This window comes from Macaca fascicularis, chromosome 5, assembly GCF_037993035.2.
Source record: "Macaca fascicularis isolate 582-1 chromosome 5, T2T-MFA8v1.1".
NCBI lineage: Eukaryota > Metazoa > Chordata > Mammalia > Primates > Cercopithecidae > Macaca > Macaca fascicularis.
The window spans coordinates 139,922,580-139,994,668 of NC_088379.1; positions in this window are offsets into that span (position 1 = coordinate 139,922,580).

Genomic DNA, 72,089 nt, shown 5'->3' on the forward strand with positions numbered 1-72,089 from the left:
TTTTAATCTAGAGTTATAAACTAGCTAATGACAATCCCTACAGTCTATTTGTAAATTCTGACTGATATAAACAATTTGTTTCAGGCAAGGTAAAAGGCATTATAAGATACGAGAGGAAGCTAACACAAAATATATAGATTTGCCTCTATGTAAGAAATAGTTGAGTATTCAACAGAATTAAGTTAGAGGAGAAAATTTCACAGAAATTACTGCTCAGGAGAGTCTTAGTCAGATGGGCAGGAATAAATGTTATAATAAATCACTGCAGGGGACAGGTACATACACAGTTAGCAATCCCTCTATATTTTTTCCCCCTGTGCCAGGGCAGAGGACTATCCTTAGGAAGAATATTCACAGGAAACAGTTCAGAAATAATGGGCCAAAGTCCACATGGCCTACTGACCCAAATCTTTAATCTGGCTCCTTATTCAAACTTTCCTTCAACAGTAACCCTGCATTTCAGAAGTGAAAGAAAAAAAAGCCATTCCTATGTAACCGAACAAAAATAAAAACTGCATATAAATGTTTGGGTGAGTTTCTCTGGTTGACAATACTTTATGAGTGTTGTCACTTGTCATTGTTGGGAGAAATAAGTACTGTGGGCACAATTACTCGGAAAGGACACCCGGAAGCTAATACCCGAAGCCTCCTGGACTCTGCCCTATGCACCTCTTTCCTTTGCTATTTTGTTCTATATCCTGTTACTGTAACAAACCACAATCATGATAATATGGTTTTTCTGAGTTCTGTGAGTTTTTCTAGCAAATCATTGAACCTGAGTTTGATATTAGGAATCCCAGCTCACACCCATATAGACCAAAAAAAAAAAAAAAAAAAAAAAAAAAAAAGGATAAGCAATCTAAAGCACTACTTCTTTCTATTTAACCTAACTTCTCATTTAATAATGTGAAAAAAAGGGCTACAATTTTATCATTTGCTGAATTTCAAAATTACTAGAAACCTAAATAAATGTAGGATATTTTAAAAAAGAAATATTTATAAGGAATTATTTATAACATGGATATTTGCAGGCAAATATGCATTAAAAGGGGAGTAAATCTTGAAATAGGAACTAATAATAAAAAATAATTTAGAGTTTACTTACAAAGCTTTCAATTTTTGTTATAAATATTTTCATATGCTATGACCTACTTTTGTTGAACTGTTTGCTATATTTCCAGTTTCTAGTGAATCATCAATACATATTCTTGAGTAAGAATACTTGCCGAATCAAATTACTAAAGCCATTTATTTTAAAAAGTTATTAATATTTTATGCAATTTTATTAGTTTAATTTATTTTAACTGAGGGTCTTGTCCCCATGACAGAGAAATAACTTGAAAGATTATTTCTTTAAAAGCTTGAATCACAGCTCCCTTATGACATTTAGGCCCCATGACTAAGCCAGACACTCATTCAATGTGTCTTCCACAACATTGTCGAATGTTTTCTCTCCATGACCATGCAAGGTGACTTCTCTTTGTCTTATTCTTTACCACACATTTATTCAGTATAACCCTGCATAGCTGAAACCTATCTGGGAGCAATGTTTTAGTTGTTTGTTGATTGCATAATTAGTGTCACACAAATTACTTGAGGCATGATGCTTTTGTGGCCGGGGGTGGTGGAACATGCCTGAGATCCCAGAACTTTGGGAAGTTGAGGTGGGAGGATTGGATGAATCTGGGAGGTTGACACCCACCTAGGCAACATGGTGAAACCTCATCTGTACAAAAAATACCAAAATTAGCCAGGCATGGTGGCAGGTTCCTGTGGTCCCAGCTACTCGGGAGGCTGAGTTGGAAGAATTGCTTGAGACTGGGAGGTCGAGGCTGCAGTGAGCCCAGATCCCACCACTGCACTACAGCCTGGGCAAGGGAGCGATACCCTGTAACAACAACAACAACAACGGAAAGTTAACAGGTTTCCATTTGATACTAGTTTATTATATATTCATGTCCTCTGATCTTTTTCTGTTTCTTGTGCTGCTTTCTACCTGAAATAGTTCCCACTCATCTTTTTCTTCTTTACTTCATCCCGGACCTTCAAGACCCAGCTCGGAAGTGTCTCACTCCCATGTAATAAGGCTTTTCTTCCTATAGTTTCTCCCTCTCGCAAGAATATATCTAGCTTATTTTTACATCTCCCTCAGAAATCGGTAGCATAGAGTTTTGCATATTACAAATGTTTCATAAATATTTGTTGACTTGAAGTACATTTAGTTAGATTAATATGAATATTTCTAAAGATGCATTTCCAATTGGAAATAAATAATTTAGTATTCATAATACAATATACTCTTCAAAGATCAATAAAAGGAATCACTTCTCTATGAGAAAAATATTTATTTTTTTTTCTAACAGCTTTGAATAAATGACTAGTCTTCAAGGAGAAGGCTGCTGGGATTTAATCATTATATCCCCAAAGATTTCCAAAGTTATCTAACAAGTATTCTTCAACTGTCATTTACTGCCAACTCAAGGGAGCTTTATCTGAAGAACAGTAAAAACTTAAATCTGTTGTTTTCCCATGATGGTTCAATAACTTCATGACTTAATGTTTTCTTTCCTCTAACTATAATTTCTTACTGTTCAAAATATTTAAAAAATTAACCTTGGTTATAACCCTATCATTTGAGGCCTCTAGCGATTTGTTATTTATATCGTTAGAGTTTGGGTGCTACTTTAATAGAAGGATTTATTTTTCTCACTTAATGAAGTCTGTTTTATTTTAAATCATTTCTCAAGGCCATAATTTGAACTCATGGGATTGCTAGGCAATTCACTGCTCTATGAGTAATTTCTAAATTGCTTTTTAAAATTTATTATATACAGGAAAATGTGGTTTGAAAACTTTATGATAAATTTAATACATGCTAAAAGTATACTCTTGTGAAAGCAGATATATCTGTTTTGCAGCTATAGTGGCAGTTCACTGTGAATCTTCATAAATTCACAGGCATATTATTAGCTTCCATTATAATGGAACAAATAAGTATAAGAAACTACTAATACTAATATATTAAACAGGAAGATAAAATGTCAAAAAAATGCACTCATATGAACAAGCAAAAGCAGAATATTTTGTTTTATTATTGTCGTTATTATTATTCATGGCCAGTTTAAGAACACTGGTATTGTTATGTTCCTGCTAATCTAGTTAACAGATTCGATAATTATAGTAGATTTACTATGACCTATGTTTTTTCCTATACTTACGCAGAAAATTGATAACCCTATAATACGGGCAAGCATAGTATTTTTTATCATGCCAGATGTATAGTAGATATGTAATCGGTATCAGTTGTCAAAATGTGGTGAGTTGATATTTATGGAGGTAGCTATACTCTGGCTTCCTCTGTCCATTCTGAAGAGGACAAGGAGATAACTGATCCTGTGAACAAGATAGGTGGAGATTTAGGGATGCCAACGTTTTATTTATAAACTCCAATTGTGTCTTGATTTGGTAAACACATGACTTTCATTCATACTGAATGCCCCTGTCAAAGAAGGATTACCTTCTTCGTGAAAGTAAACTATTTCAGCACACAACAAAGCATTCATTGAAACAGGCAATTCTAACAACTTTTGAGAAACACACTCATTCCACACACGCCAAACATTTCCTGCTGCCTCATTAGGCTAGTATATCACTTGTAAAGGCTAACTAAATATCATCTAACTCCATAAGCTTTAAAAATTTAGTTTTTACATTTTGTTTCAGAATCATTTAAAGTAACTGAAGATAACAGGCCTCCCAAACAGATATCAAATTCCTTGCTAGAATTTAAATTTTACAATTTCCCAATACATCACCTATATTTTTGCATATTTCCAGTGGTTCTTATGAGCTGATAGTGAAATAAATGAGAGATTAAAGTTAAAATATGAATACATACAATATGTCAATAGATGAAATGTGGAATGTATGAGTCACTATTAGGCTTCATAATAGGAATGTACAGAATTATTCATCTTTAATTAGCAAAAAGAAGTATCTTGAAAACATTTTGAGACTATATTAATGAAACTCCATGGAATTAAGCATTTAAGCTTTTCCATTCACTGGGCAATTCAAATATTCAGAGGGGTAGAATGCAATATAGGCAAGCTCGATTCAATATATAGTAATTTTGCATAAACATAACCAGTGTATTAATTCGTGTATGTGTGTCTTTATTCAGATTATATAAATTAAAAAAAAAAAACTGAAGTGAAGTTCATATAGGTACTATCAGATACATGATAAATATGTTTATATCATTTTAATACAGTCAAGGAAGTAAGCCTTTAAAGATTATTCATTCCAAACATCTGCCCTTAGAAAAAATTAGCTAATTCATTTCAGTCCAATGAAAAAAAGATAATCTCAGTTAGACATTGTTATCTATGTAATATCAGTTGTTTTATAGTAGGACAAATCAGTAAATATTGATCACTTATAATGTGTAAGGAAAAACTAAATGTTTTATGTAAGTTATTACATCTTTACCAAATACCATGCAGATTTCCACATGGCATAAGTGATGATTGGAGAGGTCACATCACTTGCTCAGGGAAACACAGAACAGGTCTGCTGAATAGGTGTGTTGATCTAAGATAATCAGTTCTAATTATCTGAGCTATATTTGTGTGTTTTCTTGCATAGTTCCCCAATAACTAATTGATTCAAAAATAATGTGAAACAGGGAAAAATACCTAGTAACTGGAAGCCCATGTTCTGTCCCAACTAAACAAAAAAATAAACTAAAACCATTAAATAATTTATCTTGAAACATGATGGGTTATATTCTGAATCAGAGCAGGAAGCATGTCTTTTTTTGTCCCCTACTGTACCACATGGCTTATCATATTGCAGGCATTAATACATGTTTGCTTGATAAGTGATTAAATAAGCATAAATACAAATATGAGAGGGTATACAGAGAGAGAGAGGGAGACTGACAGAGAGAAGGTAGATGGATGGGGAGAGGGAACAAAATGGGAGGTCATAAAAAAAAAAAAAGAAAAACTGAAGGAGTCATTTGCAAAGTGTTAAAAGATAAGCCAATTGAGTTCAAGGAATTAGATTTTATCTTTTCTCTTTATACATCTTATTATGCACCTGCAGTTTCTAACACTGTATTAGGCAGGAAAAATTCAATGGTGAATAAGATAAGGCAACCTATTTCCTCATAGACAGTAGAGCCCAAGGAAAGGAGAGAGAATAAAGAGCAATTACCATTAAGTGTGTTACGTGATAGGAAAGGGAAACTGGGGAATTCTAAGAGGAAAAAAAATAATGGCAACCAAACAATATTTGGAAATCAAAACTTTCCAAGAAAAGTAACATTGAGGGCTAAATCTAAGGATTGAAAAGAGTGAAACTGTGAGCACTTTAGCAAAGAAGGAATTATTGGTTGGGTGTGGTGGCTCAGCCTGTAATCCCAGCACTTTGGAAGGCCGAGGCGGGTGGATCACCTGAGGTCAGGAGTTCAAGAACAGCCTGGCCAACATGGCAAAACACCGTCTCTACTAAAAATACAAAAATTAGCCAAGTGTGGTGGCGTGTGCTTGTAATCCCAGCTACTCAGGAGGCTGAGGCAGGAGAATTGCTTGCAACTGGAAGGCGGAGGTTTGCTTCAGTGAGCCAAGATTGTGCCACTGCACTCCAGCCTGCGCAACAACAATGAAACTCTTAAAAAAAAAAAAAAAAAAAAAAGAGAGAGAGAGAGATTATTAAAGAATTGTCTCTTTCAGAGTTTTCAGATGTAATATTTCCTTTTCCTGGGTAGATCTATAGTAGTCTTTATGGAATGTTGATTTAGCTCAGAAGTTTGTGTAAGATTCAGAGGACTTAAGGAAAAAAATCAATTATTTTTGTGTGACTATTTAATTGCCAGACTCTCTCCATCCCTTCTCTTTTCTTCCTACACAAACATACAGTGGTTCTAACCTTTTTGTTATTGATTTGAACTTCCTCTCTGATGGTACAAAGTATGTTTTATTATACAAATAATTTTGGGGAAAATTATCTGTCTCCAGCTGTGAGATTACTTGATGATACAGTATGCAGATAACGTCTCTGTTGGAATCAATGTTTATTATTTCAAAACAAGATTAAAAATGCACTTGATAAAATTATGAAAAAAACATTTTATTTATAATCTCAAAATAAGTAAGTGTGCAATATAGCGAAAAAAACATGAAATTTCATCATGTACTATGCAGAAAACTACCCTGATATATGAGCTGTCATGTCAAATTATTTAAAATATTTTTCTATATAATAATTAATTACCTTCATTGTCATTAAGAACTCCAAAATTCAACAGTCTCCCTGAGTATTTAATGATTTTCAGTATTGTGTGAATGCTTTGTCCTTTGAATTCTGACAGCACCTATACGGTATATGTTTTCTTGATATTCTTGATCTATGTCATCCCAATGAAGAATGGTGCTTGAAGGCAGATACTGTCCTACACAACTCTGTACCTGCTAGGATGCTTAGTCCAGTGGCTTGTTATGTAATTCAAATCTTACAGTATTTGAAAATTACAAAATGAAAAAATAAACCTGACTTCTTCAAAATATTTTTCCACAAAATGACATGAGGAAAGAAGTTAAAGCTATCAGATTAAAGATATGTCATATATATGTGTATATATACGTATATTATAATTACATAAATATACTCAAAGGAGAAGATGTGAGGGTAACTGCACATGACAGGAAACGCATTGGTCCCTTCTGCTAAGGGATGAGATACCCCTAGTAGATATCTCATCAGGATGGCTTCTTGCAGTCTTTCAAAAAGTGATGTCTGAAGCCCACAAAACCCCAGGAATTCACCTTTATAAAGACTTAAATACTAATATTTCTTCTTTCAAAAAACTTACACAAATTGCTTTTTCTGATAAAATATAGGACCATGGGCAAAGTAAATGTGGGCTGTTCAAGCAGCAGAAGTTATACAGCAGATCATTCAACAGTTGCTGTAACTTACTAATAAGTTGATCCTAGAGAGGTCAACAGGCTTCCAGTATTGTATATACCAATCAATCTCATTGAAATTTAACAATTGTGTGTTAGTCTTATATCTTGTTAGGTTTTTAGGGTTTTTTTTTTTTTTTTTTTTTTTTTTTTTTTTTTTTTGAGATGGAGTCTTTCTGTGTCGCCCAGGCTGGAGTGCAGTGGCGGGATCTCGACTCACTGCAACTTCTGCCTTCTAGGTTCAAGCAATTCTCCTGCTTCAGCCTCCCGAGTAGCTGGGATTACAGGCTCCCGCCACCACGCCCGGCCTTTTGTGTGTGTGTGTGTGTGTGTGTGTGTGTGTGTGTGTGTGTGTGTGTGTGTGCGTGTGTGTGATAGAGACGGTGTTTCACCCTATTGGCCAGGCTGGTCGCCAACTGCTGACCGCAGGTGATCCGCCCGCCTTGGCCGCCCAAAGTGCTGGAATTACAGGCGTGAGCCACCGCGCCGGTTGTTAGGTGCTTCTATATTTTTTTTCTTTTCTTTTCTTTTTCTTTTTTTGGTGTTGTTGAGTGGGGAGGGGAAAGCTGAGATTCATTTAAAGTACACGGCTGCTAACTGCCAGTGACAGCGAAAGCCTGAAGCACCTCTGATTTGCCTGGGGCTGTACTCCCACACAGCCTCGGGACTACTTCCAATAACTTCCCACGTTCTCTAATTGGGAAAGTAATTCTCATGGCACAATTTTATCAGGGAAACAAAACAAAACCAAAATGGTAAGATAAAAATATAACAATAAATTCTATTATAACTATTACTCCAAATTATAGTAATATGCAAATTATAGGGCTTTCACTTGAACAGCAACCACAATAGCCAGCAACAAGAACTACAGCCTATCCTGGTATATCTCTCCCTGCAAAATACAAATTTATAACTAATGAAGCAGACATAAATAAAAATGCCAAGTCAGTCCAACTCAACAGTTAAAGAAACCATACTTATTTTTGTTTTTCCTTTATACCTCGGGTAAATCCTCAAAAAGAATCATTAGAATTTAGTTCAAGCAAACAACTTCAATTTTACTGAAGGAAAGGTTTGGCTACTCTTGGATACGAATGAAAGGAGTTCCTCTGAAAAATGGAACAGTGCAGGCCCATATACATATAGACTTTAATTAAAATGATGGTATCCATTTCTCCCCTCATATAATGTTCCCAGAAAATAATAATATTAATGTAAAAAATGAATAAATATACGATGCAGGTAGGAGTATTCAGGATTTATTTCTATGTAGTTTGTAAACCCAATTTGCATAGACAAAACTGAGGTAACTTGAGACACCCTATTAACGTTGCAGAAAGACTTAAGCATCATAATAAACAAGTAATATGGAAGGTCTTATTTTCTAGTTTCATTTTACTCAATTTTCCAGGATAATTATAGTACAATATTTTAATTTGTCACCTTTTACAATCTGCCCCTTTCTTTCAAAATTAACAATTTTTAAAAGATGTTAAGTAGTATTGTTAACATCTTACACATATATGGTGGCAAATTCCTTAAATCAAATTGAGATACAAAAAGCTTAACTAAAAATAATGTTACATTTTAGACTTTATATTCCAGTTTACAGGCAAATAAATATTTATTTTATTCCAAAAAGTCTGAGATAAAACTGAAATAACATTTAAGGTAGACGTATGCCTCAACAAAAGCAGTCTATAGTTTTGACCAATGTGAATCCTAGTCCTTTCGAAAGTAACTATCTTTTGAATATTGACTGCAAGAGCAAAAAATAAATAGTCAAAGTAACTCCTGTATTACCAGAGTTTTGTAAAATTATCAATGAGAAAAATGCATGAGATAGTTGCATGTGAAAAACAATACTAGTTTTTTCCATAAATCATAAACTTGTGTCAACATTATACAAGATTTTCATTGAGCAGTAATAATTTGAAATTTTTAGGCACATCTGGGAACATTCTTCAATACTGTTTTGAAAATATTACCCAATCCCTTGCTTTTTTTCCCACTAATACAATTTCACCATTTGAATAAGAGAAAACGCCCAGAGTTTAGCATCAAAGTGTCCCCAGAAAGTCACATTGGTGTCAAAAAAACATATTAAATCTTATTCTGTAGGTCTAAAAATAGTTGTGTAATAATGCAGTATGAAATTTGTAGTAATATATGCTTATTATTAGAAATAGTTACAAGAATAACTCACAATAGAAATGATTTTTCAACCTCATTCAACAAATATCCATTATTGTTTGATGAAAGATATGGAAGATATTCAAGCCTTATTTCCATGGTTGAAAAATAATTTCACAGTGGAATTGGCTCTAGTAGTATTGACTAGAGTCTTTCTACAAGCAGGGCATTAAGCTATTTAATAATTGGTGTCAGCAAAATTTACTGTCTACTAGAATGAAACACGCCACCTGAATACCCCCCACCTAATAATTCTACATGGACTTTAAAAATTATTTCAAAAGACATTATGAAAATAATAATTTAAAATAATAAAATATTTACATGAAAACAGCAAAGGGTTTGCATCCATAATATTAAAAAGAACCTATAAATGCATGAGAAAATAATAGAGCATTCAATGAAGAAAAGACAAATAATATTAATAGACAATTTCCAGAAAACAAAATAAAATACAAAACATTGCAGGATCATCAAATCAAATTGAGTCATAATCGGAGAAATGCTAATTTAGGCAAAAACAGAACTGATCCCATATTGCATTGAACATACTTGCCACACTTAAAAGATCAACAAAATCTGTCTTAATCAGGATTGGGGAAATGACACTTTCATGTATCCTTGGTAGAAATGAGTCTTTTTATCATTCCTATGGAAGGTAATCTGACAATAGCTGTTAAAGTTAGTAGTGGCTTAGTAATATCACTTTGGCAATGTATTATATAGAAATCAAAATCAAACTACTTGTAATCTATGAGATTGTAGTCTTGAGATGTCCAAAAAAACCAAAAACAACACTGAGAAAAAATAATTGGAGAATTTGTTAAATTAATTGTGGTGCATCTATATTATGAAGTAGTATGCAGCCATTAAAAGAACATGGAAAATTGATATCCATTTATTTGAAAGACAAAATGATTCATTTATTCAGTATACATACATTTTGCTGCCTGTCTATTATGTGCCCAGCAAAGTTCCAAGCAATGGAGATATACCAAGAGAAAGGGAAGAAATATTTGCCTTTTGAGTCATATTTTAGTGTAATTTAAATGTGAAAGTATGTAGTAGAATATTTTACAATATATTTTTGTTAAAATAAAAAATAAAATTTATTGATTAAAAATACATCTGTATGTTTAGATGAGAAAAAAGAAACATAGGACATATACACTGACTTTTACAAATCACTATTATCACAAAACCAATGAGGACATGGAAATGGGTTAAGGAAATGTACATATTTTCTTTGTATATTACTTGAGTGTGTGCATTCTCAATTGAGGGGACACTGTAATAGATTTGTAATTCTGGAAGATCATATTTAAAGCAAGACTTTTAAAAAGTTTGCATAATAATTTCGTAGCAAAACCTTTATCATGATGAAATGAATTTGGTATCATCTTGCAGTATATTATTTAAAAATTATTCTTACAAAAAATTCATTTACTATCTTCCTTTACAGTACCATCATCTGAGCAATTATTTTTCATTCAGCATCAGCCTAGAGTTTCTATGCCTAACTATTTAAGAGTTTCTAATATGTGGGCAACAGAATAGTCAATGAAGTCATTTGAACAGTAACACAAGAAATATTTTCAAATTATAATATAATATTAAATAATGTGGCCAGAGTGTCACATCAGCATTAATTTCTCAATACATTATACTGCTTTTGAATCAAGTTTGCTTTTAGAGTATACATTTCATACTTCCCTATTCTCTCTACTAGATTACATACTTTTTGAAGTCAGTCATCTTGTATTAATTTGGGATGGATTCATTTAAAATTGAAAAGATATTTGACAACCAGCTGTAGCTGGAATGGTATTAATTTAATTTACCTAAGGATTAATAGAATAAATACATTAGAATTAAAATATGGAATTTTATTGTTTTGAAATGATGGTTAACAGTTGAATTATAGGTCTATTGATATTTTTGTTTCATTTTTATGTTTAATTCTCTTTAATAGCATAAATCACTGCAAAGTAAAATATTAAAATGGCATAATTGTAGAAAACATATGAAAAAATGAGAATTCTCTATACATGCAAGATAGAAAAATTACAAAAAGAGGTCGGGCGTGGTGGCTCATGCCTGATATCCCAGCAGTTTGGGAGGCCTAAAGGGGCGGATCACCAGAGGTCAGGAGTTCAAGACCAGTCTGGCCAACATGGTGAAATCTTCTATCTACTAAAAATACAAAAAAAAAAAAAAATAGTATGGCATGATGGCAGGTGCCTGAAATCCCAGCTACTCAGGAGGCTGAGGTGGGAGAATCTCTTGAACCCAGGAGTTGGAGGTTGCAGTGAGCCAAAATAGCGCCACTGTACTCCAGCCTGGGGACAGAGCGAAACTCCACCTCAAAAAAAAAAAAAAAAAAAGAAAAATGACAAAAAGAGGGAATCAGGAAGCATGCATGAAGGTTTTACCTATGAAATACGTATAAAATATTTAAGCAATTATGTTATCTTTCTGTGTTATTACAGATTATGTTGAATGATAAGGTATGTCTTCCACCTAATGGACTCCCATTTGTTTGGACAAAGGAAATAAAGGGTGATTCCAGAAGAAATATTTTTGTTATATATTGACCTATCATTTCAGTTAGGCAAGTTTGAGCAAATGAAATATTATTGTACAGCTTAAGGTTTCTGTATTTCAAGAATAAGAATGCAAAAGATGAAAACAAATGGAGTCAAACTTTAGACTCTGCTTATTTTGAAATTTATAGTGTGAATTTGTTTAGGAGACAATGAAAATAATTAAGAAAAAGACCATCACAAGAAAAGAATAGCTTAAAAAGTCCTCCAACAGAATATACTGAAGAAGATGGCAAAAAGGAATGTTTCAAAAAGTAGAATGACCAAGTACAAGTTAACATGAGATAGTAAAGGACTTTTCAATAAAGTGCTAGCTAAAACAAATAAAAATGCCCAATCCAGGGGAGTCAATAAAAGAGAAATGGCTAAGGAAGAAAGTAAAGCAATTTCTGCTTTTTTGAATGAGCCTAATTCCAAATTTAGAAGAAACAAAAACAAAGGATTAAACTATAGCTACAAAGAAATATTGCTATTTTTATAAGAAATTCTGACTTGTAATCATGAAGACGGCCTTGTTTTACTTTCTAGAATCTACTCATGCTTGTGTTTGATTTGCGAGAATAACAAATTCCTGTGACATTGTGTTCTTATATAACAATATAAAGTCCTATTTTACTGCCCTGTTAAGGCACATGTGGAAATGGGAGAAGATTTTCGTTATCACAATGACCTGTAGTCTGAGGACTGCGGCTACTACTGGAATGTAGGACCCTGCACCAAGTATTGGATACTACTGGAATCTAGGACCAAGCTTTAATGTCCTAAGTTCACAGTGAGGAGTGCACTTAAATAATTATCCCCATCACACCTCAGTAGTGCTTCTGAAAAGAAACACAGGCTGAATGAGCCTTACATCTTGAACACAACTACTTTAAGATTCTAACTTTTGGGGGCATTGTTTAAGAAAAAGGTAGACATCAAGTTTACTATGTTAGCCAAAATGCTGAGATATATCCAATTGTCAACAATTTAGAAGAGTAAGTCTGAAAATAAATTGATTGAAAGAATGTAAAACTATGAGTTTACTGTGCATATGATGCAAGGAGACTTCAAAAAGATTATGGAAAATATATACTATGAAAAAACTATACATGAATTTTGAAATTTTTTTGCATCAAAATAAACTTGTACCAGCTTTTGATAACATGTCTAAACAAGATTTAGGCTGAGGCAATAAGAAGGATAAGACACCCGTTTGAAAAGCATCCCAATCAGAGCAACACGAATTCTGCTAAAAATAAAGAAAGAACAGACATCTAACTTATGGTGAGACTTGGATGGAAGAGTGGTGAAATCACTAATGCTTTACAAAATATTTAATGGGAATAACACCCTGTTAGAAATTGGTAGTTTACAAATCAATAACTTGTTTTAAGAAGGGACAAAATGATGTTGAAGAAGCCCACAGCAGCCGATCATCCACACCAACTTGTGAGAAAAAATCTTGTTGGTCCCCCAGATGAAAAGGATCAATGATTAACAGATGTATAGAGCACCCTTCACATGAGTTAATCCATGTTGGAAGACAACTCCATCTTAAATTTCGAAAGGCATCAAGTCAACAGGGCTTAGATGTTCTGTCAATCAATAGCCATTACCCAACCAAAGAAGGGCATAGTTCTTTACTATCAGTCCTCACCAGAGGACTCAAGGTTCACAAAGTAAATGGGACTTCAACAGCTAAACATGGTCATCTTGATAGACCCCCTCTTGCTGTCACTCATAAGCAGCACCTGACTTCTGGCACCAAACACTCTGTCCAAATCAAAGACTCATCCTTGCAAGGCATTGACTACTGTTGGGAGCAGGCCAGGACACTTCCTTTGTCAACATCACTCTCCTTTGACTGGTTTATTTTAATTCCCTTTCCTATCCCTTTTTCTTGATGTTAAATGTTACTGTGCTTTGTGTGAAATCTTAATCTATAACATTTATACACTGATTATGTGTACTACTAGGTATGGTTTATAATGTGGACTGACCTGTGGAGATGCTTGAGGCTGTGTGTCCATGGTTCTGACTACCAAGTTAATGGGTAGTACTAAGGAGACTTGCTTCCTTGGGAGCTCCATGTAGCTTGAGGCTTTTGTGATTAAAAATAACATCAATAAAAGTTTGACTTTGTGAAAAAACACAGACATGTGTGGACTTAATTATGTTTGATCTTGTGCCACTCACAACAGCAGCACAAATAATAGCCAATACCATAGACATCTCAATTGGTTCGGTTTTCACAATTCTGACTGAAAAATTAAAATTGAGCAAACTTTCCCTGAATGCGTACCAAAATTGTTGCACCCAGATCAACTGCAGACAAGAGCAAAGTTTTTGATGAAAATTTTAAATGAGTGGGATCAAGATCCTGAAGCATCTCTTCAAAGAATTCTAACAGGAAATAAAAAGTGCCTTTACCAGTAGGATCCTGAAGAAAAAGCAAAATCAAGGCAATGGCTACCCAAAAGTGGAAGTGGTCCAGTCAAAGCAAAAGCAGGTTTATCAAGAGCAAAGATCATGACAACAGTTTGATGGGATTCTTTTTTTTTTTTTTTTTTTTTTTTTTTTTGAGACGGAGTCTCGCTTTGTCGCCCAGGCTGGAGTGCAGTGGCGCGATCTCGGCTCACTGCAAGCTCCGCTTCCCGGGTTCACGCCATTCTCCTGCCTCAGCCTCCCGAGTAGCTGGGACTACAGGCGCCGGCCACCATGCCCGGCTAATTTTTTGTAGAGAAGGGGTTTCACCATGTTAGCCAGGATGGTCTTGATCTCCTGACTTCGTGATCCGCCCGCCTCGGCCTCCCAGAGTGCTGGATTACAGGAGTGAGCCACCACGCCCAGGATTCTTAAGGCCTTTTGCCTATTGATTTTCTGAGGCCAAATAACCATGTCATCTGATTATTAGAGAATATTTTTATAAAGTTAGCCAAAGCATTAGCAGAAAAATACCCAGGGAAACTTCACCAGAGTCCTCCCTCCACCATGACAATGCTTCTCTTTTCATGTTTCTCATCAAACAAGGGCAATTTTGCAGACGTTTTAGTGGGAAATCATTAGGCACCCAACGCACAGTTGTGATTTAGCTCCTTCTGACTTCTTTTTGTTTTCTAATCTTAAAAAATTGCTACAGGGCACACATTTTTCTTTAGTCAGTAATGCAACAAAGACTGTATTGCCCGGTTAAATTCCCAGGACTTAAGTTGTTTTTGTTTTTGCTTTTTGAGAGTCTCACTCTATCACCCAGGCTGGAGTGCAGTGGCGCAATCTTGGCTCACTGCAATTTTCGCCTCCGGGTTCAAGCTATTCTCCTGAGTAGTTGGGATTACAGGTGTGTGCCACCACACCCAGCTATTTTTTATTTTTTTTATTTTTAGTAGAGACAGGTTTTCACCATGTTGGTGACTTCAGTTATTTAAGGCTGAACTAAATGGTCGGTGTCATCCACATGCTTACAAAAGTGTCTTGGCCTTGATAGAGCATATATAGAAAAATAAAATTTATATTTTTATTTTTGCCTTTTAATTTTATTTTTCACAACCTTTTAAAACTCACCTTGCATTTATATGTAACAATTATAATAGCAATGTTGGCTTGGGAGTATGCCATGAATTGTGAAAACTAAAATATTTATCAGAAGAAAACAGAAATGTTATGGCTTATAAAAAGCAACTAATTCTCTTTGCTATAGAGAAAAGAAAAGTGAAGTTTGGAAAACTTGTGGTACTTACCCAGGAATACACAATAATAACACCCAATAAAATTGTCCTCCCTTCCTTCTAACATAATGTTCTTTTCCTCTCAATAATAATATTTTATGGGTGCATTTTACTTAAAAAATGAATAAAATGAAAAGTTAGTTCTGAAAGTGCACTAGTGAGTTAAAATGGTAAACAAGAGAAAATCTTAGTCCTTTAATGTTGGTAGTTCGTCCATGGACTGTGCAGGGTTTCAAAAATATGAACGTGATTCACATCTTAGGGTTCGTTAGTTCTGAATGAAAAAGGAATTCTAAATTTTTCCTTCTGTAATTTTGTTAAAGATATCTCAGCCAAAATAAATGGCATTTTAAAGAAATATTCATTCAGTTGAAATTTCAGTACTTCCACACAACCCCCATGTCTCATGTGTATGGAAATGTCGCTGGCATCTCTGAGTTCATGACTCATTTAGAAGATAAGTGGCTATGCAAAAAGCTTATACGATAAGGATTCATATTATTACTGACTGCCATAACAGTAATTCACTCCTGCAGCCAGGCAAATATTTAGTTTACATTATAAGAACTACATTGTGAAGTCTACTCTGTTTTCTTAAGCAACAACAGGATGGGTTATTGGTATTTCCAGTAATCTAATTAGCAGATTTACATACTGACTACTTCTTTAATAGTTTCCTTCTGAAAAGGTTCTCTGCATACAAAGTGGGCGTGTATCCCAAAGACAGAATAAAGCAAGTGATTCATCCAGATGCCTTTTCATTTTGTTATTTAAACTAAAAGTTTTAGACAGTGACAAGGACTCTAAGAATTTTACTTCCATTTAATACCTTCATTTTCATCTGCAGTGCATGATTTCAGATAACAAGCTAGCATACATTTTATGTAATTATTAAGGGTCACTATTATTTGGTGTTTAAAATATCTATACAATGTATAGCCACTTGCACTCTGGCATCATTCAGGGTGTTAATGTGTTCTGTTGAACATACTCAGTTTTCAACTACACAGGGTTGAATTCTTTTTTAGCAAAAGCATTCCTTCCTTCGCTACTGAAATCTCCGGAGATTTTGGCACGCACTGAACTTCCAATTGCCCACTCTTAAAAAATATATATAATTTTTAATTTATAGGAATTAAGTGATTTTATGCACTCAATGCCAATTTTCTACATTATAGAAATTTAAGTAAAATTTTAATTTAAAACATTTTAAATTAATTTTTAATTGAAGATTTAAAAATATTTTTTTCAGCTGGGCGTAGTGGCTCACACCTGTAATCCCAGCACTTTGGGAGGCCGAGGTAGGTGGATCACCTGAGGTTGGGAGTTCAAGGCCAGCCTGACCAACATGGAGAAACCCCCATCTCTACTAAAAAAAGACAAAAATAGCTGGGCATGGTGGCACATGCCTGTAATCCCAGCTACTCAGGAAGCTGAGGGAGGAGAATTTCTTGAACCTGGGAGGCAGAGGTTGCAGTGAGCCAAGATGGCACCATTGCATTCCAGGCTGGGCACCAAGAGTGAAAGTCCATCCGCCACCACCCCCTTGCTACAGTTTTGGCCTAGTTAAAGAGTATGCCCACTGGCTAAAACAAAACACAGGTATTATAGTCAGGCAAAACTGGGTTCAAATCCTGACTTTGCTACGTAATATCCAGTGGTCTTAAGTAAGTTATTTAGTATCTTTGGAACTCTGCTTCTAATTCTATAAAACAGGAATAGCAATGCTACCGTTGAGCATCAGGGAACTAGATGTCCTGATTGTCCATTCTTAACTTGGCATCACTGCAGCCGTTTTCTTCTGCATGGCTCCAGGGAAGCCAGAAACTGCATTTGGTTGAATCCCTTCTCCTTATACTTCTCACTTTGCCAAATGGGAGACTCCTAAAAGATCTCAACATAGGAATAGAAGACATTTGTATTTTCTGCAGGTGGTTGTTGTCAGATGTGTGAGTGGACATGAGACTCCCAGGAGCATTCCTGTGAGCTGTTTGGAGCTTCAGCACAAGATCTTTCCTGTTTTCTCTTACCTTTAGTGAGTGCTGCCCTGACCTTTTCTTGCTCAATCTTTCAACAATTGAGAAAGCTCCTAGTTCCTATATCAACACCTCTACTTTTGGATTATATAGAGTCCCTTCTGTGTAACTGAGTAAAATAGACTAATACACAGTACCATCAAAAAACAAGATAGAAATGTCAAATATTTGAAGTCAACTGAGTATACTGTGAACATGACACATATATTTATTATTAAGGTAAAAAAAAAAAACTACCACCTGTTACTCAAATGATAATAATACATGTTTATTGAACACTTACTAAGTGTAATGCCCTAAGTACTTTAAATTACATACTTATTTAATAGCTACAAGTAACCTTGAAGATAAGTAGTATATCATTCTATTTTATAAGTGAGAAAACTGAGACACAGAAAGGTTAAGTAAATTGCAGGAGGATATATGGGCTGAGTGGAAAAGTAAAATATTAAAATTCAAAAGTTTCACTCCAAAGCTGCCACAATTCACCACAATGAATAATATACTGTCTCATTGTCTAACTTTACGCTCATGACCCATATTTTATATTTTGTGACTGTAATCACTACCTCATGGGGTTTTCTTTTCAATGAGATAGTATTTCCTCAAATATTTAGCATAGAGTGTGCTCCGGAATAGGCATTCCATAAATAAATAAGAGGACATCTATTAAGAGTTTTACCAATGTTATTATTTTTAATAGTAAGACTGCCTCTAGTAATTACCGTAGTTCATGCAGAGAACTTACCTTGCTCACTTCTCTCTTATAGTGCCAAACATAGTGCCTGACATAAGCAGAATTGTTCTAGAACTCTTCTTACCAGTGTTTAATAAAATATTGCTGGTGAATTTTGTTTAATTGCCTTATTTATCAATCCAAATTTACATAATTAAAATAATCATGGTAAGGCATGAAATAATATTCAGAAATAATAATTGTACTGGATCAAAAAAGATTTACAAATACAAATAAAAAATCAGCATTTTGCACTGCAGGAGACTTCAATTTGCAAAAGCACAGTTGAGATTACCTGGGAGGCGTCTAGTATGAAAAGTATCAGGTTTAATAGAACAAAGGAAATTTGATATTCCATTCAGATGGTGATACAAAATGACATAATACATAAATAAAATGATATTTCAGAGAGGTATTTCTCAGTAAGGATTGATTGCATTTGTAAGACTGATTTATGTTACTCAAACAGCATTACTTTAGACACTAAAATATAAGCAATACAATACTTTAAAAAGGGACTTATATACATACTTTAGATGAACACACATTTATCTATATACACATGTATACATTTTATGTTGTCACTCAACAATGTTGAAGAAGTCATTTATAAATTATGCAGTTTAGTTATATAATCATAGATGATGATCAATGCATTGCTATATTATTAAATTATACAGTTTATTAAATATAAATAAGTACACATAATTTTGGAAAGTAATACAATCTTATCCTAAAATGATCACATGTGTCTGTAATTGATAAATTGAAGTTCTGATAAAGAAAATAAGAAATACTTGGATATACTTTTCTTTAGGTACAAGAAAAAAAGAGTTAAATCAAAACTTCCACAAATATTTCCTAGCCCTTCTTTTTTTTTCCCTCTTTCATATCAAGACTAATTCTTATGCAAATGAACTCAAGACCATACCTTTCTGATTATTTCTGACATTTTATTAGATGAGAAATGCAAAGGTTCTTGGGCTGGGAACATTTACTTAGCTGGTACATCATATGTCTCTATAAAAATAGCTGAAATTAGATACAACTCCTATAGAAACTTTATTTTTTATAATATTAGTCTTTTTAACAAGAATTTTGTTAAAAAGTTTTTCCTTTTACATAATAATAGTCTATTTATTTTAAGGTTATAAGGGTCAGAAAGAGAAGAGCTGACAGTCAAATGTACAGGGCTGTATGATATACAGTTTATTTAGAAAACCTTCAGTCAGTTTCCAAGGCAGCTTGAAACTAAATATGTGATAAAATAAATTATTTAAAGTTTAACTTCTCTTTAAATACACTAGAGTTTATACCTCTTGAAGATAGTAAAGAGTCATTTAAGGCTATTTGACATCTATTAATGTATAGTTTATTAATAAACACCTTTTGTATATATAAAAAAAAACTGGGCATATATAAATTTTAAAAGAAAAAAATACCATATTATGTATTGAAGATTCCAAACTCCAACCATGGGAGCTGTCAAGAGGGATATATATTTCATTTGTACCCAATATAATTTAAGTTTCACACTCCCCTGCATCTCTGAGATACCAGATTACCTGTGTTTTTTATATCTTATAGCCCACAGCTGACACTTTAGTCACTATGGTAACTATACTGTCTCTTACAGTAATACAAGGCTCTATCCATGACCAATAAAATCTTGAACAAGGTTCATAAATAATCCATGTGAAAGTGAATCTTGCTGTCACATTAGTTTCCGGCTAATCTGGTTTTGGCAAGTGTATAATTATGTTGATGAAATTGGTTTAGTGGATTGTTTGCTCTGTCTTCCGTAATGATGTAACATGTAGTGACAGAAACAAAGTAGCCTTATTGACTGCCAGAGCTGCAAAATGGAAGGAAAAAGTTTGTTCTTCTCTCTTAGAACTAAATTTAAAATGTGAGAGCAAGAGGGTTAAATGGAAAAGCTTCTAATCTAGTAAATCCATGTATGATCTCAAAGTACCATATAGCATCCAAGGATTTTGATATTTATTTTTGACACACCTCTCATTTTTACAAATTGTTTGTGTGTATATTTATTATGCATATTAACACATGCATGCATGTATGTGTATATATGTATGCATATATTCCCTTTCTGAAATGTTGTTTATTTTTTGTCTTTACCATGAGGATAATTGTAACCTTGCTGGTAACATTTTGTTCGTTATCACTTAGATATAGCATGCTATTACGTTTTTCAACTTAATAATGTAGAAATATATTATCAATATTATATATATATCAAAATTAGAGATATATTTTCCTTAATTGCTTTATGCCATGTTTATCACCTTCTGTTGGGTCCAATATATGGTATTAATTATTTTAAATATTATTAAACTAATATTAAGTCATGTTCCTGAAAATTATACTATATGTCAAATGTGTAGAATTTTATAAATTGCACCTAAATTTCTAAAAAAAAACAAACAAACAGAGAGAAGTAAAGACAGAGAATATAAAATTCAGTTAAAATTTTTATAATAAAATATTTAAAACAAGCAGCAAGGACAAAACAATGAAAACCAAACAAAAATTATTTTGGAAGAAAACAATATCAGTTTAGTTACTTTGTTGAGTAATAGAAGTTTTGAGAATATTTTAGCAGTAACTTATTTCTCCATACACCTTTCTGTGAGAAATGTATAGTTCTTTAAAATTTAATATTATTTTCAAATGAGATGGTTCTATTTAGATACTGGGTAATGTGGTTCGCTGCTGAATTTGTTTTAATAGTTAACATATGAAAATTAAATAGGTCCTGCAAGGGACTCAGTACGAAAGTGTGTTAAAGAGGTTTTAAAAAACTAAAACCCATTAAAGAAAACATTTGCAACATCTGTTATTTTAAGTATACAATATTTTTAAATCTTTAAATCCATATGCCAGAAAAATTCTAGGCAATACAAATCCTAAAGCAATCTCATTTTATACAAGAATAAGTCTAGTAAAATATAGCTGAAAAAATCTTTAAAATTCATTGTTTTTCAATTCAAATGAATATATAAAGCAATAATTAAATCTGCTTTCATAAGTGAAGCTCAAATTTCATTTTTAAAAATTGCATTTTGTAAATATAAGATCTAGAAAAGATTGTGGTTTTCTAACAAATCTATGACACTATAATATTACGCTCAATAGAAAAAAGTGGAATTCAAACGGGGAAGGAGAGAGAATCATTTTAAGAATAAAGGAGCACTATAATAGATCAATTAATAAACATACTTAGTTCTAATGTCCTGTTTTGCATTCAGAAACCTTATTTACAGGGGGAAAGTGATTTGAAAGCTATTAAAATATTTTATAATTATTAAAAATATAAGTAGTCGGGAAAATAGCATTAGAAATACTTGAAACTCCATATTTACATTTTTATGATAAACAACAAAAGGTTGAGACAGGAGAGGAGGAAAGTCAGTTGAGACTGTGTTAGCCCAGGTTCTTGTTAGAAGGGGTGGTTCTAGTTTGTGATCTGAATGTAGTTTACCCTCCAGGGCCTACAAACCTTTTGAAAAAGGTTATCACATGAAACTTAAATAGGTCCTTTACAGATTCTACATTTATCCAATCGCAACATCTAATTTTCTACCTTACAGAAGACATGCTTACTTAAGCCTTTCTAATGTGGAAAGAGTTACAATTACATAAATATTTTATATATATATATATATATATATATATATTTTTTTTTGTCTTTTGTAGTTGTTCATTCAGTATGGATTGACTTCTCTTTTAGCTGCCTGTTAAATGCTTGTATAAAACGTAGCCAGTAACTTATCTCCTAAGAAGCCTTTTGTGGTATCAAGAGGTACAGTTGAACACTTTTACTGCAAATTACTATGGTAATATTTGGTGTGTAATTATTATATGCTGTTGGAAATTGTTTAAGTTAGGGAACCTGACAGCAGACAGCTAATCTTTGCTCTGTAACTGTGTTGGGGATCCTGAGGCCACATTTAGTCTCAATGATTTGTTAGAAGAACTCACAGGATTCAGAATAGCTGCTTTGCTCATGGTTATGGTGCAAGAATATAAATTAAACTCAGCAGAAGGAAAAGACGCATGGCAAGAAGTTCAGGGGAAAGCAGGGACAAGCCTCCAGGTATTCTTCCCCAGTGGGGTCTCACAAACATCCTTTAATTTCACAGGAACGTGTAACACACATGCAAACTGTTACTGACCAGGAAGCTCTGATACTCAGGGTTTTTACTGAGAGTCATTTACTGGGGATCTGCAGAACTGACTGCAGCCATTCAAGATTTTACACCCATCCCCAGAGCAAAATCAGATGTTCACCATAAATTACATGATCAAACTTGTATTATGTGCTCCAATGCCTAAGACACACAAAAGCATTATTATCCGCCAAAATAGTCCAAAGGCTTAGAGTTCATCCCTCAGGAGCCAGCCAAGGTACAGGCCTTTTTTGGCAACGTCCCAGGTCTCAGTAACCCATACCTTTTGAGTTAACTCCTTCTTGCATGGTAGCTAATTTCTCCCAAACTCACAGGCTTGAAGCAACATTTATTACCTCATAGTTGCTGTGGATCAGGAATCCAGGTGCAGAGTAGCTGGGTCCTCTGCTTCAGCATCTCTCTCAGGCAGAGATCAAAGTTGGTCAGAGATGTAGTCACCTCAGGTTCCACTGGGGAAGGATATCCATCCGAGCTCAAGTGATTGTGAGAGGGATTTATTTCCTTGTGGGCTCCTGGACTGAGGACCTCAATTCCTCACTGGCTGTAGACTAGAGACTGCTTTCTGTTTCTTGCCACGTGAGCCTCTCCAACATGATAGTTTTCTTCCTTAAAGAGAATGAGCCTAGAAGTCAAGAGAAAGAGCATGAAAGAGCTAGCATCCTGTTAACAAGATGGGAGTCACAGTCTTCATAACCTAATCTTGGAAGTGACATCCTATCACTTTTGACATAGCCTGTTTATTTGAAGCAAGTTACTAGGTAGACCACGCCAAAGGGAACAAATTACCTTACCGAAGGACGTGAAGGCCAGGAGGCGTGAATCATTGGCAACAAATTTAGAAGCCTGTCTACCACACTGCTGAACATGAAGATTTTTTATAAAACATCCAGGATAATTATCAGGACCACTCTGTGGCCACGGTACAGCAAGACAAATACAAAACCACTCAGTAATCACATCTGAGCACAAAGAGAAAGGTACAATACAATCAGAAAAATAACCAACCATGGCTTTTCTTTGACTAAAACGTGTCACTACTGTTATTCACCTATACTAAAACCAGCCGTGCTTTGTTGCTGTAGTATCCTAAATAAAAATTGACACCTGATTATGAAATTGGCCGCACCTCTGAGAGCATACAATCTAGAATAACCCTTCACTTCTTTAAACATTCTCTAAAGCAAAACTCTCTACTGTCTCTTCTAAATCCTCCTTACTGATATGCTTTATGTCTTCCCATGGTATGGCTTCTCCCTTACTGCAGCAAGCTAGTAAATCTAACTAGCTTTACTAGGTTAGTTAGATTAGCAAATCTAACTAGGTGCTCCTAGTTAGGTGCTAAGTGACTCCTGTGGTCTCCGTCTGGTGGGCATTAATATGAGGCTTTGTGCTAAGAACTTTGCATATACCATTTTATTTTAATCCCCCAAATAAAGATCTAAAGCTTAGTGAATTTAAGTCACTTTAGCTATGACATAGCTAAGATTTAAACACAGTCTATCTCTTGCATGAGCTGTAAATCACTCAACACATTATATCACTCTTCTACTAGGTTTTGCTATATACTATAATAATGATGTAATAATATGTTTTTATGTATCACCTGTTACTCTCTAATACTTTCCCTGGAGGAGATACACTCTTTTATAGTTCTATTGAATGAATAAAATATTGCAATGAAGCACATATGTATACATTTTACATTTTATTTTAAATCACTTGTATATGAAATCAAGTTATATTTTTATCAATGACCTCTATCCTGGAATTTCTTTCTGTATTTCTGATGCTGCCTTGGAGTTTTCCGTTTGTTAAAGTAAATGTCTGAATTTAGTCAGACCTTTACCACTACTTTATCTGTCTGATTCTAGTTCGTGCCTGCCTTCTTGTGCCTCAGTTCCTGTCAATTTACCTTTTTAGTAGATTTGGTCTTCTGGAATTATGGTGTTATTTGCTAATCTAACCCATCTTCATGGCGTTTGTATTACTTGGATCTAAACCATGAAGAGAACAGATTTCCAGGCTTCTAGGGAAGCTGTTCACATGTGATGATAATGTGATGCTCACATGTTTAGATCTCCCTTTTTTGCCTAGTTAATGTCTTGTTTAAAGACAATTTTTGCCTGATCATTACTGTCTCTTTAATCTATTTTTTCCAATATGATCATTTCGTCTTGAGATGTGCCTAAGCCCTGGACATGACATGTCCAGGTATTGGATTACTTAGAAAAATGTTTATGCTCTATAGTTTTAAAATAAGCTATCTTTTACCCCAGCTTCTCTTCTGAGTCACAGCCATGGTGATGCTATTTGCTGGTACTAGATTTATGCACCAAGACTACAGCATCATTTAAAATATGGTATTTCTATATTGTAAAATCCATCAGTAGTCCTCTATTGCATATAGGATGCTTTACTCTCAGGCGTGTTCATAGTTCTTGTCATATGCTTTCTTCACTTTTCAAATCCATCCTCAAACCCCTCAGTATATTATCTCAGTGCAGTCAAAACTGTATATAAGCCTCCCAAATGCATGTGTGTACATAGATGCATATATATTTTTAAACCTTGCTGAGGTTCCAATTTGTGAAGTATCTTTTTTATCACCACTAGTCTCCAGTGACCTCACCTTCCCAGTGTCTAAAACACTATTATCTAAACACAATGTGAAAATGTCATTTGAAACTTTATGCTTTACTTGAACTAAATTTTAAAGCCAGTACACAGAACACATTGTTAAGACCTTTGAACAGTAACTTGTTAAATTAGTAAGAAATGAAATAAAGCACTTTAAATTATTCAATTAAATAGTTTGATGAGTCATTTGTGAATGGATAGATATCCTAATTTTGGTTCTCTCAGAAGTAGACTTGAGACACATCAGAGAGTGCAAATAAATTGTTTGGGAAGCAATTTCATGAACATGATTAAAACCCTAAGGAAATAACACAGGAAAAGAGGAAGAAGCTAATAAAGGGTGCAAACCAGATACCACTGTGGGCAAATAGAACTCAATTCTGCTGGAGAATTTTGGAAAACTGTTTAGAACACAGGGCCAAGATTTATCAGAATGAGGTAAACATTTTCCAAAAACTTGTGACAGTCATTAGCTGAAGGCAGCACTTACAGGGAAGTAATTCCCCAGAATTCTCAGTTTGTGCTTCTCTCCCAGTGTACGTTGGCAGAGAGGGCTCTGGTGCACAAAGAAAGTCCTTAGATAAAAAGAAGTGAGTGCTGATAGTTAGCATTTGGGACAGCTATTATGGAAGTGGATTTGAAACATCTGCTACTGAGGATAAAGAAATCTATGAATACCTATGTTGGTAATATGAATGTAATAATAAAAAGTTATTACTAATAATTTCATTTTTGTGTGATTTATATTTTGTTCTTTGTTTGTTTGCTTTTTTAGAGACAAGGTCTCACTCTGTCGTCCAGGCTGGAGTGCAGTGACATGATCATAGCTCACTACTGTAGCCTTGAATTCCCAGGTTCCAACAATCCTCCCACCTCAGCCTCCCAAGTAATTGGGACCACAGGCACAAGCCACTACACCCAGCTATTTTTTTTTTAAGAAATGGCGTCTTGCAATGTTGTCATGGCTGTTTTAGAACTCCTGACCTCAAGAGATCTCCCTGCCTCCACTTCCCAAAGGGCTAGGATCATAGGTGTGAGGCACTGTACCTGACCCCAAGTACTCTGACAAAAGACCTTGTTAGCAGGTGTATTAGTCTGTTTTCATGCTGCTGATAAAAACATACCTGAGACTGGGTAATTTATAAAGAAAAAGAGGTTTAATGAACTCACAGTTCCACGTGGCTGGGGACGCCTCACAATCATGGCGGAAGATGAAAGACACGTCTTACATGATGGCAGGCAAGAGAGAATGAGAGCCAAGTGGAAAGGGAAACCCTTTATCAAACCACCAGATCTCATGAGACTTATTCGCTATCATGATAACAGTATGGGGGTAACCACCCCCATGACTCAATTATCTCCCACTGGGTTCCTCCCATAAACCTGGGAATTATGGGAGCTACAATTTGAGATGAGATTTGGGTGGGGACACAGCCAAACCATATCACCAGGTAAAGGATTTTAAGTATGAAACCTGAAAAAAAAAATAGGTATAAAATTGCAAATTACAATTATTATGCTTTTATTGCTTCATGTAGTTGGCCATCTATTATAGTGCTACTTAAAGTGTAGCCTGCAAAGTATGTTACTGGTCCATCATAATAAAAAGTGCTTGAATTATAATTTAGACCAGTAGAATACCACTCAGATCAGTCGAGATTTCAATTTACCTTCTGCCACACGTTCCTTGTCTCTCAGAGCCAGGAACAAAAAAAATTGTGGACCACTATGTTGAGATGTATAAACTCATGAAAATATTTTGGTCAACTATGTAATTATATGTCTTTAAAAATATACCTGTCTATTACTCTGCTTCCATGTCCAACAAACAGTTTTCAGATTACAATTCCGTTTCTCACGTAACTTCTTCAATATAGAAAAATTGGATAGGTCAATTAAATTAAATGTTATGGTTAATACATTGTTTTTATTTTTACTCTAGATTAATAAATTATACTTCTGATTCATACATCAACACCATGTACATTTTATTAGAAGGTCAAACTCCAAAGAGACTTGTCTTCAGGTGTGCTAAGAAATTGAACTTCTGGAAATCTGAAGCTTATTACCAGGTCCTGAAATATGATTGCCAGCTTGTGAAACAATATGTTGGAGGTCAGTGTGCCTCCACATGTGATAGTTCTTCCTCACTTCTCTGCTACAGTAAATGGATCTTAAATGACAGTGGCAGGATTCCTTCCTCTTTGTAATTCTAGAACCTAGCCTATTACAGGAGTTCATAGAAGTCTCTTGATAACGGTTATAAATGGATGCTCAAAGTACCTTTGAAAAGTTGTCCAAACTTGTTCATTATCAAATAAAGACATAATATCCACAGAGGTGATATCAGTGGACAACAGTCATTTAGTTAAAGAAAATACTAGATCCAAGGTTTCTTAAATTCTATTCCAGTTCTTTATCCCCTTATCAAGCTCAACTCTCCTATATATAGTATATTTATTTATTCATATATATGTGTATATGTATATAAAACCTCTGCTAATATTCAGTTTCCAACATTTACCTAGTATGTACTAATATAGCTGAATGGATAAGCATATGAATTATATCATTATATCTTTCAAATATTTAGTTTTTTTGCTAAATGAAACTAAATAAATCTATTGCTGTAATTCTAAGAGCTAACTCACTATATATAAGTGACTTTTACATAGGGGATATTATAACTGACCCCATTATTAAAAGATTAAGTTAAAAAAGGAACTAACTTAAGTTTGCATAGGAATTTGGGTTATCTCTTATTTCTCTACCTAGAAATATGATGAAGTTATCCAATTTAGTATGTCTATCCTAATGAATGAGCAAAACTTTCATGCAGGATTCTAAAATAGCACTTTTTTGTTGTTGTTGTTATCAAGAATATGCTGTACCTAAAAAGATGTATTCTATAATAATAAAAGTCCATGAGTTCTAAAACTGTTATCATTTCAATTATCTTATTTTAAATATGGAAGAAAAAATAATTCAAATATGTGTTATACGTTACTCATTTGTAGTTTCTCTGAATATACTTTGAAATTCAGGTTTGGATTTTGTAGATCAGATCAGTCAGAAGACAAGTTCTTTAGAAAGGCTGGAAATACACTGAATTGAGAATTTGCAAAATTAATTTAAGGTTTTAGATAAATCAATGGGACTCTGCTTGCAAATTTGTAAAACAAGAGCTGGGCAAGGTGACATGTTATGGTTCTTCCTACATCTAAAATGCTGCAATTTAGATTGAGTCTCTGATGATGTGGATGTGACTGTCAAGGAGAGAGTGTGAAGTGAAAAAAATAACCTCATAGATTTCTGTGATCAGTTCCATGATGCAGCACTAAGGGACATGTGCTAATGGATAAACATTAAAATGGTAAAACGTAGTGTGTGTAAATCTGCCCTCATGTTGGGAATAAGAGAGTAAAGTGGTCCTCAAGAAGGTATTGAGTATGCCAATGTGTGGTTGATTTACTTGAAGAACGTTTTCAAATGAAGGCAATGGCTAAGAGTGAAAAGGAAAAAAGATGATTTGTTCATCAAAAGCAATTATATGACACCACAGGGTGAGAAAACTTAAACATGATAGCTAATTTGCCCTGTGCTATTGTACTTAGTACATGCTTGCCACTATTTTATATCATGTATTTGATGTCTGACTTGATGCCTGTAGTTGCTTTCAACTTTTTCTTTTTTTACTAGATTAGAAATTCTTTTGTTTTACTTACCTTCGTTACACAACCACACACTGATATTTCTCACAGGACTGATGCTCAAAAAATGTATATATGTTAAATATTATGAGACCCCCTAAAAGACTTTGGGTCATTAGTTTACTAATTATGTGTAAAACCCTTGGGGAAAATACTTCAAATTATATGAAGCAGAGAATCTAAGTTTTCTCATAATATAAGACCTCCCCATTGCATCTAGTTATGGACATGGTATAAAAGTGACATTGCAGCTTCCAAAAATATTCTTTAAAAGACAATGCTCTTTTTTCTCCTCATGATTGGAACTAGAGCAGCTTACACAAGTGAGAGGACCTCAGGAAGAGAGGCTATGAAAAGTGAAAACAAAACAAACAAATCAAAACAAAAAAATCCAGAGAAAACACTTTGGTGCCTGAGAATTTTATGAAACAAAAACTTTAATAAACCAAAAATACTTTTTTTTCTTTTTTAAGTTATTATATCTTTGGGCCTCCATTACTCACAGTTATATTTTTCCTAATCGAAACACCAAGCACACAGAGAATTTAAAATCAAGGCAAATTCAACAAACCAGAGAGAGTGGCAAACTGTATGAAGTGGCTAAAGAGATATGCAAGGATCAGGACGATTTTAATGACTGAAAGTTTTGCTAAGAAATTTGCACTTTATCTTAGCCTTGGGGAGAATCATCGTCAAAATAAGTCAGGGTGAAAACCAATTGAATTGGCAGAGTAAACAGTGTGACAAAGTTAGATAGTGTAAATGGCACGACTTTTGGAAAGTTTAATTCTGAAGGTGTTTGAGAGGACAAAATGACTTTGAGCTGGATTTCCCAAATAGATCACCAACAAGAAAGTCAGATGACAACATTGGTTAATAAGATAAAGAAGGTGAAAAAGAACATAGAATAGGCAGATACAGTTGGTTTCACCAAGCTCTTGAAATAAAATTTAGGCGACCTTGGAACCATGTCCCATTTCATATTCCCAAAATAGATGAGATAGCAACCAAAGCTGTAGCAGCCAGCAAGTAATAGGTTTGTTTTAAGGAGAAGTAATTTTTTGCGGAGCAAAGGCAGGATTACATTATGCCCATTCTGAGAAGATGCTGAAAATGTATGGGGATTTTATTTTAGCTAATATTGGGTGTATCACTGAGCAGATTGGGAAGCGCTTGGGGCGGAGAGATTAGATCAGGGAGGAGTGAATAGAAGACAGCAGTAAAAATGAGAAACCAACATGTGATAATTTCAGAGCACTCAAGGATTTAAAAAATGTTAATATGGAAAAGTTATCTGAACTCCAAAAATTCTAGCAGGTAAGGGTTGATTGATTTGACTTCAGAAGGAAGCTGTTAGGAATATGCTGAGATCTCTGGTGGATGGAATGGGGCATTGAATAGTACTGGCAATCTCCAACCAGGAAAGAGTTTAGCCTTTCCCTAGGTTAACTGTGATAACTTATTCATCTATATGTTTGCATATCATGCAAATAGTTCAATATGTTTGGGAAGAAATACTACAAATCTTTTCTCTATGACAAAATAAGTTATTTAAATTCTCAAATTTTGGATTATCCTCAAATACATTTTTTTCAAACTATAATCTTTCATATTTGTTATGTATTAACCTCTATAATACATATATACCTATCGACATTTTGTGTTCTTTTTTGATACATAAAGGCATGTAGCAAATAGTATTTCTAATATAAAGACCAGTGAGATATGCATTTCAAATTTCTTAAGAATCAATTTTCTTTGTGATAAATTCTGAAATTGTCATTATAGTACAATACTGGTTATTTTGCTAACTTTTTCTTATTTCCAGAACAGAACATTATTTATATACTTATTGAATGCAAAAAAAAAATGTGTTTATGAGGACTCAAGAATTGTGTAGGTTCATGAAATGCATTATCACAGGTATAGTGTTTATATGTCAGAATTTCAGTAAAATTTATCTTAATTTTTCAGTCACACATACACATACACATAGGCAAAAATGATTATTTCCTTTAATATTAATCATAAAATATTTGTGTGAAAATTACTATTCATATAATTTCAATTGCTTACAGAAAATATAAATGATGGAAAGAACAGACATTGTACTTCTTTGTTTATAACCTATAGAAAAAGAAAAACACATGTTATTTTATTTCAACTTTTTTCTGATTCTATGTTTTTCAGAGTGTAGTAAAACCACCCCCGATGAAATAATGATTTCTCATATAGTAGGAGGTAAAACACTTCCCTAAAGTTTTCATGAAAGAATAGGAGAGTATGATGTCTGCTTAGAGGCCAAAAATAATCCACCATAAATATAGAATAATAACCAGAAATTTGGAGAAGTACAGGAGTGTAATATGAACACATAGCTATCATTCCTTGAAATGATGATAATAACAATTAACCGAAGTTTGCACTTGTTACATTTAGGCCTATTCAAAGTTTGATTCCTGAGTCGTGTGCCATTTGCCCATGTATAGAGTAAGGTTTATCCTCTCCTAATGTCACAGCATATTTTGTGAAATTAGATTATATTTTAAAGAGCATCGTACATCTCCTCTGACACCCCTTGACCGTTGATTCAAACGACGTATATAAGAAATTATAAAAGTCTTCTTAAAAAGATGGCAAGTTACAATTGAGAGAAGTTTTGTGGATACTAATATTGTAAAGTGATAAAGACTAAACAGGAAGTCATTTTTTTTCCCTGGAATAAATTTATATTTTATGGAGTATGATTGTTTTCATTTATTCTGATTTGTTTCATCTTTCATGTCGATCTGGAGTGAACCAAATCAGAGAAAACCATCTGCTCTCTCATTTCCTCCTGGAAAATCAGCAGAAAAAAAGACAAGCTCTTTTAAACATCTCCTTAGTTACTGCTGCCTTCTGCATTTCCCCTAATAACGAGTTTCTCACTTACATCTTTAAATAATAATCTCATTGAAATGTAACAGATATTTTCATTGTATTTATCTCCTTTATCACATTCCGGCAAAATTGCTTTTAATATTTATGATTATAATAGCATATTTATAAATATATATTATAATAACATATATTTAATCTATTTGCAGTCATATTTTAATAATGAAACTAATTTTTAAAATAAAAGATGAGTTTAATTTAAATATTTATTTGATAATATGTATATGGAATTTGTTTTTTTTCCTAAAATAATAAGATAATTGATTACATTCTTTCTAGTTTTGTTGTATCAAAGTATTCCAAATTATTCAACATTTGTCTGAACTTTTATAATTATATCTGCTTAAATGTGTGGGTTTTTATTGTGTTCACAATTAAATTTGTCTGTTTTTTAAGCAACATAATGTGGCAACCACTATAAAATTCAAAGTACACTGGATTATGATTAGTTTTCATAATATCTGAAAGAATGTGCTCTTTTATTTTCTTTATATGAAACGAAGTATCTCAAATAAAACATTGTATATTAGGTTAAAATAATGTGTTATACAATTGGTTAGAATAACCAGTATAATCTATTACAACATTTTAGAAAGCTTCCTGGCTTTCTAAGCTGGCTATTGTCTTTATTAAATTTAAATATCAAAATCAATATGCAGTCAATGTAATAGAGAAAAAGCCTGCACAGAATAGAAAGAAGATATACTCATTTCACACTATTTATTAAAACAAGCTTTTAACTCTTATTTGGTAATAATCTAAATTATGTGTGATATCAACATATTGAACTCTATTTTCATAATGTTTAATACATGCAAAGATTCTAATTGCAAAAAGAAAAAAGGGAGAAATACTGATTTTAAAAAATCTTAAGTGTACAAGCATATAATGTAAAAGAAAGCAGTACCTGGGAGTTACAAGGTACAAGATCTGATTAATTAAACAATACAGAAACAAAACAGTATAAAAGAGAAAAATGAACCCTGGAGTCCAAGAAAAGAAAGATAGGTAGTGTCTTAATAAAACATAAGAAGGAGAAGAAAAAGATAGTTTGTAAACAACTACAATGAAGTCAGTAAATAAAAGAAAGATGACAAGTGGTGAGCTAAGAAAAGATCAAAGTATCAGTGAACATGATGTTAATAATGATAAGTTAAAAAAACTCTAAAATTATTAGCAAAGAAGGCATCCTTAGAGGGACAAACACTTTATAGACTGCAACTTAAAATTTAAATGGACTATCTGGAGAGTAAGGTTTATTCTCCCTTAATGTAGCAGCATATTTATTTTGTAAGAGAAGAGTATATTTTAAATAGCATAGTGCTGCTCTTCTGACTACCCCAGAATACATATGAAAACATGTATCCTACTTACAAATAGCATGTATATTATGAAGTAATTTATATAATTAACTAATCATTCCAAATTTCTTTTTTGTTTGTTTGTTTGTTTGTTTTGTTTTGTTTTTTTAATTTATTTATTATTATTATACTTTAAGTTGTAGGGTACATGTGCATAACGTGCAGGTTTGTTACATATGTATACTTGTGCCTTGTTGGTGTGCTGCACCCATCAACTTGTCATTTACATCAGGTTTAACTCTTATTAAAAATCATGTCTTAAAATAATGATGCTTACAATGTATTATTAAAATATCTTAGAAAAATCCAAACAGCATCAAATGAAACAAACATGTCCACTGAAAAGAATATACTATAGTCACACTATGTGTATTAGGGATATCCAGAGAAAAAGAACCAATAGGAGATGATAGATAGACAGATGGATGGATGGATGGATGGAAGATAGATAGATAGATAGATGGATAGATAGATAGATAGATAGATAGATAGATAGATAGATAGATAGATAGATAGATAGATTTAAGGAGATTTTTAATGGAAAATGGCTCACATGGTTATGGAAGCCAAGAAGTGTCATGATCTGCCATGAGCACATCTGAAGAACCAGAAAAGCCAGTGATATAATTCATTTTGAGCTGGAAGACCTGAAGTTTAGGGGCTTGGGTTGTGGATCTTGGTTTCATTCCAAATGCCCAAGAACCAAGAGCACCTATGGTTGAGAGCCAGGAAAGATGGATATCCCAGCTCAAATAGAGAGAGTAATACATTCGTCATTCCTCTGTCTTTTTTTTTTTTTCCTTTTGTGTTTGAGCCCTCAAAGGATGGGATAATGCCCACCCACAATGATGAGGGATCTTTTTTACTCAGTCTACTGATTCAAATGCTAATCTCCTGTGGAAACAGCTTGACAGAAAGACTCAGGAAAAAAAAAAAAAAACTGTCAGCTATCTGGGCATCCCTTAACCTAGTCAAATTGATTTATAAAATTAACCATCATGCCATGGAAGAAGGATGAGCCCCCTCAACACAAATTTGATTTGGATGTCAAGACAGATGACGACACACAGATACCAAGAGGATATGAAGATGACTTTTATTCATGTAATGGTGCTTTCTGTGGAAAGCAGAGAGCACTCCCAAGCAGGTTCAAACATGGCTTGAGAGAGAAAGTGAGAGTGAGATTTTATGGTGATTTTGGATAAGAGACTAGAGCTTACATGATTTGCATGATTTGAACTTCCCACCTATGCCAAATGAAGGAGCACCTGGGCTTTCTTACTGACTAGCCCAGGAATGGAGCAAGAGAAAAAGAAGGAGGGATGGGGCTTGAAATCTGTCAGAAAACATAATAAATGAAGCCTGTTGTTTTACTACCAAAAAAAATTGCACTGTTAACACATAATATATGAAAATAAGATTAAAACTTAAGTTTGTTGGATATTTTAGACACAATCTGAAAGGCTTTATCACTTCTTAAACATTCATGTTATTCTTTCTGGAATACTTAACTCAGAATGTAAGTGTGTGTGTGTGTGTGTGTGTGTGTGTGTGTGTGTGTGTGTTTTAATTAACACATTTTCTCCTCTAGTGTAACCTTGGATCTAAAACACACTTTCATTATTAACTATAACTTATTCTGCTTGTAATTTGCAAAAGGGATGGTGAACTACAGTAACAGAAAGGTAACAGTTTTTTTGGAAGGTGGTGGGGTATAAATAATACACTGTAATTATTAACTATAACTTACTCTGCTTGTAGTTTGCAAAAGGGATGGAGAACTACAGTAACAGAAAAGTATCAGATTTATTTGAAGGTGGTGGAGTATAAAATACACTGTCATTATTAACTATAACTTACTCTGCTTGTAATTTGCAAAAAGGATGGTGAACTATAGCAACAGAAAAGTAACAGGTTTTTTTTTAAGGTAAGTTAGGTACATGTTTTCATATGTATTCTGGAGGAGTCAGAAGAGTGGCCACTATGCTCTTTAAAGGATACTCTTCTCTCACAAAATATGCTGCTACATTAAGTGAGAATAAAACTTACCCTCTAGAGAGTCCATTTAAATTTTAAGGTGCAGTCTATAAAACCTTTGCCCCTCTTAAGGATACCCCCTTTGCTAATAATTTTTAGAATATTGTTACTTATCATTATTAACATCATGTTCACTGATACATTTTTAATGCATGCCCTAAAAAAGGATTATAATTTTTTCGATAGAGGAATGTTACATTGCCCCCTCCCTTTAGGGTTTGAGAATAATTGCTATCCAAGAATACAAGGTAATCATCTGAACAACACCCTAGGTTGTCTTTCTAAGTTAAGATCGTAGCTTCAGCAATCTATATGCTTTCTCTGTGGAAGCTATATATGCTATACTATTACCAAAAATGAGTGGCACACAAGATTCTGGGTTTTTGTTTGTTTGTTTGTTTCTGTTTTTCCCTAGAAAGGGAAGGCAAAGAATGTATGTTTTGGACCTATATGTATCTGCTTCTCCTTTCTCTATGTTTTATGAATCTGAACACAAATTCTTATTTTTCTGAAACTCTCAAAGGCAACCTGTGAGCTGTGAGTGGGGCACAGCATGGAAAGCTGAAATGATGGGGTACTATTTAATGCTTGTTTTCCTTTTCTTGGATTGTAGAGGGCTTTGCTATGGCTGGGCATATCTGTCTACAAGTATAGACTGACACTGAAGGACCCTGATAAAATGAACTAGCACTTGTAGATCCATCCAATGTCTGAATGACTTGTTAAAATTATCTTGCTTTCCTGACTTTGGTTTCTGATGCTTGAAAACCATGTACAGTAACTTTCATGCTTACTCAATATGCATGTTGCTGCCACTTTATTATTTCTAAAACTATGAAGCGCAAAATCCTCATGAGATTAAAACCCCTTGCATGGGTCATTGCCACACCTACACGTGATCTCTGATATTCACTCCTCTCAAAGCTTGTCCTGCTTCAAACAGTTCCCTAGCTACTCTGCCCAAGGGATAGAGAAATGGCTTTCTCTTTTTCTCTGCTCTTTGCTGCCCTCACCTGACTGAGACTGTCCTATTAAACATTTTTGAAAAGAGTACGGTTGGGTCAAGGCGTATATGTCCTAAAAACTTCAAACTTCCTTTATTTTTAATAATTACAGAGAGAAACATACATAGAATAAGAAAAGGCAGAAGAACATAAATAAATACCAAACACAAATTACCACCATAAGATGCTGATCAAATCATATCTAACAGAATAACTCTGCCCTGTTTAGTGCTGATCCTGAGAACTTGGTTTTGTAATTTCAAAAACTGTGCTCATAGGATTTGTTACTTTCAAGTACATTTTGGTGCATGTTGTTCTGTGTTGTCCTTATTGGTGTTTTGGAAGTTCAGTTAATTATTTTAAATAGTTCATTCTGTGAAAAGGGAAAAACTACTAATAATCTCAATACCCAAAGATGATATTTATTTACATTTTTCATGGTACTCCCTTTAGTCACAAACATACAAGTATTTACATATTTATATATAATATTGTATCTAAAATATGAAATTATATTAAAATGTCATATATTACATATAAAATGATATGCCCCCACAGGCATATCTGTATATTATAAATATTACATATTTCAAAAATGAGGAGATTTTGAAATTATATTTCCAACATTATGTCTATGGTTAGGCCATTTGTATGTTGCACATGTTTAGATTCAAGCCATCAATTATTCAAACTTGCATAGAAATGCATGACTTCATATAGATAGTTAGAATTTCACAATCTTGTTTTATCTACACTGAATGTTACGGACACATAGGTTGGGGAATTACTAGAATCTGAATATCAAATGTCTTTCTTAATTAAAAGACTTGCTATTTCTCTGAAGGAGAGTGGTGACAATATGGGTCCTAGTAGATCTCCATAGAAGAGTGCTAATTAGCCCTTTGACAAAGTTGCTGGGTGCTTCCATGACTAATTTCCATGACTGTTTAACTGCAGATGAAAATAGTTCTAATATGGCTCAATGTTTGAATATTATAGTTATAAATTCATATAAAACATATTTCATAATATAAAAATGGTTAACATTTTGTAATTTTCTTTTTTTGTACTCAAAAATGTATGTTATAAGTCATCATTTTACTTTCATTAAGTCCCTATTATATTTGAACTGGAATGTGAAAATACCCACTTTTAAACTAGTCTAAGACAAAAATTAACACTGGAGTCTTTTGTGTTTTTTAATTTTACAGGGAGATTCTGGGCCATAATTTATCCATTTTATTTCTACACAGTTCATGGCTTTATACCACTTGTTTCAACAAAAATGTGTTTGGAGTTCACAGTGTTGGCAAATGCCCCCACTCAGGTGGTTGTGTTACCCAAGTGTAAAATCCTCAGTCTGTGTAAAATGAGAAAACACATTATGACATATTTTACTGCCCAGGATTAGTCCGAAGGTGCCAATGTGTTATTAGCAGGAATGATGCATGCCAACAACTACAAAAGTCCAATTGTCAAGGCAAGCACCTGCATCTGTTCACCTGAAGCAATGATTCCTGCCTCTCCAATTATTCACAGAAACTTGACTAAGTTCCACTTTACACACTGAAAACTATCCCTGGCCTGTATCTCTCCCCTTAAGCAGACAGTGCCTAGTATGGCACAGGTATCTTAAATTTACCACAAATGACACTAAATGTGTGCTTTTCCTGTCATACATGATTTAAGGAGGGTGAGAGCTCTGATGAGAAAGAAGCAAAACCAGAAAATGTCGTTAACTTTTTACAAAATCCTTCAGGCTTCCATTGGTTCCCAACTTGTTCTCTATTACAAAAAGGTAAAATCTTAAAATGAAACAACAGAGAAAACAAGCATGACTTGCATTAACTACGAGTTAGTGGCTTGATAGTCTCTCCTCTCCATCCACAATCTGTCCAGCAAAAAAGGTGGAGATGGACACAAAGCATCCTGAGATATGATTGCAAGTGTAATTTTTCTGCCTATATCCGCAAAGATTGTCAATTCTTTTAGGACTCAATAGCCACCTTTGGCATGGCAATGTGTACTAATTCATGCTATTTTAATAGAGAAGGAATACTTCTCTACTAAGACATTTTTTTAATCTATAGCTAAGGACAATTCCATTCGACTTCACTGCAAGAGAGGAATAGTTATAAAGTAACTCCCTGTTCAAGCAGAAGATACGTGAGGAAAATTCTTGCTCTCATTTTATTTTTTAAAAGTTTCTAACAAATTTTCAATTAATCTGGTCACCAAGCAACTGATTATATATATCTTCATTAGGAAACTGTTATTCAGAGATTAAGTGATTTTGTAAATGTTATATAATTTGATAGTAGTCCAGATAGCTCCACCACCCAACTTACTGACTTTAGTCCTGCACTCTTTAGTACAACATGCATCTTACAGGCAAGAGAATGTCTGCTTCATATAAGTAAGCTATTTTAAAATATATGTTACTTCTATACATTTTAAAGTTACTAGTTTTATCTAAGGTAAAGCACATACATCTTGCTGAAGGTGTTTTCAACAGATTTATTAGTTTCATATTAATGATTCACTAATTTGTGAACTATAGATTTAAAAAATTACCATCAAAGCTAAAAAGAAAAATATATAAACATCATGACAAAACAATTAACATTAAAAAATGAATGGAAGATATATTTATAATATATATATAAACTATTTTAAAATATGAAAATAAAATTAGCATTAAATGCTCCAAGAAAAGGTAACTGATGTTTTCTAGTCAGTTTAAAAAATGTGATCGTATCTCCCAAAACTCTCTCTTTTAGCATTTGAAGTAATATTTTAAAAAACGCTTCTCCCAACTCTCTGTATCTGTCAATTAGCATGGAAATTAAAGAACAAAGAGAAGTTCTCACTAGGACTGATCATAACAGTCACCAATTGATTCTCTTTCAAACTGAGAAAAAATATGTTCTCAGTAAAATCACTTTTACTCTGTTTAAAACCTTGTTAAGTTTTCTTTTAAGTATTGATCAAATTGTTTGCTTTAGAAGAGATACAGGACCTGTGAGAAAATGATTTCTCAAATAGGCTCAGAATTTTGTATCTCAAACCTGTTCTTCTAAAACAGACTGAGAAAATTCTCATTGATAATGAAACAATTAAATTTAAATTTCAGTTCTCAATAGACCCAGCTGGGGGAGATCAAAAGAAGGAGAGAAGCTTGGGTTAAGTTACTAAAGTTGCTGTGAAACTTTCTTCATGCTGGTAGAAATGAAACAGAACAAAACAGAAAGCCATGGGATTTCATACACAGCTATTCTGTAATTCCTCTCACCATTTTTTAAATGATTGCTGTTTGTTAGAAAAATGTAATGTAGAAAAATGCAATTTCAAGAGATAGAGAATGAAAATTCCTCTTATTTGAAAGAATTTTAAAAATCACTCATGGGGAAAAAAAATCTGTTGCAATTGGAAAACCACTATCATCTCTATTGTTGCATAAAAACACATATACAAAACTTAAAAGTAAAGCAATAGGAATTTACTATTTCTCACAAACATTCGTGCTGGCTGTGCCATTGTGGGGGTGTTTCCTGAGCTCACTGATGTGGCTGGCTCAACTGGCTTGTTGGTTGGAAGCTGGCTTAGCAGGGGAGGTTGATACTGCTTTCCTCACCTTTTTTTGTGTATGTTTATTTTTATTTTGCCCTGGGCCCCAGAAATTATGTAGCTGGCCCTACAGCAAGGGAAGAACACAGAAGTTAATTTGGGTAGGAAGTGATGGTAGGTCTGAACAGAATGGTGGCAGAAGAGGTAGTGCAAAGTGATTTGAATTCTAAATACAGTTATCCACCGTATAGTGACATTTTGGTCAATGACAGACATCATATATATGATGATGGTCCCCTAAGATTACAGTATCATATTTTTCCTATACATTTTCTATGTTTAGAGTTGTTTAGATACACACATGCCCTTGTGTTACAATTAGTTACAGTATTTAAAACAGTAACATTCTGTTTTACTTAGGTTTGTAGCTTAGGAGCAATAAGGTATTCCACATCGCCTAGGTAGGTAGTAGGTGATACTATCAGGATTTGTGTAAGTAAACCCTATGGTGTTTGCACAACAGCAAAATCATATCACAACGAATTTCTCAGAGCATATCTGTGTCATTAAGCAATGCATGACTGCATATCTGGACTATAGGGTCATGAGGGACTTAATGATGCAGAATGTAAAAGAAAAGGAGAAGACTTCAGTCTCAAGTTCTGTTGCTATTCAGATTTACTTTTATCTCAAGATAAATGATCTACATGTAGAGATTCAAAGAAACCATATATTTAGCATCATAGCCAAAATTCATTAAAACTGTTGATAACTAAGACAATCACACCAGCATTGTGACTACTTGTTACTTGGTCTTTCCATACCTAAGTTACCACATCTTTGAATGTGTAATATGGTGTTCTGTTGTAATACTTAAATAAGTTATTTATTTGGCACAGTACTCAAAACATAAAAATTATTATTCTGTATTCGTATCTTACTCCAGTGCAGGAGCAACATTAAAGCTCTTTCCACTCACAATCATCACCTCTTTTATGCACTCTTTCTCAGGAATACAAACTTTTTGTTCTGTTTTGTTTTGTTTTTTCCCCAAATCCCTTCTACACTAGCATTTGTCTTTACCATGCCATTTAACCTTGTATTATTCAAATGGGAAGAAATATCAGCCAGTGTTCAATATACGTTATTTATTCAGCACTGGTCTAGCTGCTGTGGAGACAGGGAGTAAGACTCTAAGTTTCCAAGTACAGTATCTACTGATTTCTCACTTTCTAAATTCAGTTTCCTGAAAAAATGAACTGTTAATGTCAAAATACACATACTTTCCTTCTAGTAACCTATGTTTATTTTATTTCATGTCTCGTTCCACCTTCACTGAATGTGGAATCTCCTCTCTGTAATGTGTTCTCTCCCTGATATTTTAATTCCTGATGATCCATATAACTGGACTAAAACTCCTTCCTTTCCTTAATCCCTCAGACACAGAAGATTAGGATTTTAAAAATGGCCTCCCAATTACTATACTCTTGAAGAATAAACATTTTTCCCCAAAGAAGAAAAACAATTTGTTCAGAATTTTTTTGTCATTAAATTTTATTTGACAATGTTGAAGAAACTTTATACTTCGTTTTTAATTATAGTAGAACTACTGGGTATTTAAGAAATAATTCCTCCATAATTATCTCCAAGATTGTTGCAAATAGGATCAAATGGTATCATTACTTATTTTTTTTCTTTTATTTAAAACGTTTACTCCTAATTTGGCCATTCTCTAACTCAAAATGAGGCAGAGGACCCATAGGGATGAAAACACAGGGGAATGTTCACCTATTTTGGAGGGATGCTTCTGCAATCATGAAATAATTCATTATGGAATCTGACCAAGACTGCCTTAAGTTTTTGTTTCAGCTTGACTAAAGTTTAAACAGCTTTCTTCCTAACTATAGGACCCTGACATTCCTTTTTCTTAGGGCATTTACTTTAGAAAACTTGGCATTGTAAATTCTTTCTCTGCCTTTGAGATGTAAATCTTCTCCCAGCCTCTGGCCAGTTTCACAACCCAAAATATGTTTCTCTCAAGGACCTGGAAGCCAACCCTTTGAAATGGAATCATTTAAAAAGATAATTTCTCTCTCTCTCCCAGTCTCTATGGAAGGCTGGAAGCCTAACTATGCTAGGCACCAATTAGTAAACACAGATGGCATAATCACCTTGACCAACGTCCTCGCTAACATTCTCCACGATTTTCCCACGCGTTCACTACACTGTTTGTTTCAATGGAACTGAGTTATCCTGACCCTTATTTCAACAGTTTATAATAAAATCTTCCCTATCTGTTTAACTTCCCCATATAATTTTTCTTTAACACAGCTCCACAGCTCAAGAACTATCTAACAAAGATTAGAAAAGAATGAAAAGAGATACAGTGTCAGGAACCTGTTGGGGCATCTTTAGGCAATGGGCAAAACAGCCTTACTGAAAACTATTGCAAACAAGTCACATTAGCATTGTGATTGATAAGGAAAAGTCATAACATTGGGAAAAGGCTTAGATGTCTTGGGAATTAAACAAAAGTATAGAAAATGGTGCAAATAAAATGATGTTTATCACTCAATAATCATGCTCAATTGTGTGACATTTGGAACTTCAAAAATATTTTAAGAAGAATCTGAAAACTATGTGAAAGATTATCAATCCCCTCTTGGCCAGTTTCCCAAGAAATACCAAAAAACTTAATCTCTTTTCTATAAGGAATTTTAAGTCCTTATAGATTGAAAAAAGTCACAAAGATACCAGAATGAAAGCTCATGATGCCAGGGCCATATCAGTCCTAAAAAAAAAAAAAAAAAAAAAAAAAAAATGGAATTGAATTAATGAAGATGCACTAAAGGAAGTGGGGGAGAAGATACAAGTCAGGATGGCTAGACAGGATAGTGTATACTTACTTTAAGAGGTTAATATGAGGATGACCTGGACAAATTTGAAGAGAAATACTTTTTTTTTAATGGCATTATATCAAATTTTAAAATATTTTTGAAATAAAATATACATGTCAAAAGCTCCTAATGTTTACATAAATATACACTTTAATAAATTGATGTGGAGGAAATACCTATTAGCCACTACTGTATGTATTTTTAATGTTGCCCATAATATTTAATATATTCTAACTCACTTTTAGGGAAATTAGTGATTTTTAAGTACCTAATAAACTGTAAGTTTACATCAAATGATACACTTTGGTGTATTAAAAAATAATAGAGTAATGGATTGACATAAAAAAATCCAAGTCAGTTAAATAAATACATTTGTGTCAATTCATCTGACACATTTTTCATTGAAACAACTACCTGAAGTATGCCCCTTAAATAAAGCTTATTTAAGGGAATAAACTTTATTAGGTAGCATTTGTGCTAAAAGGCTACATGTTTTTATATATTATACTTTAGCATTCAAATGAATGTAAATTTATCAGACATTTCTTTCTAGTTTCAGAGAGCTCTGGAAAAGTCTATTACCTGCAATTAACTGGAAACTTTTAAATATTATCAAAAGACTGAGTTGTATTGAGTACACTGACATTATGGAAGGTATGTTGCACTCAGGTGATATTTCTTAATAAAATCTGTATTTATTTCATTAAATATAAAGAAGGAGAAAAATGTAAAGATGCAGTGAATTAAGTCTTTGAAATAGCCAAACATACACTATATTTAAAAGTATTTGCACAACAGTTCATGAGCTTAGTACAGCTTGAAGATACCGAGATACTGCCAACATTCTTTGTATTATGTACAATTGTCAAACATTAAATTTGTAAAATTTAATGTACAATTTGATTACATACAATTGTCAAACATTTAAAAATTAGGTGATTTGTACCTGTCAAATAAAGGAACCTCTTTTGCTGCCATATCAGTAAGATCAACACACTGAACTAGATCTTGGTTCAATGAACCATCCATGCTTTCCTGCATAGATGTGTTATAGTAATGCCTTTATAGTATACTTAAAACATTTAAGATTTCCTCCACACCTAGATCTCCTAGATGTAACAAAATAAAAACATCTCTGGTAGTTGTTAGAGGACTGTACTAATGAAAGGTCATTTTTTCCAAGTTGTATATATTTTTTCTGATCTCATTAATAATTTTAAATAAGGTATATATTTCAGATAATTAAAGAGGAATTAGTCCTATAACTCCCATGGTGACATTAGAAATGACATTTACACACCTATTTCCCATGAATTGAATGGAAAGTATAACATATATATTAAGAGATTACATATTTAATGGACATGCACCTAGTATAGTGAACATCCTAATAAGCTTTAGTGTGAGGTATCCCCTTCTCAGGGGAATATGAAGGAGGAAAGTCCCCTTAGCAACCTGACGTATGCATTCTGTGCAAGGATTCCCCATGACTCCTGGGGCTTTTGTGGAAAACACTCCTTGGGGAAAACAGAAGAAATCAGCCCATATATGAAAAATGGAAACAATTCAAACTGTTTTCTAGCATCAGTTCTCAAAACAAAACAAAACAAAAAAACACTTGTTTGTTTCATATGCTTTATCTGATCACATTTAAGGCCTCTGAATCATTGTTAATCATATATAATAATTGACAAATCTAGAAATCATACTGAATACTCCCTGACTTTTGTTTGATGTATCTGTTGAAGTTGTTTTGTGTTTCTACAAATGTTAATGTGACCAGAAGGGCCTCTGAAAACATATGAATTGTTTTGATATTATATAAATTATCACCTGCATACTGTGCATATATTAAGGAAACGTACTGTAAAGGAGGCACTGAATTGTTACAGCCCAAATATTTCATTTCTGCCTGTGTGAAAAGTGTCTTTTGCTGGAAAATCTGTTACAGTATAATGCATAACTGTGAAGGCAAAGGAGTACTGAGATACATTTATTTCTACACCACTCAAGTGGAACCATCATAAGAAAGCTAGGGGTCTTAACCTCACATGCAGTGTAAATGATAAATGTACCATAATGCTTCCTTCTCATGTTTCCCATATCCCATGGCTTTGAGGTATATGTTATATATATATATATATATATATATATATCTCATATATATCATATGATATATATATATCGTTATAGGACACATATATTAAGATAACTGACAAGACTTCTGGTATGGTACTTTCATATTTTGTGACTTATTGAACTATGATTTTAAATTTGTTCAACATATCGACATATTAAGTGAAGAGACCATAATTATTTTTCATTACTTTTCACTGAGTTGTGTGTCATTTCAGAATAACATCATGTACACAGGCATGAAAAGAGCTCTGGCTTTAAATCTGCATTCATCAGAGAAAACAAAACAGTTAAAATAATTATTCCCCCAGTGCCTTAAAACTAAGGAGATGATTAAAAATAGCTGTTTGTGAGGCAAGTGAACGTGGGGGAATCTGTTTACTGCACATAGTGAATCTCAAAGGAATTCCTGCATGCTGTGTGCCTGAAGAGATATGTTAGAAGGACTCATAGTAAGTCTAGATTAGCAAATAAAAACTTTTATGAAAAGAGGTTAAAGAACTATATGTGTGCAGGTGTGCTAATTTAGGATTAGTACAGAGTTCAAAACACTTAGTTGATTTATTTTACTCATCCTGAATGTTTCGGTGGTTTATGTAATGCACAGTCCCTAAAAAACACTGTAGCTGCTTATGATGCTACGAGACAACCTACATTTCTACTGGTTGCCTTATACTTCCACATTTGTACAATTGCATGTGTATGAATGTAACCTATGAAATTCCTCTTTAATTTTGGTCTCAGAGTCCAAAATGTGATATCTTTATCCTTGGAGGTACAATTCATTGAGAAAAAACTATCGGAACTTCTAGTGTACTTTTAATCTAGAAAATATACTGATTGCCTATGGGATTCTTACTTAGTCTGAGTGTAATTGGAATCATATTGTCTAATATTAATCGAGTTAACTATTATAATTTTGTCCAAAGGTATTAATAGGCTTGTGGAAAGTAAACAAAACCCAAATATAACAAAGTATTGTAAATACAAAGAAGGATACAATGAACAAATTAGCAAACTGAATATTCTACTGTCCCTAAGGTCTTGATCTAAAGCCTTATATTAGTCATACTCCCAATTCTTAGTCCTTTAATAGCTGTTTTTCTCTTTCTCTTATTCAGACCTTGTATCTTCAATTTAGTTTCTCAATTCATATAAAACCGCATCCAGGCCATCACCAATCATTCTATATGACAAATGCTCCTTCTAGCAACCCCACAATATCACCCTTTACACCAAAATCTTTCTGCAGTTTAATCTCTCCCACTCTAGGTTCCCAAGCCACCCCTAATCCTGCTTGAGGCAATCCTGAGAAACATTGCCCATTGTCTCTCCATACCACCCCCCAAAATTTTAACTGCTCCAATACTTCACCACTATTTTCTTTTGTTTTTCTTAATAATAGAAGAAGACAGGAATGTCAGGCATCTGAGCCGAAGCCAAGCCATTGTATCCCCTGTGACCTGCACATATACATCCAGATGACCTGAAGCAACTGAAGAACCACAAAAGAAGTGAAAATAGCCAGTTCCTGTCTTAACTGATGACATTCCACCATTGTGATTTGTTCTTGCCCTACCCTAACTGATCAATTGAATGTGTGACATTCTTTCTCCTGGACAATGAGTTTCAGGAGCTCCCCACTGAGCACCTTGTGACCCCCACTCCTGTGCACAAGAGAAAACCCCCTTTAACTGTAATTTTCTACTACCTACCTAAATCCTATAAAATTGCCCCACCCCATCTCCCTTTGCTGACTCCTTTTTCGGACTCAATCTGCCTGTAGTGAGGTGATTAAAAAAGCTTTATTGCTCAAAAAAAAAAAAAAAAAAAAAAGATTGAAATGATGATCTACGAACCATGTTTGACGAGAACTCAGGCAAAACATCTACAAATATTATTATTTGAAATGTTCAATTATATCTGTTTTCATTAAGGATAAAACTCACCTTATGTGTATTTTGTACACTTTCCCTTCATGAAAAGACAATTTCCAAATTTGCTGACCTTCTTTATGATGAGTGCCTCTCATTCATATTTTTTCTAGTGAATTTTAAAGAAAAGACACAATTATTCTGTTCTTTCAATGTAAAATGATAATTTAAAACATAAGTGAAATAACACCTTAAGGGAGAAACTAGTTTTCTTTTTACCCTTTGTTATTTAGAGTGTATTTGAGCACATTTTCATTGGAATACTATTTTGTTGCCACAGACAATAAAATATATTACATATTGTGGGTTGTTGTGAGGAAAGCAAGAGACCCTGTCATATTGTTTTATATTGTTTTATACTCAGTACCTGTTTTAAGAAAAAAATAACGAAGTAAAACCAAAGACAGGCAGCCCGGTGCCAGGCCCAAAACCAGGCCTAGGTCTTCCTGGCCTAAACCCAGTAGTTAAAAATCAACTCATAACTTAGAAACCGATGTTATTCATAGATCCCAGACATTGTATGGAAGAATACTGTGAAACTCTCCGCCCTGTTCTATTTCTCTGTGACCACTAGTGCATAAAGCCCCTGCCACGTACCCCCTGCTTGCTCAAATCAATCACGATGCTTTCATGTGAAATCTTTAGTGTTGTGAGTCCTTAAAAAGAACAGAAATTGTGCACTTGGAGAGCTCGGATTTTAAGGCAGTAGCTTGCCGATGCTCCCAGCTGAATGAAGCCCTTCCTTCTACAACTCGGTGTCTGAGAAGTTTTGTCTGCGGCTCGTCCTGCTACAGTTGAATTGTGTCCCTCAAAAGTTATTAACATCCTAACCCGCAGTACCTGTAAATGTGATCTGATCTGGAAATAAGATTTTTGCAGATGATTAGGGTAATTTGATGCTATTAGAGTTGACTGTAATCCAATATGAGTATGTCTTTATAAAAAGGTACACTTTGGACAGGAGACCGAGAGATGATGTGAAGACAGGGAGAACACCATCTACGAGCCAAGGAATGCCTGAAGGTACCAGAAGCTGTGAGAGGCATGGAAGAGATGCTCCCCTACAGCTCCCAGAAGGAAGCAACACTGATGACATTTTAATTTCGGACTCCTACCCTCCAGAACTATGAGACAATACATTTCTATTAAGTTATCCAGTTTGTGGTACTTTGTTACCGCTGCCCTAGAAAACTAAAACTCATAAAAACTCACACATGGATACATTATTTAAAAGCATGGAGGCAACATTTTCTAAGTTATTTAATTTTTTTGACGTATTTTTGATGGATTTTTGAGCTCATTTGCTTAATATGCACAAATCATAATGCTTTTAGACTAGTCTGCAAGAATAATTTACAATATCAGAAAAGACAGCTAATGAGTAGTTGAATTATAGTAAGTAATTTGCATGGGATTATAAGATGAGAATCTTATTTTTTAAGTGCAGACATGATCTAGTTTTCTTATGTGGACTTACATATTACTAGGAGATAGCTTTTTGTCCAGGGAAAATAAATATGACCAAAAGTTAAAATAATTTCAAATTAGCATCCTTGATTCTCTGAATCACAAAAGATTAAATTACAACTCACAAGTTCTTACCACTACTAACATGTCTTCTAAGTGCTTTTAAAATTCTTTCATTTAATCATTTAAATATTTCTATGAGGTTGGTAACATTATTATTGCCATTTTATAAAAAGGGATTAAGATACAGACAACATTGTAACATAGGAAGTACATACAGCAAGGAAGTGGAACTTCTACCCAGGCAGTTGGGCCTAGCCCAGTGTCTGTGCTCTCTATCATGTCACTATTCTGTCTGTCAGTAGACTAATGTGCATAGTTAATCAATCACATATGAAAACCATTAATAAAATATTATAAATTATTTACATTAAATCTTTATCTCAAACTTTTAGTTTTTAATTTTTGTGTTACAATGTACATACTGCTCCAGAGTAGAAGTATTTGTAAATAATTTACATTTAGGAAGTTAGATTGTAAATCATCTAAACCACTTGTGGCTGGTAAAGGGAAATCTATCAGAGCCTTATAGCTCACAACACATTTTTATTGTTTGTTTTTTACTTTTCTTTCCTAATCTTCTACATTTCTATTTCTATTATATTTTTCTCATTATCTAAGGGGAAAATATGCATTTATGTGAGACAGTTTAATAAATTTACTATAACAATATACAAATATCTGCATAAATGCATAAAATACAAATATATATTTGTATTATACGTATTATATAAAACTAATATATTGAAATAAAATTTAATTAAGGAGTAATTTTATTTTTAAAGAAATTAAATGCTTGACGAGCCAGTGATATGCTGTTTTCACAGTAATATATATAAAGAGAATATTTGTTTAAGTTCCTTTCTTTATTCTGGTATTTCAAAACCAGGTGAAGCAAAGTCATGTCTATTCCTCATGGTCACTGAAATAGTTTTCTATTATAGGACATGAAATTGTATTTTAATTCATAGCTTTATTTATATGCACATTTCATGATACAAAATGCTCTACCATGATGCTAAAGCATGTTCTGTTAAGCAGTACTCAGATAGTTAAGAATATATTACAGTAAAACAATATTTACTAAATATGTAGAAAAAAGAAAATGTTTTTAAAGCCTCATTTTTGATTTCTATTATTTCAATGTAGAGAAGCAGCAAAGGTCCATTGTATATAACCAGAAAGCCTCTCTATTATTATAATAAATAGTTTTTTATAATGGATTTTAAAATGTTATTACTTTTATATGCTCTAGAATTATCATTTTTATATAACTTAGTAACTTTATTAGAAAATAAGTACTAATTACTTTCATAGAAAAGTGATAGAAATTCTAAAATTATTTTTACATGGTATTTTTCTTTTTTTTTAATTAATTTATTATTATTATACTTTAAGTTGTAGGGTACATGTGCATAACGTGCAGGTTTGTTACATATGTATACTTGTGCCATGTTGCTGTGCTGCACCCATCAACTCGTCATTTACATCAGGTATAACTCCCAGTGCAATCCCTCCCCCCTCCCCCCTCCCCAATACATGGTATTTTTCTTTTAGCTTTCTTCTTTCTTGCTCAATCTTTCTTTCTCCTTGCAACTCCATACCCCAAAACTGCACTGCATTAAAAAAAATGAAGCTATTACTTGATATCAAGAAAAATGAGAAGCCATATCCTTTCTTGGCTTAGAAGAAAAGGAGAGAAGAGTATTCCTTCCTGAGAATTTTCAGCTGTGATAACAGTTTCTACTGCTGTAAGTTTAATCGGTTGCATAGCAGCTTACAGTAAAATGGGAATAGTTAATTAGAAAGGAGATAGCGACAAGTCCCTCAGGATCTTTACACCTTAATTCCCTAGACCTCTAATTTAGCTTCCAGAAATTTATTTTATTACCAGTGAGCGCTCCCTATTGGTAAGCCACAAATATTCTGTATCCACGATATTCACTGGTAACTAACGCTTTTCATATTATTTAGATTATTTAATATTGCATTCAAATTCTACTTAATTCAAATTCCACTAAAATGCTTTAGTACCGGGTGTTCAAGATCGAGTGTTCAGATTTTTCAAGCATTTTATTAATATCCACTGGTGAAGAAAATAATCATATTGGAAGAAATGGGCTGGGTGTGGAGGCTCACGGCTGTAATCCCAGCATATACAGAGGCCGAGGCGGACGGATCGCCAGAGGTCAGGAGTTGGAGACCAGCATAGCCAACCAACATGGTGAAACCCCGTCTCTACTAAAAGTACAAAAATTAGCCAGGTGCTGTGGCACAGGCCTGTAATCCCAGCTACTAGGGAGGCTGAGGCAGGAGAATCGCTTGAACCTGGGAGACAGAGGTTGCAGTGAGCCGAGATGGGGCCACTGCACTCCAGTCTGAGGGACAGAGGGAGACAACGTCACACATACACACACACACACAGATTGGAAGAAATGGAGTTAGATGTAGTGTCAGAATAGATCTGTTCAATAAATCTTTTTATGCCTTTAGAAAAACTAGTAAAATATTTATCATGATATTTGTATATTTTTGTCACAACTCATTTGTGGAATCCTCACACGATGTCTACTTCTTATCACCCTATGTAAAATTTCTCTCCTTACCATCTCATTGTTTTATTCTCCTTTTCTTTTAACAGTGGGGACACCTCGAAACTATTAAATTATGTAATAATTTCTCAGGTATATTGCTTTGCTTAGTTTGATTGCAGACTCTAGGAGGCTAGGAGTCTGTTTCATTAACTAATCTAAGCCAACTGTCTAAAATAGGACTTAGCACTATGAGGCATTCAATGAATACTTATAGAATGTATCAGATCTAGCTTTAACGGTTTTAACTTGGATATTTTAGTATTACTAGATAATCACATTTATTTAGAGCTCACTTTACATCATCTACCATTCAACATATTTCGAAATATCAATTTACAAAATATCAATTTACAAAAATTTAAAGGCAGGTGCAATGATTACCCATATTTTGCAAATACAAAAACTAAAGTTTAATGATTTGTGTGCTCTATCTTTGATATATGTGTGATATATGTTTAACAAATATGTTTGGAAAAAAAAAAGACCTTGACTTGTAGTGTTTGTCAGTTTCTATGGTGCAAACGTTCTTAACCACAGGTGATTCAAGCTACAAACATGACATTCACTGGCTCACAAAATTTCAGTAGGATCACAAACACTGATATTAGCCACTGCAAGCACCCCACTGTGAAAAGTTACACATAAATTATCTAAGATGACTTAGTGAGAAGGAGAATATCTAGGTTATAAAATCAGAAAAACTGGCAATGCCTTCCGGGTGCAGAGTCTGGTGAGAATTTCAAATAATATTCTCAATTTATATCAGTTAACAAAAGATATAATTAATAATTTTTTTCTGAATATTTCCTATCAAAATATTTACTTTTATTTTTCAGCTAATTGTCATCCTAGTTACTGTAGTTATTAAAGTAATATTCTTGTTTTAAATATTAATATTTTATTGGATTACATTTGTCTATAAAATATAACAATGTTGGATTGATAAAGTCATTTTCCTATTGCAGATTTTATTTTCCTTTGATAAATATTGCTCTACCTAACAGTAATATTTTGAGGATTGGGGGAACTATCTATCTTAAAGGATACATTGAATTCATCCATTTGAAATCCCCTAGCACATATTGCAGTAGAATAAAGTAGGCATTTTGAAATTTGAATCAAAATATAAATAGCAGATAGTCAAATTAAATCTCAAGGGTGAGAAGATGGAGGACATTTGAATCATGTTACCAGATGTTCAGCCTCTACTGTGAATTCAAAAACAAGAAAAAAATGTTAATTGGAAATATTTTGAGGTCATCATACATTTTAAAAATACATTTTAGAACTTTATATCATAAGCAAATGCAAGTCTTAAATTAAAAATGTATTAAAACCAAAACACTGAGAGAAAAACGATATAAATAGCTTGATTTTCCAGACTTACAAAAGGATCTTACCCCTCATAGAACTGGCTCTTCATTCTCTTTGATTTTAGACGGCAGATTTCTATTATTCAGTATTTCAACTATAGGCACAATAACCAACTCAAGTATTGAAAATTCAGTCATTCCATTTTACTAAACTTCAGTTCCTATAATCTAGTGCATTAATGGTTAGACAGAGAGAGGGTTCAATATTAAATCTTTTTTTTAAATCAGTTTCAGGTGGCTCTATTTCCAAAACTATTGAAGCAAAGGCATTAATTATACATTTCCATTATGACAGAGCCAACATCAGCAGTCATTAAGGCACAATTTCTTTAGGAGGAGATGCAACCTGTTTTCTGATCGAGTTTTGTTTCCCACAGGGAGGCATCAGTCTTAAGTTACACAGCAAGCAGGCAAGAGAAGAGAAGCAAATTATAAGCACTTCTCAGGGGAAAAAAGAATGAGGATCTGACTCAGGGCTTCCTATTGAAAAAATAAAATTGTCTACTTCTGTTAGTTATTTTGATTCACACACAGTTACGTGCACACTTATACACAGACTAAACATTTGAGATATTTATGAATTTTATTTTATTTCTTTTATTATCTTACCAGAAATTTTACTTGCCATTTCCAGGATTATTTTTTTCTTTTTCTTTCATCTTTTTTTTTTTATTATTATTATACTTTAAGTTCTAGGGTACATGTGCACAACATGCAGGTTTGTTACATAGGTACACGTGTGCCATGTTGGTTTGCTGCACCCATCATCTCATGATTTACATTAGGTATTTCTCCTAATGCTATCCCTCCCCTAGCCCCGCACCCCCTGACAGGCCCTGGTGCATGATGTTCCCCATCCTGTGTCCAACTGTTCTCGTCGTTCAATTCCCACCTATGAGTGAGAACATGTGATTCTGTTTTTCTGTCCTTGTTATAGTTTGCTGAGAATGATGGTTTCCAGCTTCATCCGTGTCCTTGCAAAGGACGTGAACTCATCCTGTTTTATGGCTACATAGTATTCCATGGTGTATATGTGCCATATTTTCTTAATGCAGTCTATCATCGATGGACATTTGGATTGGTTCCAAGTCTTTGCTATTGTGAATAGTGCCGCAATAAACATAAGTGTGCATGTGTCTTTATTGTAGCATGATTTATAATACTTTGGGTACATACCCAGTAATGGGATCACTAGGTCAAATGGTATTTCTATTTCTAGATCCTTGAGGAATCGCCACATTGTCTTCCACAATGGTTGAACTAATTTACACTCCCACCAACACTGTAAAAGCATTCCTATTTCTCCACATCCTCACCACCATCTGTTGTTACCTGACTTTTAAATGATGGCCATTCTTACTGGAGTGAGATGGTATCTCATTGCGATTTTGATTTGCATTTCTCTGATGATCAGTGTTGATGAGCATTTTTTTCATGTGTCTGTTGGCTGCATAAATTTCTTCTTTTGAGAAGTGTCTGTTCATATCCTTTGCCCATTTTTTTGATTTTTTTTTTTCTTGTAAATTTGTTTAAGTTCTTTGTAGATTCTGGATATCGGCCCTTTGCCAGATGGGTAGGTTGTAAAAATTTTCTCCCATTCTGTAGGTTGCCTGTTCACTCTGATGGTATTTTCTTTTGCCATGCAGAAGTTCTTTAGTTTAATTAGATCCCATTTTTCTATTTTGGCTTTTGTTGCCATTGCTTTTGGTGTTTTAGTCATGAAGTCCTTACCCATGCCTATGTCCTGAATGGTATTGCCTAGGTTTTCTTCTAGGGTTTTTATGGTTTTAAGTCTTTAATCCATCATGAATTAATTTTTGTATAAGGTGTAAGGAAGGAATACAGTTTCAGCTTTCTACATATGGCTAGCCAGTTTTCCCAGCACCATTTATTAAACCTTTCCCCATTTCTTGTTTCTGTCAGCTTTGTCAAAGATCAGATGGTTGTAGATGTGAGATGTTATTTCTGAGGCCTCTGTTCTGTTCCATTTGTGTATATGTCTGTTTTGGTACCAGTACCATGCTGTTTTGGTTACCATAGCCTTGTAGTGTTGTTTGAAGTCAGGTAGCATGATGCTTCCAGCTTTGTTCTTTTTGCTTAGGACTGTCTTGGCAATGCAGGCTCTTTTTTGGTTCCATATGAACTTTACAGTAGTTTTTTCCAGTTCTGTGAAGAAAGTCATTGGTAGCTTGATGGGGATGGCATTAAATCTATAAATTACTTGGGCAGTATGGCCATTTTCATGATATTGATTCTTTCCTATCCATGAGGATGGAATGCTCTTCCATTTGTTTGTGTCCTTTTTTATTTCGTTGAGCAGTGGTTTGTGGTTTTCCTTGGAGAAGTCCTTCACATCCCTTGTAAGTTGGATTCCTAGGTATTTTATTCTCTTTGTAGCAATTGTGAATGGGAGTTAACTAATGAGTTGGCTCTCTGTTTGTCTGTTATTGGTGTATAGGAAAGCTTGTGATTTTTGCACACTGATTTTGTATCCTGAGATTTTGCTGAAGTTGCTAATCAGCTCAAAGAGATTTTGAGCTGAGACGATGGGGTTTTCTAAATATATCATGTCATCTGCAAACAGGACAATTTGATTTACTCTTTTCCTAATTGAGTATCTTTATTTCTTTCCCTTGCCTGATTGCGCTGGCCAGAACTTCCAACACTATGCTGAATAGGAGTAGTGAGAGAAGGTATCCTTGTCTTGCGCCAGTTTTCAAAGGGAATGCTTCCAGTTTTTGCCCATTCAGTATGATATTGGTTGTGGGTTTGTCATAAATAATTCTTATTATTTCGAGATTTGTTTCATCAAGACCTAGTTTATTGAGAGATTTTAGCATGAAGGGCTGTTGAATGTCTTATCAAGGCCTTTTCTGCATCTATTGAGATAATTATGTGGTTTTTGTCATTGGTTCTGTTTATGTGATGGATTATGTTTATTGATTTGCATATTTTGAACCAGCCTTGCATCCCAGGAATGAAGCTGACTTGATCATGGTGGATAAGCTTTTTGATGTGCTGTTGGATTTGGTTTGCCAGTATTTTATTGAAGATTTTTGCCTCGATGTCATAAGGGATATTGGTCTAAAATTCTCTTTTTTTGTTGTTGTGTCTCTGCCAGGCTTTGATATCAGGATAATGCTGGCCTCATAAAATGAGTTAGGGAGGATTCCCTCTTTTTCTATCAATTGGAAGAGTTTCAGAAGGAATGGTACCAGCTCCTGTTTGTACCTCTGGTAGAATTTGGCTGTAAATTCATCTGATCTTGGACTTTTTGGTTGGTAGGCTCTTAATTATTGCCTCAATTTCAGAGCCTGTTACTGGTCTATTTAGACATTCAACTTCTTCCTAGTTTAGTCTTGGGAGAACGTACATGTCCAGGAATTTATCTATTTCTTCTAGATTTTCTAGTTATTTGCGTAGAGGTGTTTATAGTATTCTCGGATGGTAGTTTGCATTTCTGTGGGATGCAACAGTGGTGATAACCCCTTTATCATTTTTTATTGTGTCTATTTGATTCTTCTCTCTTTTATTCTTTTTTCATCTTGCTAGCAGTCTATCAATTTTGTTGATCTTTTCAAAAAAACAGATTCTGGGTTCCTTTATTTTTTAAAGGTTTTTTTGTGTCTCTATGTCCTTCAGTTCTGCTCTGATCTTAGCTATTTCTTGACTTCTTCTAGTTTTTGAGGTTGTTTGCTCTTGCTTCTCTAGTTCTTTTAATTATCATGTTAGGGTGTTGATTTTAGATCCTTCTAGCTTTCTCTTGTGGGCATTTAGTGCTATAAATTTTCCTCTACTCACTGCTTTAAATGTGTGCCAAAGATTCTGGTGTGTTGTGTCTTTGTTCTCATTGGTTTCAATCCAATTTCTGTCTTCATTTGATTATTTACCCAGTAGTCATTCAGGAACAGGTGGTTCAGTTTCCATGTAGTTGTGTGGCTTTGAGTAAGTTTCTTAATTCTGAATTCTAATTTGATTGCATTGTGGTCTAGAGACAGTTTGTTGTGATTTCTGTTATTTTTACACTTGCTGATGAGTGCTTTACTTTGAATTATGTGGTCAATTTTGGAATAAGTGCACTGTTGTGCTGAGAAGAATGTATATTCTGTTGATTTGGGGTGGAGAGTTCTGTAGATGTCTCTTAGGTCCACTTGGTGCAGAGCTGAGTTCAAGTCCTGGATATCCTTGTTAACCTGTCTCGTTAATGTGTCTAATATTTACAGTGTGGTGTTAAAGTATCTCATTATTATTGTAGAGGAGTCTAAGTCTGGTTGTAGGTCTCTAAGGACTTGCTTTATGAATCTGGGTGCTCCCATACTGGTTGCATATATATTTAGGATAGTTAGCTCTTCTTGTTGAATTGATCCCTTTACCATTATGCAATGGCCTTCTTTGTTTGTTTTGGTCTTGTTGGTTTAAAGTCTGTTTTATCAGAGACTAGGACTGCAACCCTTGCTTTTTTTTTTGCTTTCCATTTGTTTGGTAGATCATCTTCTATACCTTTATTTTGATCCTATGTGTGTCTCTGCATGTGAGATGGGTCTCCTGAATACAGCACATTGATGGGTCTTGACTCTTTATCCAATTTGCCGGTCTGTGTCTTTTCATTGGGGCATTTAGTCCATTTACATTTAAGGTTAATATTGTGATGTGTGAATTTGATCCTGTCATTATGATGCTAGCTGGTTATTTTTCCCATTAATTGATGCAGTTTCTTCATAGCATCCATGGTCTTTACTCTTTGGCATGTTTTTGCAGTGGCTGGTACTGGTTGTCCCTTTCCATGTTTAGTGTTTCCTTCATGAGCTCTTGTAAGGCAGGCCTGGTGGTGAGAAAATCTCTCAGCATTTGCTGGTCTGTAAAGGATTTTATTTCTCCTTCTGTTATGAAACTTTGTTTGGCTGGATATGAAATTCTGGGTTGAAAATTCTTTTCTTTAAGAATGTTGAATATTGGCACCTCTCTTCTGGCTTATAGGTTTTCTGCAGAGCCATCCGCTGTTTGTCTGATGGGCTTTGCTTTGTGGGTAACCCAACCTTTCTCTCTGGTTGCCCTTAACATTTTTTCCTTCATTTCAACCACAATGAATCTGACAATTATGTGTCTTGGGGTTGCTCTTCTCAAGGAGTACCTTTGTGCTGGTCTATGTATTTCCTGAATTTGAATGTTGGCCTGCCTTGCTAAGTTGGGGAAGTTCTCCTGGGTAATATTGTGAAGGATGTTTTCCAACTTGGATCCATCTTCTCCGTCACTTTCAGATACGCCAATCAAACGTAGATTTGGTCTTTTCACATAGTCCCATATTTCTGAGAGGCTTTGTTCATTTCTTTTTACTCTTTTTTCTCTAAACTTGTCTTCTCACTTTATTTCATTAATTTGATCTTCAATCACTGATCCTCTTTCTTCTATTTGATTGAATCGGCTATTGAAGCTTGTGCACACGTCACGAAGTTCTTGTGCCGTGGTTTTCGGCTCCATCAGGTCATTTAAAGTCTTCTCTACACTGTTTATTCTAGTTAGACATTCATCTAACCTTTTTTCAACCTTTTTTCAAGCTTCCTTCCAATCGGTTTGAACATGCTCCTTTAGCTTTTAGGTTTATTATTATCGACCTTCTGAAGTCTACTTCTGTCAGCTCATCAAAGTCATTCTCCAGCCAGCTCTGTTCCATTGCTAGTGAGGAGTTGTGATCTTTTGTAGGAGAAGAGGCACTCTGGTTTTTAGAATTTTCAACTTTGCTGCTCTTTTCTATCTTTATCTTTAGATAAAGCCATCTTTGTGGTTTTATCTACCTTTGGTCTTTGATGTTGGTGACCTACAGATGGGGTTTTGGTGTAGATGTCTTTTTTGTTGATGTTGATGCTATTCTTTTTTGTTTGTTAGTTTTCCTTCTAACAGTCAGGACCCTCAGCTGCAGGTCTGTTGGAGTTTGCTGGAGGTCCACTCCAGACCCTGTTTTCCTGGGTATCACCAGTGGAGGCTGCAGAACAGCAAATATTGCAGAACAGCAAATATTGCTGCCTGATTCTTCCTCTGGAAGTTTTGTCCCAGAGGGGCACCCACCTGTCTGAAGTGTCTGTCAGTCTCTACTGGGAGATATCTCCCAGTTAGGCTACATGTGGGTCAGGGACCCATTTGAAGAGGCAGTCTGTTCATTCTCAGAGCTCAAATGCTGTGCTGATAGATCCACTGCTCTCTTTGGAGCTATCAGACAGGGATGTTTAAGTCTGCAGAAGTTTCTGCTGCCTTTTGTTCAGCTATGACCTGCCCACAGAGGTGGAGTCTATAGAGGCAGCAGGCCTTGCTGAGCTGTGGTAAACTCCTCCCAGTTCAAGCTTCCCAGCCACTTTGTTTACCTATTCAAGCCTCAGCAATGGCAGACGCCCCTCCCCTAGCCAGGTTGCAGCCTCACAGGTCAATCTCAGACCGCTGCACTAGCAGTGAGCAAGGCTGCATGGGCCTGTGACCTGCCAAACCAGGAGTGGGAGAAAATCTCCTGATCTGCCAGTTGCTAGGACTATGGGAAAAACACAGTATTTGGGTCAGAGTGTCCCATTTTTCCAAGTACAGTATGTTATGGCTTCCCTTGTTAGGAAATGGAAATCCCCCAACCCCTTGCACACTTTCTGGGTGAGGTGATGCCCTGTGAAACTTTGGCTCACCCTCCGTGGGCTGCACCCACTGTCCAGCCAGCCTGAATGAGGTGAACCAGGTGCCTCAGTTGGAAATGAAGAAATTACACATCTTCTGCATTGATCACACTGGGAGCTGCAGACCGGAGCTGTTCCTATTCAGCCATCTTGGAATGGAAAAACCTTTTTCTTTTTTCTAAAAACTGTAACTACAATAAGGTGATTATTACCTCATAAGAGTTATTTTCATAATCAAATAGTTATTCATTGAAAGTAAGTAAAGCAACTGTTTGATTTTGCTTTACTCAAAAATATTGTGTACTTAACTTCATTAACTAATAACATATTATAGTAAAAGGTAGCTCTGTTAATTCATCAGACTAATAAATGACACATAAAAGTGCAGGGTAAACTCTTAGAAGATAACATAAGAGAAAACCTAGATGACCTTTGGTATGAAAATGAGGTTTTATTTGCAAAACAAAAGGCACAATCTGAGAAAGAAATCATTGATATCTTAGACTTTATTATAGATAATTTGGAAAAAAAAATATCTGCTCTACAAACCCCATTGTTAGAGAATGAGATGACAAGCCACATACTAAAAGAACATATTTGAAAAAGAAATAAAAGATAAATGATAGTTATCCATAATGTACAAAGGAATGCTTAAATCTCAACAATAAGAAAGTGAGGCTGGGCACAGTTGCTCACACCTTAATCCCACCACTTTGTGAGGCTAAAACGGGCATATCACTTGAGCTCATCAGTTTGAGACCAGCCTGGGCAACATAGCAAAGCACCATCTCTACAAAAAATTCAAAAATTAGCCAGGCATGGTGGCACACACCTGTAATCCTAGTTACTCTGGAGGCTGAGGTGGGAGAATTGCTTGAGCCCAGGAGGAAGAGGTTGCAGTTAGCCGAGATTGCACCACTGCACTCCAACCTGGGCAAGAGAGCCCAACCTTGTCTCAAACAAACAAAAAGAGAAAAGAAGAGAAGAGAAGAGAAGAGAAGAGAAGAGAAGAGAAGAGAACAAACCCAGTAAAAGAATAAATAAATAAAAAAAGGCAAAATATCTGAACAGTGTACTCAGATTGCAAATAAGCATATGAAAGCTGATTCCATAATATATGTCATCAGAGAAAGACATATTAAGGCAACAGTGAGATACTACTACACACCGATGAAATAATCAAAATCCGAAACACTGACAATACCAAATGCTGGGAATAATGCTGGGAACTTTTCATTCATTGCTGCGGGCAATGAAAAATGGTACAGTCACTTTCGATGATGGTTTGTCAGTTTCTTACAAAGTACACATAACTCTGACCAGAAATTACGCATCTTGGTTTTTACTTAGATGAGTTGAAAGCATGTCCACAAGGAAACCTGTACATGGATGGTTTATAGCAGTTTTATTCATAATTGTCAAAATTTGTCATTAATAAAATAGCCAGAGTTCCTTCAGTAGATGAATAGATAAATAAAAAGTGTTTTTTTTTTTTTTTTTGTCATGGGATGTTATTCAGCACTAAAAATAAGGGGGTATTATTCAGTACTAAAAAGAAATGAGCTATCAAACAAACAAGCAAACAAAAGACAAAAAAGAATCTTAAATACATATCATGAAGTATTTTTTTAAGCCAATCTGAAAAAGCTATGTATTGTATGATTCCAACTGTATGACATTTAACTCTTATGCTATTGCAAAAAGTTTTCTAAAAATGTCTCTCTGACACTGGGATTATATGACTGATATATTTCTCTACCATTTCAGTACACCAGCATTATCACTAAAAGTTTCCTTCCCAAGTTATTTCTTTTCTGTCTTGTTCTTGATTGAAACTGTGCTCTCCAACCTACTTTGAAGGCCACAGCGCAGGTATCTAAGGGAGAGTAAGTAGGATTACAAGAGTGGTTCCAGTGGAGTAAAGAAGGCCACAAGAGTTCTGTCAATTCTCACATGAAGACATATAGTCAAATTTCCTTTTCTTTGAATACGGGGTGCCCTTGATACTTACTGTGACAAATAAGATATGACATAAGTGACATTATGATACTTCCAAGGCCAGTTGTTTTTTTTTTTTTTTTTTTTTTTAAATAAAACCAGTAGTTTCCACTTCCTTCCTCTCCAGGAAATGCAGCCATCATACTACAATACTACATACTACATACTACAGCCACCATATGGTCAGAGTTAATAAGTAATGAGGCATCTCACAGAGAGGGAGAGGCCAGGTAGAAAGCCCTCGGGACCCAGCTATGAGTGTGAAGCCTTCTTGGACCCTCCAGCTCAGCCTATTCTGCCTGCTGAATTCAAACAAGTGGGTGACTTTAGCCAATACTAAGTAGAGAAGAACAACTATGATATGAACTTATTTGAAAAGGAATAAATAATTGTTAGGTCAATACATTTGGGGATTGTTTTTAATGAAGCCAAATATAAATGAAATCGTTTTTAACTTTGGCTGAACATTTGAATCGAGGAGATGGTAACAAATTTAAATGATCTGGAACTAAGCCAAGCAAGTTGACATTTCTAAGGGTGGAGTCTTAGCATCCCTATTTTTAAAGGCTCCCAAAGTTACTGTAACACACAGTCAGTGTTGAGAACTATGTAGTGTTGCTTGTTGCCCAGTTCTGCTTCTAAATAACTTCTCCTGTAACATTTAAAAGTTCCCCACATAGTTTAGCCTTATGTCATCTAGCTCTGTTGCTTTCAATTCTTTAGTCTGAAATGTCTTATGCTTCAAGAACACTCAGTCCCAAACATTCTGAAAATAATACATCTGTTTGATGTTAAGTGTAATTAATGATCATAACTTCAATGATTTGGTTTTCTCTGTGTTTGTTTGCTTGCCTGTTTGTAACAGTCTGTTTTGTATATTGGGATATATCTCAGTGGGAAAAGAATCAATAAATGAACATTCAACTCATTTCTGACATGACTCATTGAACATATATCTAAATCTTCAGAGATCTTTTTTTTTTTTACAACTTTTTCAGGTGTTTTAAATCTTACATTGGTAATGTGAGAAGTTGTCAGTAAATGATTCAGTGTTTCTATAAGCAGATTATTTCAGTATTTCAAATGTCTTTATATGCCTAAGAGAGACAGTTATCTTTTCCACATGTTAAGTAGAGACATAAGTGTGAATTTAGATTCAATTAGCAAGTTCATAAAATAGCTTATATATTTAATAGATACAATTAACTGATATTTCAGCTTTTTATCAAAATAAATCTTCTTTCAAAGATTAACACATTTTTATTGCGGAGTAATTCTATTGGGTTTATAAAAATCTTGAGGGTGAAAATGAGTCTTGCCAGTTCTAATTTATAATTCATTACTGAAGTGCTTACATTCAAACACATTGGAAATGGGCAAAAACAATCATTTGAATCTAGGTTCCACCAATTACTGACTGTGCAAACTTAATGAAACCACTTAGACCCTTTAAGTTCAGTTCCTCATTTATAGTAATAATAGTATCTATATCCCAAAGCTATTTTGAAGCTTAAAATAAGATAATGTTTCACTTGCAATTCTTATAGGAAAAATAACATTAAGTAAATATTATCAATCTTAATTATGTCTTAGTATCATAATAATGAACTTGCTGAAACACAGCTAAGAAACACCTCCTGGCCGGGCGCGGTGGCTCAAGCCTGTAATCCCAGCACTTTGGGAGGCCGAGACGGGCGGATCACGAGGTCAGGAGATCGAGACCATCCTGGCTAACACGGCGAAACCCCGTCTCTACTAAAAACACAAAAAATTAGCCGGGCGAGGTGGCTGCGCCTGTGGTCCCAGCTACTCGGGAGGCTGAGGCAGGAGAATGGCGGGAACCCGGGAGGCGGAGCTTGCAGTGAGCTGAGATCTGGCCACTGCACTCCAGCCTGGGCGACAGAGCGAGACTCCGTCTCAAAAAAAAAAAAAAAAAAAAAAAAAAAAAAAGAAACACCTCCTACACATCATACCTCTTATCCTTCACTCCATGGAGAAATAAAAGAGGCAGGAGATATTTGAGAAGAAATTCATGAATGGCAATGTAGATTAACTGCTTACCCCTTAAAACAACCATGGATGGCAAAAAATAACATTTGAAAATATGCAAAAAGTGAATGAATATTTATTGAATGCCTACTATATGCTATGTACTTTGTTAAGAGTCAACTAAAAAGTTAACAACACACTTCGAGAAGGAAGATTATTGTCAAGTCTTATCAATTATAGATACGATTGTCTCAGAATGTTCCTGGGGTAACCAAATCTTGCTGAATAGTGTTTAGCTAGCAGAGTCATTTTAATTAGGATCATCTGATTTACACTAGCTTAGTATCCAGGAACCTAATTTCATTTCTATTTATGCATAGAATCATGTATAGGATCCAAGACTCCCGAGTTCCAGAGAGGTGCACTTTCCATTACAACTTGCAGCTGTAGAAATAAAAGAGAACAGCAAATGCTACTTGAATTTCATGATTTCAAATATCCAGTAAAGATGAATTCACTTGCTGCACCTGCTTGTTGTTTTATCATTCCATTTCCTATCTCCCATGTGAATTTGTCCACAGACACAACACCTATTTAAAATGATTGGATCTTGAAAAAATGTAAATTGATATTTTATACCCCATAAGTTCTTCTGCAGTGGTAATATCTGTGCTATATGCACATTGAAAATTAAATCATTTTTAAGCTAGCGTAGGGCCTGTCTAATAAAAACCCTTCTGAAACCCCACTGTGTCTTCTCAGTAGCAGCTTTTCACAGTGAAGCATTTAAGCTTTTAAAAAGCAACAGAACAAATGTGATTGATTATCAGTTCACTTGCCAGATTCTGCATTGAAATTAAAGAAAGTAAAAGCTCTTCTATGAAAGTGATATAACCACCTGCAATATTAAACCGATAAAATATGTGTTCAGCTGTTTATGAAGTGTATTGACCCAGATATAGAAAGTAGCCTTCTAGTAAGTAGGAGCCTTATATAGTAACTGATCAATCCTAACTGTGGCAAAACAGTAAAAAGCACACCAAATTGACTAAAAGGCCAAAATACTCTGAAAGAATTCCATCATTGAAACAAATATCAAGTTAGCCACACTTGTGATAAGGTGGACAAATGAAAAAATGCAGCCTATTAGTATGGAGGTAGGAGATATTCTAAGAATTATTAATTCATTAAAAAAGTTTCACAGTGCCTGACACATAACAAAACTAGATTTGATTGAGCATTCACTTGCTTTTCTGCTTATCTGAATATTAGGCAATGCCCTGATGATTTTCAAGAAGCTGATACAATTCTTTGCAAATAGTTATGTTATCTATAAATACCTCATTTCTACTTAGCCTCCATATAATCTGTTTTAAATAGCTACAGACAATATTTGTGCATACTTTGTTGTTTAAGGAGTACAAACACATTCAATAAATGCTGAATTATCTAATAATAGTAACCTCAGGATTCAGTTTAGAGAGAAGCCAATCTGAAACTTGGATGGATCTATTCAATAAATCTATTATTTTTGGAAGGGAAGATCTTAGCAACAGAGAATACAAGGTAGGCTAGAGCAGTATGCAATGAACATCAAAGGTTACTGGGTTCCAGGTTACTAGGCTACCAGGAATTTTCCAGAATGATGATAAAGTATTGAAAGCGTCTTGTAGCTGTGGGTTACGTAAACCTATATGAATGGGTGACAACGAACGGGCATGGCTTGATTAAGCAGGAGGACCATGTGTTAGAAAGGCAAAAGCTTTGTCCCAGACAAATAGAATGATTGACTATGGGACAAGATGGACAAACTAAAATGTGAGAGAAATCAATAATGGATTACTAAAACATGGGTGTAACTCAGAGAGTTGGTTATAAGAAATAAAGATACTTCTTAGTTTACAGGAATCACCGAACAATGTTAAATTAGTGAGTGACAGAAACAAGAGACAAACTCATTGATTTACTTCATCCCTGGGGCTGCTTTAGATTTAGGCCTTTGATATGGTTTATGCAGCCTCATACGTATAGTATATAGAGACAGTGGCAGGCATGAAGGCAAGTTTCTGGCAGGGAAGAATGGCATTTATTCCATGTATAGCAGAATTCTTCACCTTTGAGTGTGTATGTGGGTGTGTGAATGAAAATTTTCTGTTGGTATTGCTTCATGCAACCACTATTTACTGATGATTTAAACATACTCAATTAGGGCGAGATTTTAATCTACATACATTTAATTTTTGAAATAAAAAAATCCATCAACAATGTAATATTAAAGCCAAGCCACTACCATAATAAGTAAATATAAAACTGAAGATATCAGCAAAATAGAGCGGCAGATATAAATAAAAATCAGTAAGTCTAATATTCTGGGAATATTCCTCAATTATTGTTTAAAGCAAGTCCAACACAAAAGTTCAAAATGTTTAAAGTCATGACTACACAATCATAACATAAAGAGGACATTACCAAGGTGACCAATTTACTTGACAACAAATTCTGGTAATGATAATAAAATATTTCTATGATGTATAATCACACCACAAATATAGATAATTCTACCCAAACTTTGCAGCAAACAAATACATTTTTGTCTTGTACTTCAAAACTTTGTATAACAGAAATATAGACACTATGTTAAATACGACGAACTATATGGTTTATATTTTCAGGACAAGAAATAAATTTTTAATTAAAGTTGAAGTCTTTCTTCAAAAATTACTTACTCATATATAGAATACATATCCAAGAATAAATACAAAATATTGAGTCTTCTGATTGTCATGCCGTTCAGTCATAGGTTCTGGATTTTTCATCAAATGTGCATGTATTCACAGAATTGATACTCCAATCATTTGTGCCCTACTCTCAGTCTGATGATTGATGAGGCAGTGGCAGTGTTGCTCTATACATGAGCACCCCCTGCTGGCACAACCTGGATACCCATTTCTATTGTAACAATAATTTATTTGGAATATCCTTTACTGTATCTTAGACAAATGCTTCCCTATGCAAATAAGTAAATAGAGATATCATCTCAAGAACTTAGCGCAAGGTACCCTGTGGATATTTGTTTCATTTTAAAAGCAAATAGAATGACCAAAAGACATTTTAACATTTTTAGTAAACTAGATTAATTTATATTAGTTTTCCATTGCTACTGCAAGAAATTACAACACATTTAGTGGCCTAAAAGAATGCAAATTCATTATTTTACAGTTCAGCAGGTCAGCTGTCTGGCATGTGTCACATGGGGATAGAATCAAGGTTTCAGAAGGGTTTGTACTCCTTTCTGGTCGCTCTTAGGGAGAACGTTTCTCTGACTTTTCCAGCTTCTAGAGAATGTCCACATTCCTCAGGTCATGTACTGTTTCCTCCACGTTTAAAACCAGCAAATTTACATTTCTCTGTATTTTTATCTCATACTCACATCTCCTTCTTATCCTCTCCTCCACCTACTACTACCATTTTTAAGGACCTTTGTGATTACATTGTTCCTATTCTGATAATCCAGGTTAATGCCCTTTTTTAAAAAAATCAGGTGACTAGCAACTTAATCTCATTATGCCATGACCTGAACTTATTCACAGGGTCTGGGGATTAAGACCTGGGCACTGCTATGATGTGTGTCTAACCCTACTCCTGAGCCCTGCATTCATATGCTAAAATCTTAACTCCTATGGTGATATTATTAGGACATGAAGGTTTTGGGGTGTGATTAGGTAACAGAAATGGAGCCCACATAAATGGAATAATTGCATTTATGAAGCAGGCCCAAGATAAGCCCCTCAGCTAAATAAATTCAAAATAAAGACTCAAATAAATAAAATCAGAAATTAAAAGGGTGATATTCCAACTGATACCACAGAAATACAAAGAACTACAAGAAACTATTATGAATAAATATATGTCAACAAATTGGATAACCTAGAAGAAATGGATAAATTTTTTGACATATATAATCTACCAACGTTGAACTATGAAGAAATAGAAAATTTCAACAGACAATAATGAATAAGGAGATACAATTAGTAATAAAAAGTGTCTCATCAAAGAAATTCTCAGGACATGATAACTTCACTTTTGAATTCTACCAAACATTTAAAGAATAATTAATACAAATTCTTCTGAAACTTTTCCAAAAAATTAGAGAGGAGGGCATTTTTCCAAATTCATTTTACAAGGCCGGTATTACCCTGACACAAAACTCAGACATGGACACTACAAAAGAAGAAAACTATAGGACAATGTCCCTGGTGAACATAAGTGCAAAAATCTTCAACAAAATATTATCCAACCAAATATTACAGAATATTTAAAAGATCATTTACCATGATAATGTGAGATTCATTCCAAGGATGCAAGGATGACTCCATATGCAAGTCAATTAATCTCATACATCACATTAACATAATAAAGAAGAAACACCAGATGATTATTTCAATAGTTGTAGAAAAAGCATTTTACAAAATTTCACATCGTTTCATAATAATAAAAGAAAACCTCTTAGCAAATTAATTGTAGAAGAAATGCATCTTAATATAATAAGGACTGTATATGACAAACCCACAGCTTACATCATACTCAATGGGGAAAAATTGAAAGCTTTACATCTAAGATTGAGAAAAAGATAACAATGCCCACTCTGGCCACTTCTACTTAACCCAGTACTGGAAGTTCTAGCTATAGCAATTAGGCAAGAGGAAGAAAGAAAAGACATTTAAATTGGGAAAAAAGGTAAATTGTCCCTGTTTGTAGATAACAAAATCTTAGATATAAAAATCCTAAAGACTTCACCAAAAAACTGTTAAAACTAATAAATGAATTTTGTAAACTTGTAGAATACAAAATCAATACAAAAAAATCAGTAGTATTTCAGAGACTAACGGTGAGCAATATGAAAAAGCAATCAAGAAAACAATTTCATTTATTATGGTTAAAAATATATAATAATTAGAAATAAATTTAAACAAGGAGGTAAAAAATCTCTACACTGAAAACTATAAAACAGTGATTAAAGAAACTAAACAAGACACAAATAAATGTAAAGATATCCCATATATATGGTTTGGAAGAATTAAAATTGTTAAAATGTCCATACCACCTAAAGCAATACACAGGTTCAATGCTATCCCTATCAAAATATTACTGACATTCTTCACAGAAATAGAAAAAATAATCCTAAAATTTGTTTAGAACCACAAAAGTCTCTGAATAGCCAAAGCTATGTGAACAAGGAGAACAAAGCTGAAGGCGTTGCATTACCTGACTTCAAAATATACTACAATGTAGCAAACAAAAAAGCGTAATGCTAACATAAAACAAGACACATAGACCAATGAAACAGAATAGAGAGCCCAGAAAATTCACACCTTAATAGTCATCTGATTTTTTTATCAAAGTGCTAAGTACACACAATGGGGACAGGACAGTCTCTTCAACAAATGGCAGTGGGAAACTAGATGCCTGCATGCAGAAGAGTGAAATTAGGCCCTTACTTCATGATACATACAAAAATTAACTCAAAATGCATTGAAGACTTAAATGTAAGACCCAAAACTATGAAATGATTAGAATAAAACATAGAGGAAAAGCTTCATGAAATTGGTCTTGGCAATTATTTTTTCTGACATAACTTCAAAATACAGGAAACAAAAACAACTGTAGACAGACGGGATTACATCAAACTAAAAAGTTTCTGCACAGCAACAGAAAATATTAAGAGTGAGGAAACACTCTTGAGGTTTGAAAATATTTTCTTGAGGAAGAAAATATTTGCCAGCTATGCATCTGATAACGGGATAATGTCTAAAATGTATAAAGAATTCGAACTATTCAATGGCAAGAGTACAAATAACCCAACTAAAAAATGGACAGAGGACTTAAATAGACATTTCTCCAAAGAAAATATACACATGAACAACAGATAAGTGAAATAAAAGTCCTTAACATCACTAATTATTAGGGAAATGCAAATTATACCACGATGACATATTACCTTACTTCTGTGAGGATGGCTATTATAGCAAAGACAAAAAATTGTAATGACAGTGTGGATGTAAAGGAAAACCTTGCACACTATTGGTGGAAATGTAAATTAGTGTACTCATTACGGAAAACAGTTATGGAGGTTCCTCAAAACTTAAAAATAGAATTACCATGTAACCCAGCAATTCCATTACTCAGAGTATACCCAAAGGAAAGAAAATCAGTTGTCAAAAGAGTATCTCCCCCAACATGTTGATTGAAGCATTATTCACAATAACCAAGATATAGAATCAACCAGTATCCATCAATGAATGAATCAATTAATTAAAAAAATGACGTAGACATCTTGTTTTATTGCACTTTATTTGATTATGCTTCACAGATATTGCATTTTTTAATGAAACTTTGTGGTAACCTTGCATCAAGCTAGTATATTAGTGCTACATTTCCAATAGTATAGTATCATCACTTCGGGTCTCTAGGTCACAATTTGGTAATTCTCACAATATTTCAAACTTTTTCACGATTATTATATCTGTTATGGTGATCTTGGATCACTGATGTTTTATGTTACTATCATAATTGTTTGGGAGTGCCACAAACCTCAAACACCCATGTAAGACAGTGAACTTAATTGATAAATATTGTCTGTATTTGATCGCTTCACTGACCAGCCATTTCCCCTTCTCTCTCCCTCTCCTTAAGCCTCCCTCTTCCCTGAGACACAACAATATTGACACTAGGCCAATTAATAACCTTACAATGCCCTCTAAGTTTGCAAGCAAGGAAGGGTTGCATGTCTCTCACTGTAAATCAAAGCCAGAAATGATTAAGTTTAGTGAGGAAGGCATGTCAAAGGCTGAGATAGCCTGAAAGCTAGGCTTATTGTACCAAGCAACCAAACTGTGAATGCAAAGCAAAAGTTCCTGAAAAAAACTAAAAGTGTCACTTCAGTGAAAACATGAATAATAAGAAAGTGAAACAGTCTTATTATTGATAGGATATGGAGAAAGTTTTAATGGTCTGAACAGAAATCAAACCAGCCACAGCATTCCTTTAAGTCAAATCCTAATTCAGAGCATGACCCTAGCTCTCTTCAATTATCTGAAGACTGAGAGAGGTTAGGAAGTTGCAGAAGAAAGCTTGAAACTATCAAATGTTGGTTCTTGAGATTTAAGGAAAGAAATCTCAAGGTAAAACAGCTAATTATCCAGAAGATCTAGCTGAAACAATGGACGGATAGTTACACTAAATACATTTTTCACTAAATACACTAAATACATGTAGATGTAACAGGCTTCTACTGGAAGAAGATACTATCTAGGACTTTCATAGCCAGTGAAAAGCCAATGCCTGGCTTTAAAGCTTCAAAGAACAAGCTGAGTCTCTTGTTAGGAGCTAATGCAGCTGTTGAATTATATCTTATTTTTAACAATTGCCACAGTCACTCCAGTCTTGAGCAACCACCACCCTAATCATTAGCAGCAAAATCCTCCACCAGAAAAAAAAGTATAACCCACTGAAGGTTCAGAGAATCATTGGCATTATTTAGCAATGAAGTATTTTTTAATTAAGGTTTACACATTGCTTTTTTAAACGTAATTCTATTGCACACTTGACAGACTATTGTATACAGTAAACAAAACTTTTATATACCCTTTGAAGTAAAAAAATTTGTGTGACTCACTTTATTGTGATATTCACTTTATTGAAGAGTTTTGGAGCTGAACCCACAATATCTTTGAGGTATGCCTGTATGTATACACAATGATGCACTATTCGGCCATGTAAAATAATAATAATTTGTTATTCATGACAACATGGAGAAACCTGGAGGACAGTATGCTAAGTGAACTAAGCCAGAGAGAAAGACAAATACTACACAATCTCACGCATATGGAATGTAAAAATGTTGATCTCATTAAAGTAGAGAATAAAATGGTGGTTACCAGAGGTTGGGGTGGCTGTGAAGAGGACTGGGGAGATATTGGTCAAAAGATACAAAATTATAGTTACATAGGAGTTATAAGTTCAAGAAATCTGTTTTTCAACATAATGACTATACTTAATAATGATGTATTACATTCTCAAACAATGTTAAGAATGAATATTAAATGTTCTCACCACAAAAATAACTATGAGGAAATGCATATTTTAATTAGCTACATTTAACCATTCCAAAGTGTGCAGGTACTTCAAAACGTCACGTTACATATGATAAATACATTCAATTTTATGTTTCAATTTAAAATAAATAATTTTAGAAAATTAATTTTTTAAATTGATACATAATACTTGCATATATTTATAGGATAAAAAGTGGTGTTTCAATACATATAGTGTGTGGTGATCAAGTCAAATATAATTACCTCTGGTTACAGTACCCAAAACATTGATCATCATCTTTAACTATTACAATCTCTAGGTGTGAGAGAACAAAAGCTGTTTTCATCTTTAACAATGCTTTGGATCAAAGTTTGTCTTATCAAGAGCATACATTCTTCCAAATCTTTTTCCAAAAAGGAACATGTATTTTTAACATTTTAATTCCCCAATTGGTTGGCAGCCATATACCAATCAATCTCGTTAAACTTTCATGGCTTTTAGCTTTTCTTCTTTTCTAAACCAATAAATTAAAAAAAAAAAAAATTATAGATCAAAGCCAATTAATTGTACCCTGGTATGCACAAAGTTAAGGACCGAGTTGTTTTATTTGAATAGTCACACTGAGAAAACTCAATATTAATTCACTCTGTCCTCAAACAAGCATATTTTAAATGCAAATCCTTTTAGAAAACAAGGGGAACATAAGACAGTACTTGATTCTTTTTCCTAAATGCTTTTTCTTCCCTTCTTATTTATTTGAAAGAAGGATACATTAGATAACTTTTTTTATATCTTTAAGAAGATTGAATTTAGTGTTTGTACCAGGCACTGTGAAAAAAAAATTGCTTTAAAGACTCACAATAACAAGAAATACATTGAATCATTATTCTAATAGGGCACAAATACATTTGAATAAGTGATTAAATAAAAATTTCAAACAAGTTAATAAAAACATTGATGCTAACTTTAGTGACATAACACTGATTGAAGAGTCTCTTCAGTAACGGGAGGGGAACAGAGTACTTTTCCAGAGGAAGGAACATAGCTCTAAGTCTCCAAGAATCAGTGAGTATTATGAGGCAAAGATCGAGCAGGGAGGTCAGCAAGTGCTAAAAGTGGAGAGAGTGGAAAATTCTGTTGTTATCAAGGGAGGAAGAGTAAAAACTTTGATGTGGACTAAATAG